Source organism: Felis catus, chromosome E2 (genome assembly GCF_018350175.1).
Source record: "Felis catus isolate Fca126 chromosome E2, F.catus_Fca126_mat1.0, whole genome shotgun sequence".
In the NCBI taxonomy this organism is placed as follows: domain Eukaryota; kingdom Metazoa; phylum Chordata; class Mammalia; order Carnivora; family Felidae; genus Felis; species Felis catus.
This window is the reverse complement of record NC_058382.1, coordinates 27,942,719-28,009,781: the sequence shown is the minus strand read 5'-3', so window position 1 is coordinate 28,009,781 and position 67,063 is coordinate 27,942,719. Positions and strand designations below refer to the sequence as shown.

The following is a 67,063-nucleotide window of genomic DNA, read 5'->3' as shown; positions in this document are numbered from 1 at the left end:
CTGAGTCACCCAGGTGACCTGGGTGTATTGTTTTTACAAAGGTTTAACAGCAGTAAGTACAGAATTAAAAGTGACAATTCCAAACTGTATGATGGTTCTAAGCCAGGACCCAGGGTTTGAAAGTAGCCAATTGAAAATATTTATTGGCACTTGTTCTGACTTAGAGGAGAAAAGTTCTCCCTATGGAGGCAAACCCGGAATCATCTATGTCTCCTGGAAGTCCCTGTATAAAGCAGCCATGAAAGCGGAATAGTGGGTACTGTAAAAGCACAGGAAAGAATCGAGTGAGTGTCTTTGGGAAGATACAGTGCAGGTATAAACATGAGCAATAGCTGATGAACTTTGTGCAAAACATCAAAACTTCAAAGACCTTTTAACAGTATCGTTATCTCAAAATAACTGTTTGGAACCAGATGTGTTATCAATTACACAGTCTGTAAAGTTATAAATACAGAAATCAGGAATTTGCATAAGAACCCTGAATTAGGTAATAGCCCAGATGGAAAAGATAAGCTTCTTTGAATCCTGAACCTTCTTTTTTTTTTTTTTTAATTTTTTAATGTTTATTTATTTGTGAGACAATGCGAGAGACAGAGTGGAAGCAACAGAGGGGCACAGAGGGAGACACCGAATCTGAAGCGGGCTCCAGGCTCTGAGCTGTCAGCCCAGAGCCTGACGCGGGGCTTGAACTCACAAACCGTGAGATCATGACCTGAGCAGAAGTCGGATGCTTAACCGACTGAGCCACTCAGGTGCCCCTGAATCCTGAACCTTCTAACTGGCCTGGTCTGGAATTTTGGGAAAACTGGCTTATTAGATGTCCTCTCATCAGATGCCTTTTTTTTTTTTTTAAGATTTTATTGTTTCAAATAACTTGTATACCCAACGTGGGGCTTGAACCGAGAACCCCAAGATCAAGAGTCACACACTCCACTGACTGAGCCAGCTAGGTGCCCCATCATCAAATTTTTTAAAAAATTTTTTGATGTTTATTTATTTTTGAGAGAGAGAGAGGCAGAGTGTGAGTGGTGGAGGGGCAGAGAGAGAGAGGGACACACAGAATCAGAAGCAGGCTCTAGGCTCTGAGCTGTCAGCACAGAGCCTGACGTGGGGCTCAAACCCACAAACTGTGAGATCACGACTTGAGCTGAAGTTGAATGCCTAACCAACTGAGCCACCCAGGTATCCCCAAATGTTTTTAATTCTGGGAAATCTTTTTTTTTTTTAATGTTAACTTTATTTTTGAGAGAGAGAGAGAGAGAGAGGCAGAGTGTGAGCAGGGGAGGGGCAGAGGGAGAGGGAGACAGAATCCAAAGCCGGATCCAGGCTCTGAGCTGTCAGCACAGAGCCCGACACAGGGCTTGAACTCACGAACCGTGAGGTCATGACCCAAGCTGAAGTCAGAAGCTTAACGGACTGAGCCACCCAGGTGCCCCAATCTGTTTTTTTTAAGTTTATTTATTTATCTTGAGAGAGAGAGGAAGAGAGACAGCATGCATGCACGCAAGTTGGGGAGAGAGAGGGAGAGGGAGAGAGAATCCTAAACAGGCTCTGGTGAGGAACCTGGTGCAGGGCTCAAACTCACAAACCATGAAATCATGACCTGAGCTGAAGTCAGATGCTTAACGGACAGAGCCACCCAGCTGCCCACAGTTCTGGGAAATCTTTACTTTCTGGTCACTAGTTGGTGTGCAGGTCCGGTCAGGATTTGGTGCTTTCTTTAAATATGTCATGCAATTCCAAGAGTCTATTTGCTGGAATTTGGTGACACAAGATTGGTTAGCAGAACCTGATGGGGCCTTTCTAGTGAGGTTGAGGAGTCTTTTGGGGGTGTGTTTAAAAGAAAAATTTTTTTTAACGTTTTCATATTTTGAGAGACAGAGAGTGAGTGGGGGAGGGGTAGAGAAAGAAACAGAATCTGAATCTGAGCTGTCAGCACAGAGCCTGATGTAGGGCTCCAGTGCACGAACCTTGAGATCATGACCTGAGCTGAAGTCGGACGCTTTTACCTGATTGAACCACTCAGGCCCCCCAGGAGGTGTCTTTTCTAACAGATAAAATCTTCAGGTTGCACCGTGTGATGCTTTAAGATCTACTGAGGGCACACTGTCAAAAGACTGCTCTACCAAAGCATGGTTTTGTGTTGTGTGTGTGCGTGTGTGTGTGTGTGTGTGTGTGTGTTTTAAGTAGGCTCCTCGCCCCAATATGGGGCTTGAACTCACGATCCTGAGATCAAAAGTCACATGCTGTACTGACTGAGCCAGCTAGGCGCCCCAACATGGTTATTTTTAACAGAAGCTATTAGGCCTTTACACTATTGAAGTATATCTTTTATCAACTGTGGGTCAAAGGAGGCAGGGACCAAATGCATTGGACATCCTGTGACTGTCTCAAAGGATGAGACTCTGTGAGTTCCCAAAAAAGTGGATCTGAGATTTAGAAGGAACAACAGCAATGCTTTTGGCCAAAGTATTTGGATGATTTCTACAAATGTTATGTTACCAATTGAATCTTAATGGTGCCATTAGTGCATTCAAGTAAACTTGAGGATTAAGGGTGGCATGCACTATGAAAGTGTTGTAAAACTGGCTGAACAACACAGGTTCGTTGAAGCTCCTGATGGGTAAAGGTTCCCTGATCACTGTGGAGTGCAACAAGGGTTCTCCAGGTAAGGATAGTCTTTTTTTCTTAAGTTTATGTATTTTGAGAAAAAGAGAGCGCACATGCAGGGGAGGGGCAGAGAGAGGGAGAGGGAATCCCAAGCAGACTCTACACTGTCAGCATAGAGCCCGACTCAGGGCTTGAACTCACAGAACTGCGAGATCATCACCTGAGCTGAAATAAAGAGTTGGTCACGTAACCAATTGAACTACCCAGGGACCCCAAGGATAGTCTTTTTTAACAGAACTTTAGCCATAGAAGAACCAGTGGCCCATTTACAGATGAAAGCTTTAGACCAGTGAGAAAACATACAAACCATGACTGAAACATGTTTATATCCACGAGATGGGAGGAAATTGATTCTCCAAACCTCGAATGGGCCATTGGCAGTTCAAAGTGTCTGGGTGCAGATTGAACAGGTTTCCTTGGATTGAGCTTTGGACAGGTAGGAGAAGAGAGGTAGGTGCTTTTTTCAGCCTTATTAGTATTTTTTCCACCAATATTGGCTCATGATGCTGTCATTTTGTCAGTAAACTAGTGGTTTAACGCACATACAGCAGTAAGTAGTAGGAATTTTAGAATTTCTGGAAGGGCTAGATTGGCCAAATCAGAGTTCTCTCTATTTTTTTAATTTTTTAAATTGTTTTTTTATATGTTTATTTTTTATTTAGAGAGGGGGTTGGGTAGAAGACAGAGAAAAAGAATCCCAGCCAGGCTCCACACTTATAGGGCAGAGCCCGACACCGGGTGTGAACTCATGACCATGAGATCATGACCTGTCAGATGCTTAACCGACTGAGCCACCCAGGCGCTCCCAGAGTTTTCTTTTTTGTTGCACCAAGATTTATTAGATTTCCAATATTATTTTTTGCTTTCTGGGGCCAATCATTGAGCGTCTTCTGTCAATTTTTTCAAATTATCATTTGGGAAAACCTCCCTTGCTGACCACAACAGAGGTTTGGCTACTGGTTTCCTCGAGAGCAGAATTTTGGCTGGAAACATCATGAGCTACCCCGAAAGGATATCAACTATCACTATAAACATCTGTGGTACAAACCTGAATAAAGGCGTGTAGCAGTCTATTGAGTGAAATAGCCAAAGGTAAGGGTGTAACCTCAAGGACTTCAAAGGGCAGTGCAATAGATACCCAGCACAATGTTTACCATTTTCATACCTTACTTTATTCTTAATGTTTATTATTTATTTTTGAGAGAGAGAGACAGACAGAGTGAGAGGGGTGGAGGGGCAGAGAGAGAGGGAGACAGAATCTGAAGCAGGCTCCAGGCTCTGAGCTGTCAGCACAGAGCCCGACGCGGGGCTCGAACACACGAACCGTGAGACCATGACCTGAGCTGAAGTCAGATGCTTAACTGACTGAGCCACCCAGGCGCCCCTAGAGACTTTATGTCTTTTTTAAGGCCAAAAGCTTAACAGGTGGATGTGGTCTTTCTGTAAAGAGGTTTGAAAGTGGAGCAGAGAAGCAGTCTGTACATTGTACAAAATGGAGCCTGCAGAAAACTTCATATCATGCAAATCACCTTGAAGATTTGTGAAAAGTAAGGACTCTGAAGCCTTGAGCCATTACTGTGCAGATGTATTGCTGTTCTTCCCAGGTGAAAGCGAAAGAGTATTGACTATACTTACCAACTGGAATACTAAAAAATGCCCTGTGTTCATCAATTACAGCAAAAAGTTGCTTTCAGTGGGAATGGACGTCAGTAGCACATGGGGGTTAGCAACAATGAGGTGCCAAGGGATAACAATGTTATTTATTACTCAGAAATCCTGGACAAAATTTTCATCCTCAGTCACTGGGTTTTCTCATGGGTAAAATAGGGGTATTACAGGGATGACTGCAGGGGATAATGAGAGCCAGATTCTTGTAATCCTCTATTATGGACTTGATGCCTTGAAGGGCTTCTGTATTTATAGAGTATTGACTAATTCTGGGGAGAGGTTTTGAGTGATCTATGGGAGATCTGTGGATTCTGCCAATATTATTTGAAGATTTTGCCCATAAACAGGATGGTAGCTTATCCAATAAGGACAAATGATTAGCGTCCTCTGCTTGAGCATAGTTCTGTCAGAGATGGAGCACATAAAAGATGTGGAAGCGTTCTTTAATTCACCTAGTTGGCAATTTTGATTACTATTGTCAAATTCTAGAATTATTTCCCCCTTTTGGGAGAAAGAAATTCCAGCATGATATTTTTCTAAGAAACCTCTGCCTAGTCGATGAATAGGGGCAGGGGAACTAAGAAGAAAAGGGTGGGTATCTTTTTTTTTTTTTAAGTTTTTTTATTTTGAGAGAGAAAGAGAGCATTCAAGTGGGAGAGGGACAGAGAGAGAGGGAGAGGGAGAGTCCCAAGTGGGTTCTGCATGTCAGAGCACAACTGGATGTGGGGCTCGATCTCATGAAGCATGAGATCATGACCTGGGTCTAAACCAAGAGCCGGATGCATAACTGACTAAGCCACCCAGACGCCCCATAATAGGGTGGGTATCTTAAGGCACCTAAAGGAAAAGGAACAGGCTCAGAAACAAGGAACCTGTTGAGGTTTACTAGAGACACCCCCTCCCCCCCTCCATTTGAACTCAATTTTAGTACTCTGAGGCAGGGCCTGCTTTATAGCAGTGGGGTTAAGCCTGACTGTAGTTCTGGTGTCAGTAAGGACAGAGAGAGATTCATTCCTAATCTGAGAGTTTGTTCTCTATGTTGAACAAGAGGGAGGATTGGGAAGATCCTCATCACTGGAAATTAGGAAGCCATTGGGAAGGCTGGCTAGAGGGCTACAGGTTCCTTAAATTGGTAACAATCTTCTTCCCAATGTTCTGGCTCTGCAGCAACAGCAGAGGCCAGGAGGTTTTTGGTTTTGTTTAGGGGCCTCCATTTGCCAGAGTTGAAAACTAAGAATTTTAGTGGTCTCTCTTTTAGGTGACTCTTCTAGCATGCAGGTGAGGTGGTTTGCCAAATTATTAACTCAATCTGGAATAGATACAGTTTCCCATTTCATGCTTGTCCTTTTACTATAAGGGAAATTTCTTGGTTCAGCCCATTCATAAATATGGAGAAAAAGTGTACCCAAGTGGATTCAACAACTAAATGAAGACCAGAATTTTCTTTGGAAACAATCCGAAGTCAAGTGTAATAGTCATAAACAAGTTCATCAGATGTTTGTGCTTGCAAGCCTGAATTTTGTTCCTATCAACAGGCTTAGAAAAAGCTACTACAGGGGCGCCGGGGTGGCGCAGTCGGTTAAGCGTCCGACTTTAGCCAGGTCACGATCTCGCAGTCCGTGAGTTCGAGCCCCGCGTCGGGCTCTGGGCTGATGGCTCAGAGCCTGGAGCCTGCTTCCGATTCTGTGTCTCCCTCTCTCTCTGCCCCTCCCCCATTCGTGCTCTGTCTCTCTCTGTCTCAAAAAAAAAAAAAAAACAAAAAACATTAGAAAAAGCTACTACAACTGCTCAGTGGAGGTTTTCAGCATGTGTTTTTAGTATTTTGCCAAAACTTAAGGGTTTCTTTTTCTAAATCCTGTTAGCATGTTCCCATGGGCAAGTTTCATCCAATGTTTGGCCTGGCTCTCACCAACAGGCATGTGGGCTAAGTGATATAAATCTGAGAAACCAGGTTGGTAAGTCTGAGTAAATGTGTTAAATTCTTCAGCAAACCTACGGGGGTCCTCATTCACTTTAGGAAACTCTGTGGCTCACAATCCAGCTTTAGTCCAGGGAACATAAGAAATGTGGGGTTTGTTTTGTCCCTCAGAAGCCTTTTTGTCTTTTTCTAATGGTTTGTTTGCCTCAGTTAGTCTAGAAATTGTATTTTACAGAGGGACAATTTTAGATTCAAGATAACATTTGGAAGGTTCAAAATCCAAATAGACTTCCCATTCAGCTTTGACGACTTTGAAGCCATGGCTGTCCAATTCAGTTTTGACAAGCGTAAGTTTGGAGAGATTGAAATTTCCCTATAATGGCCATTGGTGTTTGAAATTCCTTTTGGTTAAGTCAGTCGATTTAGTTAGAAATGTGTATGAGAAGGGACCAGTTTCTATTTATTTATTTATATTTATTTTAAGTTTATGTTTATTTTAAGTTTACTTATATGTTGATTATTTACTTTTTAAAAGTTTATTATTTATGCTTTTAAAGTTTCATTTATTTTTATTATTTATTTTTTTAAGTTTATTTATTTATCTTGAGAGAGAGAGAGAGAGAGAGAGAGAGAGGGAGAGAGAAAGCACTAGCAGGGGAGGGGCAGAGAGAGAAGAGACAGAATCCCAAGCAGGCTCTGCTCCAACAGCACAGAACCACATGCAAAGCTTGAACTCACAAACCATGAGATCATGGCCTGAGCCAAGATCAAGAGTCAGAAGCTTACCTGACTGCGCCACCCAGACACCCCTATTTATTATTTATTCTAAAGAGACAGAGACACCGTGAGCAAGTGAGGGGCAGAGAGAGTATCCCAAGCAGGCTCTGTGCTGGTAATGCAGAGTATTGATGCAAGGCTCAAACTAATGAAAGCTTGAGGTCATGACCTGAGCTGAAATCAAGAGTCAGACACAACTGACTGAACCACCCAGGTGCCCCTAAAGTTTACTTATTTTAAGGTAACCTCCACACCCAATGTGCAGCTTGAACTCATGACCCTGAGATCAAGAATTGCATACTCTCCCAACTGAGCCAGCCAGGTACCCCAAGGGACCACAGCTTTTAAATATAAAACTGGCTGTAGTCCCAGGGGGTGGGGGTGCCTCAAAGCATTTTGATGACTGGAATCTCATTTCTTAGAGGTTTCTTCCTTTTTTTTTTTTTAAAGGTTTTATTTTATTTTTGTTTACATTAAAAATTTTATTAATTTATTCTTGAGAGAGAGAAAGAGAGAGCATGGGAGGAGCAGAGAGAGAGGAAGAGGGAGAATCCCAAGCAGGCTCCACATTGTCAGCACAGAGCCCAAAACGGGGCTCAATCCCATGAACTGTGAGATCATGACCTGAGCCAAAATCAAGAGACAGATGCTTAACCCACTGAGCCACCTCGGGCACCTCTCAAAGATTTTTATTTTATTTTATTTTATTTTATTTTATTTTATTTTTGTAAGTTTATTTATTTATTTTGAGAGAGAAAGAGAGAGAGAACGCATGAGAGCCAGCAAAGGAGGCTCAGAAAGAGAGAATCCCAAGCAAGCTCCACACTGTCAACACAGAGCCCAATGTGGGGCTCCAACCCATGAACGGTGAGATCACGACCTGAGGCTAAGCCGAGAGTCAGATGTCCAACCCAGATGTGACCCACCCAGGCACACCTAAAGATTTTATTTTTAAGTAATCTCTACATCCAACTTGGGGCTCAAACTCACAACCCTGAGATCAAGAGTCACATGCTCTACTGACTGAGCCAGTCAGGTTTCCCTTAGAGATTTACTCCCTAGAGTAAAAAGAAAAATTCCTAAATGGTTCCAATTGGAATAGTTCAATTCCAAAAGGAATCAGGGCAAAGGCTAGCATAGTTCTGATAGGAACAGTATAGTTCCAAAAAGGAGTCAGACTAATGGCCAAATGAGTACTCTCGGAAAAGGACAAAGACTTCAAACAGATCCCAAATAAAGGCCAGGAGCTCAAAATGCATAGGAAGCAGAGTTAGAAATTCAGGAGAGATTTACCCTCAAACTCTAGGGTCAGCAAGAAAGCAGTGAGCTCAGTGGGCTCTGTGAGTCTCACCAACCTTGAATTGTTGGGTGTGTGTGTGTGTGTGTGTGTGTGTGTGTGTGTGTGTGTGTATGTAGGCAGGCACACGCACATTCTCTCTGGATGCCACTTAAGACATCAAGTAACATCCTTAAAACAATTTTACCAGGAAAGGTGGGTTTATTCGGGAATAGCAGAAAATTGCAATTCTGGACAGGCAAGCTATGGCAAAAACCATAAGCTAGTCCAACAAACAAAGGAGAGAAATGTTATTTTATTTTTAAAATTTTTTAATGTTTATTTTTGAGAGAGAGAAAGAGACAGACAGAGCATGAGCAGGGGAGGGGCAGAGAGAGAGGGAGACACAGAATCCGAAGCAGGCTCCAGGCTCCGAGCTGTCAGCACCCACAAGCCATGAGATCATGACCTGAGCTGAAGCTGGACACTTACCGACTGAGCCACCCAGGCACCCTGAGAAATGATATTTTTATGGAGAATAAGGAGGAAGCTGGCAAGGGTTGTTTTGAAGAAAAGTCCATTGAGAAAAGCAAGATTTCAGGTAATGATGCTTTCTCATTGGCTGAGTTGCTGAGATGGTGGATTTCTTGTAGAAATCCCATCTTTCCTTGCTGGGGCCTGTAACTGATGATTCTTCCTGTGAATTGACGGTTCTTCCTGTGATTGACCTCTTGCGGTATGGCATGAGAGCTCCCCCTTCTGGCCTCCTGGCTTTATTTTAGTGAGATTTCCCTTTGTTAATTTTCACAACCCTGAAGATGACCTAAAAGATCACAAACTGCACAGGATGCCCAAAGGGGTCTAGCTGCAGATGTTTGAAAAGGTTGTTCTGGAGACTATTTCCTATAAACATAGATTAGATTCTTACCCTGACACAAAAGCAAGGAAGGTGAATTCATTTTAAGGGTTTTATTGCCTTTTAAAAAATATTTATTTATTTTTGAGACAGAGGGAGGAAGGAAGGGAGAGAGAGTGCAAATGGGGAAGGGGCAGAGAGAGAGAGGGAGAGAGAGAATCCCAAGCAGGTTCTGTGCTGTCAGTGCAGAGCCCAATGTGGGGATCAAACTCACAAACTGAGACATGACCTGAGCTGAGATCAAGAGTCAGACACTTGACTGACTGAGTCACCCAGGTGCCCCTTTATTCCCTCTAAAAAATGTTTATTTATTTTTGAGGGAGAGAGAGAGAGAGAGTGCAGGGGAGGGGATTACATAGGATCTGAAGCAGGCTCTGTGCTGTCAACATAGAGCCAGATGTGGGACACGAATTCACTAACCATGAGATCATGACCTGAGCCGAAGTCAGACGCTTAACTAACAGAGCCACCTCGGTGCCCCCTTTATTGCCTTTTTAAATGTGTTTTTTATTATAGTAAAATAAGCATAACAAAATATACTATTTTAACTTTTTATTTTAACTATTTTTAAGTGTACAATTCTGGTGCATTAAGTACATCCACACTCTTGTAACCATCAGCACCGTCTATCTTCAGAACACTTTTCATCTTGCAAAACTAAAACTGTACCCATTAAACACTAATTCCCCCTCTCTCCAGTCCCTGGTGACCACCATTCTATGTTCTGTCTCCATGATTTCAACGCTAAGTACCTCATGTCAGTGGAATCAAATAGTCAGTGGAATCAAATAGTATTTGCCCTTTGGTGAATGACTGATTTCACTTAGCATCTTGTCCTCAAGGTTTATCCATGTTGTAGCATGCGTCAGAATTTCCTTTCCTTTGAAGGCTGAATAATATTCCACTTTATCTACCACGTTTTGTTACGCTTTCATTACCCTTTGACAATTGGACTACTATCTAAGGATTCTCAGATTCCCCTAGAAGCAAACAGTATGAGATGAAAAATAGCTACTCTGAGGCTTTCAGACCAAGTAGATGAACTGAAGAATACTTCCCATGCAAAATTCCAAATCAAAATCTCACCTTTCTTTCCGGTTTTTCTCTTCAAATCTTCTTTGGCTTATTCAAGTCAGGCTGCTCTTCATTCTCTGCTGATTTTGTAAAGACAGAAAGAATTGCTTTTATGTTAACCTTTTTTTTTTAAGGCTTATTTTTTTTTCTGGTTATGATATTATAGGTGGTTACAAATGGCTCACTCAATACCCAATCTTTAGAAAAAACTGATCATTATGCATGTGTCCATTTTGCTTTGCATGCTGGTCACTTTCCAATATTCCCCATTCCCTAGCCAAAACAGGTAACCAAAACACCTTTTCAGAGACAAAAACATGGGGGAAAATGACTTTTTGGAAGTCAATATAGTAATAGACCTAAGGAATCCCAGCCTAATTCATGTTATGATGTGGTTTGCAGAAAAGGAAAATGTGTTTGGTGATATTGGACCCAATCTTGAGACCCAAGGTTGGCACCAGAGAATGCAAGAGAAGTTATTTTTAGGTTTCCATGCCAGAAGGAAAGTTTACTTGGCAATGGTCAGCCAATCCATGTGGCCTGCTTCTCCTATATCCCTCTTCTTTCTTTCCAAACAAGTAACTCCTTATTTTCCAAGTAACCCAAATGTGGAGGAGTTTTTAAAAATATATTTTATTTTTTAAGTAATCTCTATACCCAACATGGGGCTCGAACTCACAGCCCCAAGATCAAGAGTCACATGCTCTACCCACTGAGCCAGCTAGATGCCCTTAAATGTGTAGGATTTAAGATGGTCACATTCTTTGACAATCCTTAAGAGGTGGGGTCTGTTCCCCTTTCCTTGAGTCTGGGTGCTCTTTCCTGTTGCTTTGACCTGTAGAACACAGCAAAAATGATGCTGTGCTCAGTAAGCTAAAGCTATAAACAAATAAATGTTTGGTTTAGGGACTTCATTCAAACCTATTTATCTGGACAGTTTGCAGGATGGGCTCTCATATTGGGAAGGAATCCCATCAAGATTGTCCATTTGGGAAATTAAGTTACTTATCAAACAGCAGTCTACTTATTAAAACTTGCTTTAAGACCCTTGCTGTGCTGTGCTCACTAATGCTAAAATTTACATCAAGACATATGCCTAATCCCAAACAATTCCTGTTTTTTAAAACAATTCAGGGCACCTGGGTGGCTCAGTCGGTTAAGCATCTGACTTCAGTTCAGGTCATGATCTCAAGGTTCATGAGTTCAAGCCCTGTGTCGGGCTCTGTGCTAACAGTGCAGAGCCTGCTTGGGATTCTCTTTCACTCTCTGTCTGCCCCTCTTCTGTTTTTGTATGCTCACATGCTCGCTCGCTCTCTCTCTCTCAAAATAAGTAAACTTTAAAAAATAAAATAATTCAAATTTATAATTTATTTAGTCCATAAATATCAAGGAAATGACATTTAACATTTCTTTAAAATTAAGAGGGTGTTTTTCATTAAAGCTATATTACTAAAGGTGAAATTCTATAGCCTTTTAAACACAATCATTGATAGCCAATAAACTAAAGGAAATACAAATGTCCTTCTAAAATTTAATCTTTCCACCTGCTTTGTAACATCTTTAAGTTTATGTATTTATTTGGGGTGAGGGGCAGAGAGAGAGAGAGGAAGAGATTGAGGCTTGAATTCATGAACTGTGAGATCATGACCTGAGTGAACCAAAGGACATTTAACCTACTGAGCCACTCTGGCCCTCTTTCTGGTTGTCTTTTTAGGAGCTGCCAATCTACAAGGTAAGTATGGCTTTGTGAAACCTCAGTGTTAGTCTTATGGGTGCTGTGTGTGTGTGTGTGTTTGTGTGTGTGTGTGTGAGTGTGTAGGTATACTGGAAAGTGATGTAAAACATGTTGCACCTGTGGGTGGGGTGACAAAGTTGGAAAGCCATTCATTTATTGTCATCTACTAGAATGTAAGCTAATGAGCACAGGAATTCTATCTTCTCTGCCTTATCCCCAGCGTTACTTTATTATTATTATTATTATTATTATTATTATTATTATTATTATTATTTTGAGGTGGAGGGTGAAGGAAAGGGAGAGAAACTCTTAACCAGGCTCCTGGAGCCCATTACAAAGTCCTATCCCACCACCCTGGGATTGTGACGTAAACTGAGATCAAGAGTCAGGTGCTCAGACCGAGCCACCCAGGTGCCCCTATCCCCAATGTTTTGAGCAGTTTCTGGCACACACATAATTGTTAAGTGTAAGAATGAATAGGGGTGCCTGCGTGGCCCAACACCTGACTCTTGACTTTGGCTCATGTCATGATCTCATGGTTCGTGGGTTGGAGCCCCGTGTTGGGCTCTGCACTGACTGTGAGGAGCGTGCTGGAAAGTCTCTCTTTCTCTCTCTACCCCTATCCCCCGTCCTCTTTCTCTCAAAATAAATAAATAGACTTAAAAAAAACAAACAAACCAAGAATGAATGAAAGAGCGACTTGTGATTGAAAACATGAAAGGCAAAGGGAAGGCGGGGGAGGGAGCGAACAGCAACAAGCGACAGGGAAGAGAAATTGTAAGGGGAAAAGAACAGTCTACAAGGCAGGGCGTGGGCCTGCGCCTCCCTGCCTAAAGGGGGCGCTGTGGGCCGCCTGTGCTGCCCAGGGCGGACTGTGGCGGGGTGGGGGTGGGGGGGGGAGCACTGGGGGCGGAGCTGCGGGCGCGCAGGGCCAGGTGGGAGTGGAGAGGCTGGAGGCAAGGAACGCGGGAGGTGTCCTGAGGGAGCTGTGGGAAGTACGCCTCGGTAAGTGTCCCGCCAAGGGCAGGGAGGCCTCGCGCCACCTCACTGCAGTCCCTATGCCCCTTACTATCTCCTGGATGGGGAGTTCCGGGAGGCTGAGGCGGGCTGGTGCCTGGGAACCTGTGTTCCCCCTCCTTGGGGGCTTCAGTTTCCCCACTTGAGAAGTGGGCAGGTGGGCTGGACGCATTGCCTTACAATCAACCGGGAAGCTACAGCAACCTCTCCTGCCTCCTTTATAGCCTCCCTGCCCATCCTCTTGCCTTCCCGCCTTGGCGTGTCCTCATCACGAGCAGGTCGGAGCTCTCTGGATCAGCCTTCCCCTAGCCTCCCTTTACCTTCTTGGGAAAACTTGCTCATCTGCTGTGGCTGGCTCCAGTTCGTGCTTTTCCTCCGCTGTTTACCCTTGCAGCCGATTTGGTGATTGTACCAGGCTTCTAGAGTTAGACCTGCGTGTGAATCTGGGTGGACCACTGATGAGCTGTGTGACCCTGGGCAAGTTACCTTACCTCTCTGTGCCCCCATTTTCTCATCCCCCAAATGGGGTAATAACAGAACCTACCGTAAATGAATTAATGTGAAGGTTTAGAGCAGATATATTTTCCTGTTGCGACATTTCCAAAGTGCCTCCGCTTCTCAGCCTGTTACCTCGCAATTGTAGTTTTGCTTCAGTGATAACCTACTTGACTGCTTAGTGTTTGATTAATAAATTATTCCCAGGAGGGCAGGACAGTGCTCTTATCTGCTCACCCTGTGTGGAGGAGCCTGAAGCCAGGACTGGGTAGGCTGGGCGTACAGGGGTGATCCAGATGGTTGTGCCCTCAGTCTGAAAGAGGCATTTGAACAAGTATGGCTAGGTTGGGTCTTATTTGGGGAGTTCAGCGTCTGGGCACTATCAGTTAAGGTCAGTATTACTCTTGAAAAAAGGGGGCTTGCCTGGCTCTTTGGGAGGAACATGTGACTCTTGATCTTGGGGGTCCTGAGGTTGAGACCCCCATTGGGTGTAGAGATTACTTAAATATATACACTTAAAAAAATATTACTCTTGAAGGAATTGAATCTTGAAAGCTGCAAACTGAAATTTATGGGTTTTGTTTTGTTTTGTTTTTGGTCATCTTTGTATTCCAGCTTCGTCCCAGTCCCAGGAGCAGTGAAGTGAGGGCCACGTGGCTACCTCCTGTTTCGCAATGTAAATGCCTCGTGTCGTGGCTCTGCCATAGTGGAAGAGCGAGAGCAGACAGGAGGCTACTGCAGTTCAGTGTTGGCTTTCTAATTCTGCGCTTATTTAAGTGTTGAGAATGCGCTGGAATCCCCAGCTCCTCCATTTGGGTGGGTGACCACTAGCTTCTAGGGTGAGGTTTTATTTTGCCAGTTCCCATGACATGTGGACTTGTGGGGTGACCCTGCTCCCAAGCTTGTGGTGGAAGAATTTATGTCCTCCTTACACATTTGTAAATTGACAACTAGAGTATTTTTTTTTTATTATACTTCTAAAGAGTTGCAAAAGATATCATTACCATCCTATCCTGTGGTTTTCATATGCATGTTTTCATCCTATTTTGAGTAAAATCTAGGAGGTGTAGATTTCACTCGGGTTATGGAAATTATATGGCAGAGCACCTATCTGGCCAAATTGGGCCTCACTGTCCAACCCAGAAGAATGACTTCACTTTTTATTTTATTTTATTATTTTTAAAGAATTTATTTTTAAGTTAATAAAATCTCTACGACCTAACATGGGGCTTGAACTTACAACCCCAAGATCAAGAGTTGTGTGCTCTCCCAACTGAGCCAGCCAGGGGTCCCCTGACTTTACTTTTTAGAAACAGTTCCTTGAGGTATATATAATTGACATACCACATAATTGACTCATTTTAAATTTAATGATTTTTTGTAGAATTACATGATACTGTTAAGGTCAGGCATCGGGCAGGGTAAAGATGAGTCAGAGGCTAAAAAATTTTAGCAGTCAAAGGCTTTATTGGGAACTAAGGTCTCGGGCGAGGTTCTGTGGCTCAGGGACAGAGAGAGAGGAGTCAGGGAAGTCGCGCCTGGGTGGGGTGGGGTGGGGTGGGTTTTTTAAGCTGCAGCGGTTCCGGGTTTAGGTCCGGGTGGGCCTTTTTCGCGCCAGGTCGTGCTGTCGCTCGGTGATTGGTTGACCTTCGATTCGTTCTGGCGCGCCGCTTGGGGCTTTCCCTCGGGTTGCGCTGGCAAGATGGCCGTCCCCTCCACTGTGGTTCCAGGGACATCCTGACAGATACCATTACCATAGTCCATTTTAGAGCATTTCTGTGACACCGGAAAGATGCTTCCCGTTGTACCCCAGGCAACCAGTGATCTTTCTGTTTCTATGCATTTATATTATCTAGATATTTCATATAAGTGGAGTCAATAGTTGTTGGTTTGGCAGCTCGGTGGGAGCTTCTGGGTGTAATCTGAAACCGGCAGAGGACAGAGAGCAGCGTTTCTGAAGAAAGAGGGAAGCCACTGCAGATTGGTAGGTGGTAGGTATAACACATACCTTGTCTTGGGCGGCTACGGCACAAGTAGATCTCCACACCCACCCACCAGATCGTAAGCGTTTATATCGAGATTTTGCCTGCGTTCGGTAATGTGTACCGTCCAGATGGTCCTAGTACCACATCGCTATCTCAAGGCTCTGTCCTTAGGGCAGTCTCTGGGAGTGTGAAAGGCAAGCGGGAGGCATGGTCCAAGGATAGGGGAGGGAGTAAGGAGCCTCCGGCTGCTGGGATCTGCTCACAGGTCAGCCGGTGGTCATGTCCTCTCAATGACCTCCTCCACCATTAAGATGTTAGCCTTTTGTGACTGGCTTTCATTTCAGTGTGCTGGTTTTTTTTTTTAATGTCTATTTAGGGGCGCCTGGGTGGCTCAGTCGGTTGAGCGTCCGACTCGGCTCAGGTCATGATCTCGCAGCTCCTGAGTCTGAGCCCCACGTGGGGCTCTGCTGACAGCTCAGAGCCTGGAGCCTGCTTCAGATTCTGTGTCTCCCTCTCTCTCTCTGCCCCTCCCCCACTCTCACTCTGTCTCTCTCTCCCTCAAGAATAAACAAACATTAAAAAAATGTTTTTTAATGTTTGTTTATTTTTTAAACATTTTTTTAAACATTTTTTTAATGTTTGTTTATTTTTGAGGGAGGCAGACACAGAATGCGAGCTGCGAGGTCATTACCTGAGCCGAAGTCGGACGCTCAACCGACTGAGCCACCCAGGCGCCCCTAGCATACTGTTTTTGAGATTCATCCATTTTGTGGTGTATATCAGTACTTAATTCCTTTTTATCACTGAGTAGTATTTGATGGTATGGATGTATGACTTTTTTTTTACTTCTTCCTGTTCACCAGGGATGGACATTTGAATTGTTTTCATCTTGGGGCGCCTGGGTGGCGCAGTGGGTTAAGCGTCCGACTTCAGCCAGGTCACGATCTCGCGGTCCGTGAATTCGAGCCCCGCGTCAGGCTCTGGGCTGATGGCTCAGAGCCTGGAACCTGTTTCCGATTCTGTGTCTCCCTCTCTCTCTGCCCCTCCCCCGTTCATGCTCTGTCTCTCTCTGTCCCAAAAATAAATAAACGTTGAAAAAAAAAATTAAAAAAAAAATGAATTGTTTTCATCTTTTGGCTATTGTGAATAATGCTTCTATGAACATTCGCACACAAGTCTTTGTGTGGACATAGGTTTCACTTTTCTTGGGTGGATGAGTTGAATTGCTGTTTATGTTTACCTTTTTTAAGAACCTGCCAAACTGCTTTCCAAAGTGGTTGTACCATTTTATATTCCTACCAGCATATATGAGGGCTCCAGTTTTTTCACATCCTCACCCATACTTGTCCTTTTGATTATACCCGTCCTACTAAATGGGAAGTGCTATCTCACTGTGGTTTAAAAAAACAAACAGGAATATAGCCAACGGTCAGTGGTGCCATAATAGTGTTGTCTGCTGACAGAGGGTAGCTGCACTTGTGGTGAGCACAGCATAATGTATAGGCTTGTTGAGTCACTCACTATTCACTATGTGGTGCACCTGAAACTAGTGAAACATTGTATGTCAGCTATACTTGAATTTTTAAAAATTGCGGTAAAATACACATGACAAATTTGCCATCTTAACCATTTTTGAGTATACAGTTCAGTGGTATTATGTATATTCACCTTCTTGTGCAACCAGTCTCCAGAACTTTTTTTATCTTGCTAAACCAATACTCCTTGCCCATTAAACAACAACTGTCTATTCTCCCTCTTCCTAACCTCCGGCAAGCACCGTTCTCCTTTCCTTTTCTATATATTTGACTATTCTAGGCATCCCACGTAAGTGGAATCCTATAGAATTTGCTCTTTTGTGTCTGGCTTATTTCATCTAGCATAATGTCCTCAAGATTCATCCCTGTTGTAGCACATCAGAATCTCCATCCTTTTTAAGGCTGGTTAATATTCCACTGTATGGACATACCACATTTTATTCGTTCTTCCATGACGGACCCTTGGGTTTAGCTCTTGTGTGTGAACTGTGCTGCCATGAGCATGGGTATACAAATGTCTCTTGAGACCTTGCTTTCAATTCATTTTGGGGTATACCCAGAAGTGGAATTACTGAATGACCTGGTAATTCTATTTTTAATTTTTTGAGGAACTGCCATTTTGTTTTGTATAGGGGCCGCACCATTTTACATGCCCACCGACAGTACACAAGGGTTCCAATTTCTCCACACCTTCACCAACATTTATTATTATTATTTATTTTAATGTTTACATTTTATTTATTTTTGATAGAGCACAAGTGAGTGAGGGGCAGAGAGAGATGGAGACACAGAATCTGAAGCAGGCTCCAGGCCCCGAGCTGTCAGCACAGAGCCTGATGCGGGGCTCGAACCCAAAAACCGTGAGATCATGACCTGAGCTGAAGTCGGATGCCTAACCGACTGAGCCACCCAGGCACACTTGTTTTGTTTTGTTTTGTTTTGTTTTTTGATAGAGGCCCTTATGGGTATGATATCATTGTGGTTTTGATTTGCACTTTCCTTATGACTGATGATGTTGAGCACTTTTTCATGTGGTTTGTGCCGTGCGTACATCTTCTTTGAAGAAATGTCTACTCAAATCCTTTGCCCATTTTATTTATTTATGTAGTTAGTTTCTTTCTTTTTTTTTAATATATGAAATTTATTGTCAAATTGGTTTCCATACAACACCCAGTGCTCATAAAAGTAAGGAACGCTTCACGAATTTGCGTGTCATCCTTGCGCAGAGGCCATGCTCATCTTCTCTGTATCATTCCAATTTTAGTATATGTGCTGCCGAAGCGAGCACCCTTTGCCCATTTTAAAATTGGGTTATTTTTCTTTTTATTATTGAATTGTAAGAGCTCCTTGTATGTACTAAATGTAAGCTCTTTATTAGATGCAAGAGTTTCTTTAAAACATTTTTTTTAATGTTTTTTTCTTTTTGAGAGAGAACAGGGGAGGGGAAGAGAGAAAGGGAGACAGAGGATCTAAGACGGGCTCTGTGCTGACAGCAGATAGCCCAATGCGGGGCTTGAGCTCATAAACGTTGAGATCATGACCTGAGCGGAAGTCAGAGGATTAACCGACTGAGCCACCCAGACACTCTTATCAGATATGAGATTTGTAAATATGTTTTTAATGGTGTCTTTTCACAAATTTTACAATTTTTATAAAATCCATCTTATCATTTTTTTCTTTTCTTTCTTTTTTTTTTTTTTAGGTAGACTCCACATCCAGTGTGAGGCTTGAACTCACAACCCTGAGATCAAGAGTCACATGCTCTACTGACTGAGCCAGCCAGGCACTCCTAACTTTTTTATGCTTGTGCTTTTAGCGCCATATCTAAGAAATCTTTCTCTAACCCAAGGTTGTGAATATTTACTCCTATGTGTTCTTCCAAGAGTTTTACACTTTTGGCTCTTTCATTTAGGTCTGTGATCCATTTTTAGTTGATTACTGGCTATGGTGTAATCAGACATTTTAGGGTCCATCCCTGTGTTGAACATTCCACTCTTCTAGGATGGACAATACTTAGAGCCATGCTGGGAATTGGATGAAATAAGGCTCTGTTTCCTTTAGTGTCTCTTGTTGAAATTCTTTGCATTGTTCTGACTTCTCCATTTACCTTAATCTCATTCTGAAGTTTTCACACTGGGGTGATGCACTGGATCAAAGGAGATTCTGGGTGGTGAGTAATTGGTCCTTCTTTTGTGCAGTGCATAGGGTGATTGAGCAAGAGGGGGGAAGGAGGTCATAGGCATTTTCTCAGCCTGCTAGATCAAGTATATGTGGGAAAGAGCTCTTACGGAAGCAGAGGGCCTGAAATTCTCTTCAGAATATCCATCATGGTCAAAGTCATGATCCCCACGGAAGGTCTTCTTATCCCCAGGTCCATGTACCCAATTTGAAGACTGCTGCTTAAGATTCATATGAAGTGTTGGCAAGGTTGGAGAGAAATTGAAACCCTCATGTATTGCTGCTGAAAATTTAAAATGGTATAGCATATGTGGCAAGCAGTCTGGCAGTTCCTTAAAAAGTTAAACGTAATTACCATATCATTCAACAATTCCACTCCTAAGTGTATACCCAAGGGAACTGAGTACATGTTCACCGAAAACTGTTACACAAATGTTCCTAGCAGCATTGTTCATAATAGCCAAAAAGTGGAAACAACTCAAATGACCATCAGGTGGTGAATGAATGGACACTGGTATATCCACACACTGGAATATTATTCACCCATAAAAAGGAACAAATACTGAAGCATCCCACAACATTCCAAAGTATGCTAAATGAAAGAAGCCAGACACAAAAGAGGACATTCCATTTATATAAAATGTCTGATACACAATTCCAAAGAGACTGAAGGTACACTAGTGATTGTCAGAGGTGGGGAGGAGGGGAGCATAGAGAGTGACTATTGGAATTTGGAGGAGGGGGCCAGTGATGAAAATGTTCTGGAATTACTTTGTGAATGTACTAAAAAAACACATAATGTACAATTTACCTTTATTTAAAAATTAAAAAAAAATGTTTTTTAATGTTGTTTTTGAGAGGGAGAGAGACAGAGCCAGCGTGAATGGGGGAGGGGCAGAGAGAGAGGGAGACATAGAATCTGAAGCAGGCTCCAGGTTTTGAGCTGTCAGCACAGATCCCAACAAGGGGCTCGAACCCACAAACTGCAAGATCATGACCTGAGTGGAAGTCAGATATTTAGCTGACTGAGCCACCTAGGCACCCCTAAAATTTACCTTTACAAGGGTGAATTTTAGTGGTGCCTAGGTGGCTCAGTGTGTTAAGCATCCAACTCATACTTTTGGCTCAGGTCATGATCTCATGAATGTGAGATGGAGCCCTGTGTGGGGCTCTGCACTTAGTGTGGACCTGACTTATTAGATTCTCTCTCTTTCTCTCTCTGTCTCTCTGTCTCTCTCTCTCTCTCTCTCTCTCTCCCTCTCCCTCTCCCTCTCTCCCTCCCTCTCTCCCTCTCTCCCACTCTCCCACTCCCTTTGCACCTCCCTTGCTTGCACAAGTGCATGCAGACTCTTTCTGTCTCTCAAAAAAAAAGAGGGTGGGGGGGAGATTTTACGGTGTATGAATTATATCACTTAAAATAATGGAAAAATTCCTTATTTTGGTGCTGCTCCTTCCTCTTTATTTTAATGCTTTACTGGTTCTCCCTTTTAGTCATAGACATCTCAGCATCTTTTTGGAGGTAGACAAATGCACACATCAATTTGTTAAGGAAAAGGAAGCCATCCTTGCTGGCCCCAAATTTGGCCTTGGACAGTGTGTTTTGGCTTTGCCATGTCTCCTTACCAAGCAGCACGTGGTTCTAAAGGAAGAGGGAACACCAAAGTGGAACTGAAATCAGTGAAATAAAATTCATATTTGTTTGTTTGTTTCATTACACATTGCCACCGTGAATTTTAGTTCATACTTACCAGTGGGGTTCTTGAGCAAACGGCCCAAGAACAAAGAATTCTTGAGACATCTTTGGTGCAAAAAGGTGATTTTATTAAAGTATGGGGACAGGACCCGTGGGCAGAAAGAGCTGCACTGGCGTTGTGAAGAGTGACCGGGTATATACTTCTAAGTTAGTGGGGGTTAGGGAGAATGTAAGTCTCTAAGGAATATGAAAATAAACCTTTCAAGACTTTTAGGGGTGCTGTTAAGATAAGGTTAAGCTGGGGCGCTGGGTGGCACAGTCGGTTAAGCGTCCGACTTCAACCAGGTCACGATCTCGCGGTCCGTGAGTTCGAGCCCCGCGTCAGGCTCTGGGCTGACGGCTCAGAGCCTGGAGCCTGTTTCCGATTCTGTGTCTCCCTCTCTCTCTGCCCCTCCCCCGTTCATGCTCTGTCTCTCTCTGTCCCAAAAATAAATAAACGTTGAAAAAAAAAATTAAAAAAAAAAAAAAGATAAGGTTAAGCTACTGTTAAGATAAGGTTACTTTTAGTCTTTAATAAAACAGAAACATCAAGGAAGTAAGGCAGCCATGAGTTGCTTGGCAGCAAGGTCATGCTCTGCGTGTTTCAGGTGTCAGTGGGCTGCAAGCTGTAAGGAGATTTAATTTAAGCTACATTTCTCTTGCCTTTGTTTCCCTCATCACTTACCTCTTTCCCTTTTTTCCAACCCATGAGGCTTTCTGCCAGTGCTTCCTGCATCATCTCTAGATTTTGCGTTGACTTAGACATTTTCTTTAGCAGAGAAATAGAGTTGGGAGGGCATCTCAGGGTTGTGATTAGCTGGTCTTCATTGTTGTGTTTGCTTGCAAATTGGTATGATGGGATTGCAGGGTGGGGGTTAGAGGCAAGCATTGCTGCTTGTAAAAGTTTCACAGTGCTAGTGATACTGTGCGAATGGTTTTCTAATTTATTCCTTAAAAAAAGCAATTTATCTTTCTAGGACTTAAGATGTCTTCAGTGGCCAGGCGTCGCAGAAGACAATATGGAACATCTTCAGTAGCTAAAAGGTAAAGTGAAATATTCTTAAAATATGTGTATTGGTCTTTAGATGTTCTCAGAGTAAAATAGCAAAATTATAGGAAGACATAATCCAGATATGAAGGTTTAATTTTGGTGATTGTTGTTGATTTTACTTTAAATTTTTTTTTTTAACGTTTTTTATTTATTTTTGAGACAGGGAGAGACAGAGCATGAACAGGGGAGGGTCAGAGAGAGGGAGACACAGAATCTGAAACAGGCTCCAGGCTCTGAGCTGTCAGCACAGAGCCCAATGTGGGGCTTGAACTCACGGACCGTGAGATCATGACCTGAGCCGAAGTCGGACGCTTAACTGACTGAGCCACCCAGGCGCCCCAACTTTAATTTTAGTTTATATAATTTAAAAAATGACGTTCTTTTAAATCTTCTAGTAGCAATTTACTTCTAGTAATTTAGTAGTAATCTGGTAGTAATTACTACTTCTAGTAGTAATTTTTTTTTCCAGCTTTTAATTTTGGAATATAGACTCCTTGGAAGTACAGTAAATTTGTTTTTAAATATTCAGACAACACTGAAATGCAAAACACAAAGAAGTGCAAATTTTCTATGGTTTTCTATGGGGTTGGTGCCCCAACCCTGAGCATTTGCCACTCAGCATATGTTCTTTAGGCTTTTTGTTATGTTGTTAGAAAAATCTGTAAACAAGCTAACCTCTTGATTTAAAAAAAATTTTTTTTTAACGTTTATTCATTTTTTGAGAGAGAGAGTGAGTGAGTGGGGCAGGGGCAGAGAGAGAGGGAGACACAGAATCTAAAGCAGGCTCCAGGCTCTGAGCTGTCAGCACAGAGCCCGATGCGGGGCTCAACCTACGAACCACGAGATCGTGACCTGGCTGAAGTCGGATGCTCAACCTACTGAGCCACCCAAGCACCCCCAACCTCTCAATTTTTAAATATTTGAGGGTAGTTTGCAAACTTCATTGTATACTCAACATTTTATCTCTGTAATCACCAAAACAGATACCATCAAATCTTTGTACTTTTTTTCCCCCTGCACTGTTATTTTTATACATTGCGTGTAAGTTATATTATATATATATATTCCATGTATATATATATATATATATATCATAAAAATTACCATTTTAACCATTTTTTAGATTATAGTTTAGTAGTACTATGTTCACATAATTGTGCAACTATCATTAGCATTCATCTGCAGAACTTTTTCATTGTCCCAGACTGAATCTCTGTCCCTGTGAAACACTTACTCCCCACTTCCCCTCCCCCTAGCCCGATCAGAATGTCCTTTTTAAAAAATTTATACCATCTCAGCCATTTTTAAGTATAAAATTCAGTAGTGCTAAGTATATGTGCATTGCCATGAAACAGATCTCCAGAACTTCTTCATCCTACAGAATTTAAACAGTACCTTTTATTTTTTTTATTTTTTAAAAATGTATGTATGTATGCATGTATTTTAGAGAGAGAGAGATAGAGCGAGAGCATGCATGCAAACAGGGGAAGGGCAGAGAGATAGGGAGAGAGAGAATCCCAAACAGGCTCCACGCCCAGTAAGGAGCTTGTGTTGGGGCTCAGTCCTACCACTGTGAGATCATGACCTGAGCCAAAATCAAGATTCAGACACTCAATCAACTGAGCCACCCAGGCGCCTCTACCCCAGCCTGAAATAACCATCATTCTTGCTATTTCTATAAATTTGACTACTCTGGTGTTGAGTCCTGCCCAACCTATTGATGGTGATGCTCTCAGCTAGGAATGCCTGAGGCAGTTGCCTGGGCCTGTCTTAACCGCAGTGAGCCCCACTGATATTTCCCCCACAGGGGCCAGTGATGTGACTGGACTAATCCTTGTGGTTCTTATGACTGCAGGATGCAGTTCAAAAATAATTAGGGAATTTGAGGAACAGAATTTATTACTCACAAGTATTGGAGGGTACATGGTACAAGTGAGGTTGCAGATAGAGAGGGGAGCTGGGGCTATGATTTTATTAAAGTCCAAGGGTGGAATGTCTGGCGATTTGTGGGGTCACTCATTATTGGCTAATTTGAAACACAAGAGCGGAAATTAGGGCATGGGAAAGTGGAAGCAGGGTCACTCAAGCGGTCAGTTATCTAAGTCACCCAGGACTTTCTGTAAGGGGAACTAAATGGGTGTGAGTGACCTAGTTCCTAATCTGATTGTTTTACCTAGTGGCTGTGTCATATACCTGGCAATATGTTTATTCAAGATGGCTATCTTTTAAAATGGGTACCTTGGCAATTAGAAGTTTAATGTCAGACATTTACTCTACATTTAGTTACCTCATATAAGTGAAATCATATAATATTTGTACTTTTGGGACCGACTTATTTCACTTAGTATAAGGTCCTCAAGATTCATCCATGTTGTAGCATATGACAGGATTTCCTTCCTTTTAAAGCAGCGTAATATTCCACTGTATGTGTGAGGGTTAATTTTGTATATTAACTTGGCTGGATCATGGGGTGCCCAGATATTTGGTCAAACATTATTCTGGATACTTCTGTGAGTGTGATTTTGGATGAGATTAACATTTAAATTGGTGGGCTCTGAATAAGGAGCCCTCCAAAATGTGAATGGCCTCATCCAATAAGTTAAAGGCCTGATAGAATAAAGAAGATCCACCTTCTTTAGCAATTGAGAATTCTCCAAAAGACTGCCTTTGGACTTCATTTACCACATCACTTCTTGCTGGTTCTTCAGCACACTGCCTTCAGACTCAAACTGGAACACTGGCCCTCTTGGGTCTCTACCCTGCCAGTCTATCCTGCAGATTTTAGATGTGCCAGCCGCTGTAGTCAGATGAACTAATTCTTTATGATAAATCTCTAGGTATACATCCTATTGGTTGTGTTTTTCTGGAGAACTAACAAATATGGTATGTTAAGTTCTCCATTCTTCCACTGATGGACATTTGGATTGCTTCCACTTCTTGCTAATTATGAATAATGCTGCAATGCACATGAATGTGCAAATATCTCTTAGAGAGATATTGCAGTTCTTTTGGATATATACTCAGAAGTGGGATTTCTGGATCATATGGTAGTTCTAATTTTAATTTTTTGAAGAGCTGCCAGACTATTTTCCTATTAGCTCTTGCACCATTTCATAATCCCGCCAACAGTACACAAAGGTTCCAACTGCTCCACAACCTCGCTAATACTTGTTTCTGTTTTTTTGATAGTAGCCATCTTAAAGGATATGAAGTGATATCATGGGTGTGTGTGTGTGTGTGTGTGTGTGTGTGTGTGTGTGTAAGTAAGCTCTATGCCCAATGTGGGGCTTGAACTCACAACCCGGAGATAAAGATTCGCATGTTCTACTGAACTATCCAGACAGGCGCACCTTATTGTGGTTTTGATTTGCATTTCTTTGATGATTAGTGAAATTGAGTGTCTTTTCAGGTGCTGATTGCCTATTTGTATATATTGTTGGAGAAATGTCTATTCAGGTCCTTTGCCCATTTTTGGATTGGGTTATTTGTTTTTTGTTGTTGGGTTGTAGGATTTCTTTATATATTCAGCATATAAATCCCTTATTGGATATATGATTTGTAGATATTTTCTTCCATTTTGTGTGTTGCCTTTTCACCCTGTTTGCACAAGTTTTTTTTTTTTATTTGCACAAGTTTTTTTTTATTTTGGTATAATCTAATTTATCTATTTTTTTCTTTTGTCATCCTTGCTTTTAGTATCACATCCAAGAAATCATTGCCAAATCCAGTGACATAAAGCTTTCCCTCTGAGAGTTTTATAGCTTCAGGTCTTATATTTAAATCTTTGATCCACTTTGGGGCATCTGGGTGGCTCAGTCGGTTAAGCCTCCGACTCTTGGTTTCAGCTCAGGTTATGATCTCACGGTTCCTGAGTTTGAGTCCCACATTGGGATCCATGCTGATAGTGTGGAGCCTGCTTGGGATTCTTTCTGCCTTCCTTTCTGCCTTTCTGCCTTCCTTTCTGCCCTCTCTTTCTGCCTTCCCCTTCTTGCTCTCTCTGTCTCTCTCTCAAAAATAAGTAAATAAACTTAAAACAAATTTTTAAAAAATGAATAAATCTTTGATGCACTTTGAGTTAATTTTTGTATATGGTGTAAGATCAAAGGGTCCAACTTCATTCTCTTGTATTGGATGCTAGTTTTCCCAGCACAATTTGTTGAAAAGACTGTCCTTTTCCCATTGAATGGTCTTAGCACTTTCTAAAAACTATCTAAGCCTTACATGTGAGGGTATATTACTAGGCTTTCTGTTCTGTTCTTTTGGTCTACATGTCTATTTCTATGCCAGTATCACATTGTTTTTATTACAGTGCTTTGTAATAAGTTTTGAAATCAGGAAGTGTGAAACTTCCAACTTGGTTCAAGATTATTTTGGTTGTTTTGGGTCCCTTGGAATTCCATATGAATTTTAGGATGGAATTTTCATCTATAAAAAGTCGTTGGGATTTTAGTAGGAATTGCTTTGAATCTGTAGATTGCTTCAGGTAGTATTGACATCTTAATAATACTAAATATTCCAATAAATTAACATGGGATATCTTTCCTATTGGTGTCTTCTTTAATTTCTTTCAAAAATACTTCATAGTTTTCAGTGTACAAGTCTTTTACCTCCTTGTTGAAGTTTATTCCTAAGTAGTCTATTCTTTTTGTTGATATTGTAAATGGAATTGTTCTCTTAATTTCCTCTCATATTGTTAATTGTTAGTATATAGAATTGCAACTAGTTTTTGCAGGTTGATTTTGTGTCTTGGAATTTAGCTTAATTTATTAGTTCTCACAGGTGAGATCATTACCTAAGTTGAAATCAAGAGTCAGACACTCAACTGACTGAACCACCTAGGCACCCCTTCTAACAGGTTTTTTAAGTTATTTTTGGTGTAATCTCTATAGGGTTTTCCCTACATATATAACATCATTCCATTAACAGAAATAATTTTACTTCTTCTTTTCCTATTTGGGTGCCTTTTATTTCTTTCTCTTGCTTAATTGTTGTGACTAGGACTTGCAGTCTTATACTGGGAAGAGATGGTGAGAGTGGACCTCTTTGTCTTGTTCCTGACCTTAGAGGGAAAGCCTGCAATCTTACCATTAAACATATTAGCTTTGGTCTCTTTCTATATAACCTTTATTATGTTGAGGTTGTTTTCTTGTATTCCTAGTTTGTAGAGTGGTTTCTTTGTTTTTAATTATAAAAGAGTGTTGAATTTTGTCTAAATGCTTTCTTCATCAGTTGAGACGATCATGTGAATTTTTCCTTCATCCTGTTAGTGCAGAGTATCACACTGATAGATTTTCATATGTTGAACCATCCTTGCATTGAGGTTGTGGTGTATAATCATTTTATTTATTAAAAAATTTTTTTTAAATGTTTATTTTTGAGAGAGAGAGAGAGAGAGAGAGAGACAGAATGTGAGCAGGGGAGGGGCAGAGAGAGAGACACACAGAATCTGAAGCAGGCTCCAGGCTCTGAGCTGTCAGCACAGAGCCCGACACGGGGCTCGAACTCATGAGCTGTGAGATCATGACTTGAGCTGAAGTCGGACACTTAACCGACTGAGCCACCCAGGTGCCCCAGTGTATAATCATTTTAATGTTCTGTATATAATCATTTTAATCCTGCTGGTTAATATTTTTTTGAAGATTTTTCCATCAGTGTTTATAAAGGACATTGATTTATAGTTGTAGTGTCTTTATCTGGTTTTGGTATCAGGGTAATGCTGGCTTTATAGAATGAGTGAGAAATTGTTCCCTGCTCTTCAATTTTTTGGAAGAGTTTGAGAAAGATCTGTGTTAATTTCTTTAAAGCTTTGGTGGAATTCACTGGTGAAGCCCTCTGGTTTTTGGCTCTTCTTTATGGGAGTTTTTTGTTTGTTTGTTTTTGTTTTCTCCCTCTTGCTCTCCCAAAGGAAGAGAAGAATGATCATCAACAGCAAAAGACAGCTGCGGAAGCAACCCCCAGAGCCACCTTCATCCTCAGGAGAGAATGCTATACCTCCTTCTCATGGTTTTGGGTACTCTACACATTCAGAGAAACTTCTGTAGTAACAAATTCTAGGAATGATCCCTGAAAGTATAGTCTTTTGTGGAGGTTTTAAATTAATGATTCAGTCTTCTTGCTCATTACATGTCTTTTCAGATTTTTTATTTGTTCATGATTCAGTCTTGGTAGGTTGTGCGTTTCTAGGAATTTGTCCAGTTCTTCTAGGTTATCCATTTGTGGTATATAATTGCTCATAGTGCTCTCTTATAATCCTTTTTTTTTTTTTTTTAATGTAAAACTGGTAGTAGTGTCCTCTCTTTTATATCTGATTTTAGTTATTTATGTTCTTTCTTTTTTGCCTTTTAGCTAAAGGCTTATTAATTTTGTTGATCTTTTCAAAGAACCAATTCTTGGTTTTATTGAGTTTTTTTTTCTCAATTGTTTTTCTAGTCTTTATTTATCTCTGATCTAATCTTTATTATTTCCTTCCTCCTAGCTTTGGGTTATTTGTTCTTTTTTCTAGTTCCTTTTTTTTTTTTTAATGTTTATTTTGAGAGACAGAGAGAGACAGAGAGAGAGAGAGAGAGAGAGAGAGAGAATTCCAAGCAGGCTCCATGCTGGGAGCCCAGAACCTGATATGGGGATCAAACTCACGAACCATAAGGTCATGACCTGATCTGAAATCAAGAGTGGGATACTAACTGACTGAGCCACCTAGGTGCCCCTTCTTTTTCTAGTTCTTAAGTGGTAAAGTTAGGTTGTTGATTTGAGATCTTTTTAAATGTAAATGTTTACAGCTCGCCTTTTTTCTCTTAGCATTACTTTCACTGCATTTCAGAAGTTTTGCTATGTTGTGTTTTCATCTTCATTTGTCTCAGGTATTTTCTGATTTTCACTGTAGTTTCTTTGACCCTTTGGTGTTTAAAGGGGGGGGGGGAATTTCCCCATTTTTATGGATTTTTCAGTTTTTCTTCAGCTATTGATGTCTAGTTTCATTCTGTTGTGATCAGTACAAGATACTTTGTATGATCTCCATGTTTTTATTTTCTATTTATTTATTTATTTATTTAATTTTTTTCTTAACATTTATTTTTGAGAGACAGAGACAGAGAACAAGCAGGGGAGGAACAGAGAGAGAGGGAGACACAGAATCTGAAGCAGGCTCCAGACTCTGAGCTGTCAGCACAGAGCGCCACGCGGAGCTCGAACTCACAAACTGTGAGATCATGACCTGAGCTGGAGTCAGTTGCTTAACCGACTGAGCCACCCAGGTGTCCCTGATCTCCATGTTTTTAAATTTATTAAGACTTGTTTTGTGACCTAACATGGTATATCCTTAAGAATATTCAACGTGGGGGCGCCTGGGTGGCGCAGTCGGTTAAGCGTCCGACTTCAGCCAGGTCACGATCTCGCGGTCCGTGAGTTCGAGCCCCGCGTCAGGCTCTGGGCTGATGGCTCGGAGCCTGGAGCCTGTTTCCGATTCTGTGTCTCCCTCTCTCTCTGCTCCTCCCCCGTTCATGCTCTGTCTCTCTCTGTCCCAAAAATAAATGTTGAAAAAAAAATTTTTTTAAAAAGAATATTCAACGTGTACTTGAAAAATGCATATTCTGCTATTGTTGGGTTGAGTGTTCCATAGTGGTTGATGCCTCTTAATTCTTAAATCTATATGTTCCCTCATCTTTTTTTTTTTTTTCTAATATTTTGTTGTTATTGAAGAAGCAGGTCCTTTGTTTTCTAGGGTTTTCCACAGGCTATGCCAGTTGCCTCTTATGGTGTCATTTAACTTGTCTTTCTGCCTCTTGTATTTCCTGTAAATTATAGGCTGATATAGATGTGTGACAGGATTCAGGTTCTTTTTTGGCAACATAATTCCATAGGTGATATACACTTCTATTGAAAAGAACCTAATGCCTAATTGTCCTATATATGTTGTTAGCAACCATTGATTTAAAAAAAAATTTTTTTTGAAGTTCATTTTATTTATTTTGAGAGAGAAAGAGAGCACAATCAAGGAAAGGGTAGAGAGAGGGGGAGAGAGAGAATCCCAAGCAGGCTCTATACTGTCAGTGCTGAGCCCAACGCGGGGCTTGAACTCATGAACTGAGAGATTGTGACCCGAGCCGAAACCAAGAGTCAGGCCCTCAACTGACCAAGCCATGCAGGCACCCCAGCAACCATTGATTTTTATCTGTGTCCATTCATTTACTGGTTATTGCAGGATGTTTGATAATTTATTATTTGATTATTCTCTCATTATTTATTAGGTGGACTACTCATATAATACCCCCTTGTAAACAGTTTGGTTATTCTCAGATATGGTTGCAATTGGAAAAAAAAACATTCATCTTTAGAGTCCCTTTTCATTAAAAAATTTTTTTAAAGTTTATTTATTTTTGAGAGAGAGAAAGGGACAGAATGCAAATGGAAGAGGGGCAGATAGAGGGAGATACAGTATCCCAAGCAGGCTCCAGCCTCTGAGCTGACAGTACAGAGCCCAATGCTGGGCTCGAACTCACAAACCGTGTACCACAAGATCGTGACCTGAGCTACAGTCGGATGCTTAACTGACTGAGCCACCCAGGTGCCCCTTTATAGTCCCTTTTAAAAGGAAAATGCACAACATTAAATGTATATATTATTGTAAGAAGGTTCCCTAATTTCAGATATGAAAAAGTGCAAGTTTTACATTTGAGAAAAATACAGTAGTGGTGGTCATAATTGACCTTGAGTAGCCAAGAAACAGACAAATGATGAAAAACTATTTCAGTTATTAAAGAAGGACGAGATGGGTCTAGTACATTTTATTTACAAAGACTTATTGGAAAAAGCTTAAAGTGGGGGTGCCTGAGTGGCTCAATTGGTTAAGTGTCCAACTTTGGCTCAGGTCATAATCTCATGGTTTGTGAGTTGGAGCCCCCCATGGGCTCCATGCTGATGGTGCAGAGCCTATTTGGGATTTTTTTTCCTCTCCCTCTCTCTCTCCCATGTGTGTGCGTTCTCTCTCTATCAAAATAAACTTTAAAAAGAAAAAGCTTAAAGTGAAATCTTTGACACTATGTGTGTATGTGAACTATCTTATATGTTACCTGTATGATATGTAAGATATGTTACATATCTAACGTGTAATATGTTTTGTTTATTGGTAATATATCAATATATTGGGATTTACATGGAATATATAGAAGAGTAAAAGCACTAGAAGTAATTTTTCCATGTTTATGCAGCATATTCTAAGGAAGAGAGACACATGATCTAGCAGATATGAGTGCATTGCTGGGGAGGTACATTCCAGAAGTGACTGGTATGTAGTGAAGAGAGCATTTGACTGAGGGTCAGGATATTGGAGTTAAGTGCTGCCTACTGTTTACCTTGTTACATTGGGTTTTGTTAGCATGTGTTGAATGAATGGATAAACCGCCCTCTTTGTTTCCTTAACATTAGTTTACTTCCCTATAAAATACAGAGGTCTCTATCTACCCTACTGAGTGTAGCTGGTACAGATGGCATAGTGGATATAAAGATTGTACTGTTCTGTGCAGGTGTTGTATTAGCGGGGGGAGGAAGTCAAATGTTCTAGGTTCTAGATTGGATGTCTGACTCCTTATTACATGTTAGCCAAACAGTCTTTGGGTTTCCATTTTAGTTCTTTGGTTACTTGTTATCAGGAGTGAGGGAGGTCTAAGTGTTCCGGTCACTGAAAGATATGTTGAAAATTAATGAATTGGTCCTTGAACTTGGAAATTGGGATCTGTGGGTTGGATTGTTGTGAACTTGTTTCCTGGACCTGATCACACCTGTGTGATTTGGGAGACTATCTGGCTTCTGAACCTGCAAAGCTGAAGACCTATGCAGACCTTTACCAAAGTCAAGATTACCTCATGGGGCCTTTCAGCTAACCTGGGCTTTACTGCCAACCATCTGAAAACTGTTGCGATTAGATTTTTCCTGGGGAAGTCCTGGAAAAGTTACAAAATCAGAAGTTATAAAATCAGAAATTGCTTATGAAGATAAATTCCCTATTTTGTATTCCCGAAATATTTTTTAGTGTCTTGGGATGATATTTTCTTCATTAGTGTAATCTCTCTCCTTTTTTTTTTTTTTTTATGTTTATTTATTTAATTTTGAGAGAACAAGTGAGCATGCATGAGCAAGGGAGAGGCAGAGAGAATCCCAAGCAGGCTCCATGCTGCAGCATGGACCCTGACAAGGGGCTTGATCTCACGAACTGTGAGGTCATGACCTGAGCCAAAATCAAGAGTTGGATGCTTTTTTTTTTCTTAACGTTCATTTATTATTGAGAGAGAGAGAGACAAAGCATGAGCAGGGGAGGGTCAGAGAGAGAGGGAGACACAGATCCAAAGCAGGCTCCAGGCTCTGAGCTGTCAGCACAGAGCCCAACGCGGGGCTCGAACTCACAGACTGTGAGATCATGCCCTGGGCCGAAGTCGGACGCTCAACCAACTGAGCTACCCAGGCACCCCAAGAATTGGATGCTTAACCGACTGAGCCACCCAGGCACCCCCATCATTAGTATAATCTGAATATGGTAGAGGATGTGCATACCTGCACTCATATGTTTATGTGTATATATAACGTTTCTAGTTACATTAATTCATGAAAGTAGTTTCCACGAGTTAAGCATGACCGTGCAACTGCTTTGAAGAGTGTGGCACTCACTCCAGTACTTCCAATACTGGAACCAGGATTCAATACTTCCTCCAGTATGATCTTAGGTTCTTTTTGCAAATGCCCACAGGACCCTGAAAGAATTAGAATATATTCGTTTTCTAGGACCTCCATAACAAAGAACCACAAACTAAGTGGCTCAAAATGATAGACATTTACTCTCACAGTTCTGGAGGCCAGAAGTCTGAAATCAAGGTGTCGGCGGGGTTGGTTCCTTCTGGAGGCTCTGAGGGAGAACCTGTTCCATGCCTCTCTTCTAGCTTCTGGCCGGTGTAGTCAGTGCTGGACATTTCTTGGCTTGGAGCTGCATCATTCCAATCTCTGCCTCTGTAGTCACATGGTGTTCTCTCCCTGGGTCTTTGTGTCAAATTTTCCTTTTATGTCCAAATTTCCCAATGAGACTGGTGTTTGGATTAGGATCTACCCTAATCCAGCATGACCTCATCTGGATTACATCTACAAAGACCCTCTTTTCAAATAAAGTCATAGTCATGGGTACCAGGGGACACAATTCAGCCCACAACAGAGAGTAAACTGAATGTTTAAAGTGGCACTTTGAAATTGTTTTACCTTGGAGGAAGTAACATTCTTACTGAAGACTCAAGTCACATATCCAGTTGTCATATTGTGTTTGAGTTTTGTGGAGCAGGGGATGGTACAATAGATAGTTCTTGAAGTTTAAGGTCATGCTCTTTTTACCACAGAAGAGGAATCTGAAAGCACTGAGTACTTTCCATTTTGTTAATTTCTTTTCTTTTTTTTTTTTTAATTTTTTTAATGTTTATATATTTTTGAGAGAGAGAGAAAGACAGAGTGTGAGCTGGGGAAGGGCAGAGAGAGAGGGAGACACAGATTCCGAAGCAGGTTCCAGACTCTGAGCTGTCTGCACTGAGCCAGATGTGGGGCTTGAACCCATGAACTGCAAGATGATGACCTGAGCTGAAGTCTGATGCTCAACTGACTGAGCCACCCAGGCGCCCCCATATTGTTCATTTCTGATAAAATTTTGAATCAATTCATTTTTTTTCCTTAAAAAATTAAAACTTTCAGAGTACCCGGCTAGCTCAGTCAGTGGAGCATGTGACTCCTGATCTCAGGGTTGTGAGTTTGAGCCCCATGTTTGGTGTAGAGATTGCTTAAAAATAAAATCTTAAAAAAAAATTTTTTTTAAACCTGTTTATAGCAGTTTTTACCATTTGTGTTTGTTTTTTGGGAATGTCCTTAATTCCCACTAAGAATGCCTCTTAAAGATGGTATATGGTATAATTGAGTTCAAGATCTGGGTTGCCTTTGTAACTTTGATTGTTTTCTTAGTCGTGTGCTTTTTTGAAGGCTATAAGCCCAACACGGGCTCGATTTCACAAACTGTGAGACCATGACCTAGGCCAAAACCAAGAGTCAGATGCCTAACTGACTGAGCAACCCAGGCATCCCATGAAGGCTAGAATTTTAAAATCTTATGTAAACTTGTCCTTAGGCCTGTGGGGTTAGTATTGATGGACTCTCTTATTTGAGGAATTGAAGCCTTCTAAAGTGTTCTGTAAGTATTTACAGCATGCTATTTACTGGGCTCTGGGTGAATTGAGAAAGGACACATTTTGAAGTTCATGCTTAGCAGATTTTAGGTGCTCAGCAATTACTTATCAATAAATGAAATTGGATTCTTATTTAGTTGTCCCTGAGCACATGTTGAAAGGTTGCCAAACAGGTATAATGAGTAGGGAATCCCTGACATCTTTAACTGAAAAGATACTAAAGAGGAAGGATTGAGTTAAAAACAACCATCTAGGGGCGCTTGGGTGGCTCAGTCTGTTGAGCATCTGACTCTTGATTTCAGGTCAGGTCATGATCCCAGGGTAGGGAGATCGAGCCCCCTGTTGGGCTCTGAGCTGAGTGTAGAGCCTGCTTAAGATTCTCCTTCTTGAACTCTGCTTGCTGTCTCTCTCTCTCTCTCTCTCTCTCTCTCTCTCTCTCTCTCTCTCTCTCAAAACAAACAAACAAAAAAAAACCAAAAAACAAAAAACCAGAGTCATCTATCTGATGTGGCAGGGTATTCATGTCTCTCCATTTACACACAACCATTCATAGGGTTTTTTAGCACTTGGGGCTGGTTTCAGGTGATCAGTTAAAGCCTAAAAAGTATCTGATTTGACCTAAAAAATCTCACTCCTGTTTGTCACCTGCTAGATGACTTTTGATTACTGGTGTCAACATTTTGTCTTTTTATTTTTTTCACTTATGTTTATAGAAAGGATGTATATAAAGATGCAATAAAATATTCAAGTTGTTGACCCAAATAAACACTGTTATTCAGAAAAAGCTGTTGAGGTTGCTGAGAATGAGTATGGGCTCCCAGGTTCCTTGTGGGCAACTTGAAGTGTTGGATGACAGTGTTTGATGGGTCCTGGCTTCTGGGTATGGTGGTCACAAAACGCCGAGGACGTTCTAGTTCTGGTTCCTGTAACTGGAAAGTTACCTAACCCCTCAAGACTTCATTGTTTTCATGTGCTAAATGAGAAGGGTTGGGCTCTATGAAACCTGAAGGTCTGTGGAGTTTTAGAGTTAAAAAATCATTCATTTTAGCAAATTCATTCTATAGTTATTCATTAAACACTCATGATGTGGCAAGTTCTGTTCCGATTGCTGGGGAAATGGTAAACAGACAGATAAAAATCTCTGTCTTCTAGAAGCTTACCTTCCTGCTTGGGATGAGTTGACACAAATAAGTAAAAATATGTAGTATGTGACCAGTGCTCCTCAACACTGTTGGGTCATCAAAAACAAGGAAAGTCTGAGAAACTGGCCCAGCCAAGAGGAGCCTAGGGAGACCTGAAGACAAAATGGAATGTGGTATCCTGAATGGGATCCTAGACCAGAAAAAAAAGACAGTAGTAAAAACTGAGGAAATCAGAATAAAGTATGGACTTCTTTCAATAATAGCATATCAGTATTGGTTCACTGGTTATAACAGATGTACCTCAAGTGTAAGACGTTAGTAATAGGGGAAACTCAATGTAGGTTATATGGGAACTATCTTACATAGTACCGTCTTTATAATTTTTCTGAAAATCTGGAACTGTTCTAGAAACAAAAATAAAGTTTGTTTTTAAAAGGTGTGTGTGTGTGTGTGTGTGTGTGTGTGTGTGTGTGTGTGTATGAGTGACATGGAGAAAAGTGAAGCTGGGTCAGAGGGGCAGGGAGCACAGGTTGTGGGGAAAGTGAGGGGGGGCCCCACCAGAGGCAGTGACAATCGGGCAAAGCCCTGGATGGAAGTGAGGGAGTAGCCACTGGGTATTTGGGGTGAAGGGGTGTGTAAGACAGAGGGACCTGCAAGGGGCAAGGGCCTCCTGGAACGAGCAGGTAAAAGGCACGCTGGTTGCCATGGGGGGAGCCCCCCAGGAGTGGAGGTGGAAACAGAGAATTAGGTCGGAAGGGTGGGGGCTGGGCATTAGGAATCTTTTAAGTCCGAGTCAGGACTTTGGCATCGACTCTGGACCAGATGCGGGCAAAGCCACGGGCCTGGCCTTTTTCCCTGTGGCATGGATCCCACATCACATGGCCCTCCTTTCACAGGCTTCTGAAAGTTACCACTTGAGGGCCTCGTTAGGCTTTAGAGCAGGGTTTGAAAACTACAGCCGTGGGCCAAATCCTATCCCACTGGGTTCTCTGCAAAGCTGTACAAAGGTGAGCTTGTACCTTTTCCCTCCCTCCTCTCCGTGAGGTTGTTTCATACATTCATAGACAATTTGTAATTGTTTTGTCACATTTTGTATTCCATCCTGGGATCCTCTCCACTTCCTAAATGATTTGTTAAAATCTGCATACATTAAGGTTCACTCTTTATGCTGTGAAGTTCAGTGGGTTTTGACAAATGCATAGTGTCACGTATCCACCATCACTGTATCATGCAGAATAATTTCACTGCCTGGAAAAAAACCCCGTGCTTCACCTATTCAACTCCATGCTGTCAAACCTCCGGCAACCACTGATCCTTTCACCCATCTCTATGGTTTTTCCTTTTCCAGTGTGTCATATAATTGGAACCATATAGTATGCAGCCTGTTTAGACTGGCTTCTTTCACTTAGCAGTATGCATTTAAGATTTATCCAAGTCTTTTTGTGGCTTGGTAGCTCTTTTCTTTTGATCACTTAATAATACTCATTGTCTGGATGTGCCACAGTTTGCTTATCTGTTTCACCTATTGAAGGGCGTCTTGGTTGCTTCCAGTTTTGGGCTGTTATGAATAAAGCTGCTATAAACATTCATGTGGAGGTTTTTGTGTGGACATACGTTTTCAAATCAGTTGGGTGTGATTGCTGAATCACAAGGTAACGCTGTGTTTAGCTGTGTATTCACTCTGCTTTTGAGACTATCATAAAAGAAGCCTATGACTTTTTTTGGTTTGGGTCCTTTGACAGTGCCATGGTACTACTCTCTTCCTATTTCTGGAGGCTTGATTGAAATTTCTCCAGAGGAGCGTTAAAATTCAAATTGTTTTCAGTGAAATTTGAAATTATGATGGAACTTCTAAGAGTAGATTCTTAAAAATCTTTTTAATTTTAAAATTTATCCCCAGTGGGTCCTACCCTGAGAACTTAATAGATCAGCTGTCTAATAAGTTGAAGTAATTGAGATACAATAGTAACAAGTTAAAAATAATCATACCAGCATTCCTGGAGGCTTTGGGAGTGACATGTACATTTAATTTGAAACAGTGAGGAAGTGTTTCCACAGATTCTCTTTCCATAGATGTGTAAAGTTCTCTCCATATAAAGACATCAGAATCTGCATGATTTCTGACCAGCACCAAAACTTGAAACACATTGAAAACACACTGATGTTGGGGTGCCAGGCTGGCTCAGGTGGAATGGTGTGCGACTCTTGATCTTGGGGTTGTGAATTTGAGCCCCCCATTGGGCATAGGGATTACTTAAAAATAAGTAAGTAAGGGCACCTGGGTGGCTCAGTCAGTTAAACGGTCGGCTTAGGCTCAGGTCTTGATCTCACAGCTGGTGGTTCAATCCTTGCATCAGCACAGAGCCGGCTTTCCATCCTCTGTCCCCTTCCCCGCCCCTCCCCTGCTCTCTCTCTCTTTCAAAAGTAAATAAACATTTAAATAAGTAAGTAAACTTAAAAAAAGAAGGAGAGAAAAAAAAGTGATGTTAAAGAATGAAAAAAATGAAGCCGAAAAGAGGCTTGGATTTTTTTCAGCTTTATTGATATATGACTATTGATGCATAATAGTGATGTATAATAATACACTGCACATATTTAAAATGTACAACTTGAGGGGCACCTGGGTGGCTCAGATGGTTAAGCACCAGACTTTAGCTCAGGTCATGATCTCATGGTTCTCAGGTTCGAGTCCCGCATTGGGCTCTGTGTTGACAGCTCAGAGCCTGGAGCCTGCTTTAGATTCTGTGTCTCCCTCTCTTTCTGCCCCTACCCCACTTGCATTCTCTCTCTCTCTCTCTCTCTCTCTCTCTCTCTCTCTCTCTCTTTCTCTTTCTCAAAAATAAACATTAAAAAAAAAGTTTTAAATGTACAACTTGAGTTTTGACATGTGGATGTCAGACCAGCAACTACAATCAAGATAATGAACACAACTGTCACCCCCCAAAGTATCCTTATTTGCAGCTATAAGTCCCCCTGCTCTTGGCAACAACTGATCTGTCACTTTTATCACGACAGATTAATTTGCACTTTTCAGGAATTTATATGAATTATATAATTTATATAAATTATTTAAATGGAATCATATAGTATATTTTCATGGAGGAGAAGTCTCTGGTTTCTTTTTTTTTGTTTCTTTCAGAATATTTTTAGATACATCCATATCTGTGGGCGGATCAGTATATCATTTCTTAGTTGATGATTAGTATTCCATTTTATGGTGCTAGGGACTGTGTTCCCTATAATCATACATTGAAGCCCTAACCCCCAACTTGACTGTATTTGGAGATAGGGCTTTTAGGAGCTGATTAAGGTTAAATGAGGTCAAAAGGGTGGGGTCCTAATCTGGTAGGTTTGTTGGCCTTATAAAGGAAGAGGAATAGTGGGGGTGCTTGGGTGGCTCAGTGGGTTCGGTGTCTGACTTCAGCTCAAGTCATGATCTCAGAGCTTGTGAGTTCAAGCTCCATATCAGGCTCTGTGCTGACAGCTCGGAGCCTGGAGCCTGCTTCGGATTCTGTGTTTCCCTCTTTCTCTGCACCAACCCCCCCCCCCAATAAATAAACATTAAAAAAAAAAGAGGAATAGTGATCTCTCTCTCCATGTGTATGCACTGAGGCAGGGCTATGTGAGGACATAGCAAGGAGGTGGCCCCAGTAAGCCAGGAAGAGAACTCTCACTAGGCCTGGACCATGCTGACATTCTGGTCCTAGACTTCCAGCCTCCAGGATTCTGATGAATAAATTTCTGTGGTTTTAGCCATCCAGCTGATGGTGTTTTGCTACAGTGGCCTAAGCAGGCTAAGACTATATGGATACACAGTTTGTTTTCCCATCCTCTTGTTGGACAGTTCCCATTTTGGGCTATCACAAACGAAGATGCTGTGAACATTCATACACAGATTTTTGTGTAGACATGTGCTTTCATTTTTATCGGGTCTAGGAATGGACTGGCTGGATTATGTGTTTCACTTTTTAAAAAGCTGCCAGACGATTTTCTGAAGGGATTATACCATTTTGCTTTTGGACTATTGGCGTATGAGAATTCTGGTTCTTCCACGTCAGTCTTTGCTCTTACTTAAGTGGTCCATCCAAAGGTAGACCTGGATGGCCTGCTGGGACATGGCCAGGAGAGGCATGGAAAGGAAAGAAATCAGCCGTGTCACTGTGGAACCCTCTGCCATATTTGTTATGTTCTCGAATGAGAATTTTTTATGCTTACATGAATTTACCTTCCATAAAAATATAGAATGACTTAATATCTTTATCCCTTATATTTGTCCTTCTTTTATTGCTGTTTGTTTTTGTTTTGTCTTGTTTTGTTTACTTGCAGACCTCCTGGGTTAATCCCAGAGTTTCTGGGCTATGAGATATTAGAGGGAGCCTGGGTTTTAGTGTCAGACACACCTGGGTTTGCATTTGGACTTTATTGCTTAGCTGTGTGTGGCAAGTCATGTAGCCTGACTCTCAGTTTTCTCATCTGTTTCTAAAAAGTGTGGAGAGGTTGACATTATCCAGCTTGTGTGGTTGTTATAAGGCTTAAATATAATGTATTTGAAAGCATCTTCGTTGAGCATGTTGGAAACTGTATTCATTTCCCAAGATATATGTGTAATTAGAAGTTCCATTTTCTATTTGACCTTCTACCCACTGAGTAGGAGAGGAATTGAAGTTTTAATGGGTGCCACCAATTAGCGGGAGGCCCTGAGGAGATGGCGAAATACAGTGGCATTGCCAGGACTTGGTGTAACCTTGCCATATTTAATAACATCCAAGCCTTCTTTTGGCCATTGTATTGTGAATATATTTCACATGCCTGTTTATGTGCTTACACAAAGAAAATTCCTGCCTGAGTGTGATTCCTTTAAGCAGTCCATTTGGGAACCCCCAGCTTCCACGCTACTTAGGGGATGTTTTTAAGGAGGAGAAAAGGAACATACCGTGGCTCTGGGACGGATGTTTCTCAGGCCTCTGGGATCCCAGCCAGCGTATGCGTCTGCCTCTCTCAGTGCTTGGGCTTCAGTGTTTGAGCGCAGGCCTTTTGGCCTGCGGAATCCTTTGTCCAGCTGGCTGAGGTGCGTTGAGTGCTTGGGGCCTTCCCTCCCATGGAGAAGTGGGAAGTTATTCTTTGATGGCTGGGCCAGACTGCTCATCTGATGTTACTGGAGTTTGAAAGGTTGTCCTGGTAGTCAAGTGGTTGGCATTAGTGTGGCCGGGATAGGCTGGGGTGGGAACTGCAAGGGGAGGGGATGGTCCCAGCGAGGCGGGAAATGTGGGTGTCAGTAGGCACTGGATTTGTTTTGCCAGGTGAGGGTGTCTGGGGGGCTTCTCTCCCCTGCCCGACCGCTGGGTTCCAAGTGTCCTGCAGCGTTTCTCCTTAGAGCCGGCTGGCTTTCTTGGCATCATTCAGTCTAGTTGCTAGGAAGCCGAATAAGGCAAATGCAACTTCCTTTTGACTTACTCACATTGAACCATCTGCTTATTCCTTCTCATGGCCTTCAAACTTGGCTAGGATCATTGAGAAGAGGGTCGAGTGGAGCATCTGTGCTCCTGATCCTTTTTGGAAAAGGAAAGCTTTCTAATAACTCTTTAACCCTCTCAGTCCAAATTCATAATAGTTAAATCTTGTTTAGCCCCTTGTTTCTTTCAGCTAACAATTGGGAACAGGCATTTTCTTCTTAGGTTTTGCCCCTTATTTTTGTCTTAGATTTAGATTTATGTTATTTGTTAACCACATGACTTTTAAATGAGGGGGACAGTGTCGACGTGTGTCAAATGCGTTTGGTATGTAAACATAACAGTGGTCTTAATAGAGGACCTTTAGTACTTAGAATTGATGCACACAAATCATTTAAGCATGTTCTTTCATAAGCACCATTGTGGAGTTAGTGCCAGATACATTAAAGGTGGCAGATAATTCATGAAAATTTATGGTGATGTTGGTGGGAACATCTACCAAAGAGAATCTTAAAAAAAAAAACAAAAACCCACAGAGGTTTTTTTTTTTTTTAATTACGAAACACCACCAACATTACATTCTTACTTTTTTTTTTGTTGTTTTTTTTTTTTGTTTTTAGTTTTAATTCAGTTCACTGGGGCAAATCACATTCATTATGTTGAAGCCCCTTTCTGCTGGTAAATTTATAATGGTCTTCTTTTCTTGTGACAGAACTGTGCCTTCAGTGGTCCACTCTGGAAAAGCAGTTGTGCAAACAAACTAGACAAAAATAGAAATAAGCATTGCAAACTAGAATAGAGGCTCTGGGAAAAAAAAAAAAAAAGTCTTGAGGAAAGCATTGTTTGAGTTTTTGAAATCCAGTTTAACTGAAGATTTAATCACCTCTGAGTGTACCAGGACTGTGGAAACTAATGTGTGGGCTATGGGAAATAATTTCTTCTTAAGTGTAATTTTGTCTTTGTTGGTTTTTTAGCAGCAAGCCGTATAAACCTTTGCTGCCGACTTCTTATTCTCCCCAAGAGGGCTACTTAGAGGAGGGTGAAGACATGCTAAGGTAAAGTTTTATTGTTGTGGCTCAATTTGCTAAAAGCTTTAGTAGTAATTTAGATGTGTTCTTACTGTGCAGACTTATGTGTTTGTTAAAATTGATGCTATTAATATTTGCTTTTTGGGAAGTCCCTCAGGTCAGCTTGATCATATTAAGCCATTCTGCTTTAACTTCTCCCTCTCCATAGTCGTTTGGACTCTAGTAACTAAAATAGACCTGCAGGCTGATGGGACTCGGGCACCCGAGCCACTCAGGGGAGCCCCATTTGGGTGACTGGCTGGCCCTTCACTCCCTTCTTCCACACCGCCCCACCTTTTTTGTGCTACCATCTAACCGTGCTCCGAATATGGAAATTTACTTTATTATGAGATGAATCAGTATTCTCGTATAATATAAAGTCACATAAAAATGGCTTACCCCCCCCCCCCCCCCACCAAGGAATAGATAAACAGATGTAAAAGTGTTTGATAGTAAAAAGTGAAAATCCCTTTCAGAACCCTCCCCGGCTTTTTCCCCCTTATTTTTAACCTGAAATGGCTCACAGTGCTATATTGTTCCGGAATTTGTTTCTTTCACATAACAGTATGTGAGGGAGGATTATTCATCCTCGTTGTTTTTGACCACTGTGTAGTATTCCAAAGTATGTAAACCAGTTTTGAAGGTGGTCTTACTTAGTTTCCTGTGTCTTTTATATTCAGCTGTGGATTCTCTAAGTAACTAAGTAGGTAAATCAACATGGCACTTCAGGATTTTCGCTTTGGAGCTACCTCTGTAGTTTTGGTAAAAGCAGTTTTCCTTGAACTGTATTTGAATTGATTTTTATATGTATGAACCTTGACAGGGCCTCTCTCTTGCCTGCATTAAAGATGAGATTTGTGTCAGATTGGATTAATAATTCAAAATTGAAAAATGCCTTCCTCGACTGCGGAAGCACTTGGAAGTGTAGAATTCAGGAGTGACTATTAATGGGGGTCAGTCTCTCTCAGGTAACATTTCCTCACAGTGAGGCTCAGAATACTTGCACTGGTAGGTGATCTTTGGAAGGACTGGTTTTCTTAGCTCTGGTGTGAAGGAAACCTGAAGGCAGAAATGGGTGATAGTGGCTCACATCTGTTGAGGGCCTGCTCTGCATCAGACACTGTTCTAAGGGATTTACCTGCATTAACTCATTTAATCTTCATAGCAGTGCTTCCAGGTAGGTTCTAATAGCCCCATTTTACAGGTGGGGAAACTGAGACATGATGGTGTTAAGTAACTCGTTCAAGCTTACCCAATTAGTAAGTGACAGCACTGAGACTCCTACCTAGGCAGTTGCAAATTTCAACATCACACTGCCTTTCCTGGGTGGCCACGTACCAGCTTCTGGGGCACTCCCCAACCCCGTCTAATTACTTAGCGTGGCGGTGGGCGGTTTACATACCACTTCGTTAAAAGAAAGTGTATGAAGTTTGAGGGAAAGCCAGCAAGAACACACCCTAGCAAGGGTTGGAGAAAGCAGGCAGCTTAAGAAATGGCCTCTGGAGTCAATGGTTAGTGTTTGTCAGAGATAGTAGACAAAGATAAAGCCTGCTTGAGGGGAGGAAACATTCTTGTCTAGCTCAGGATTCTCAAGCAGTAGGAGAGGCATGGATTCAAGCAAAAGCCTTGCCTCTAAAAGCCTGGAGCTACGTCTCTGCTGTGTCAGGAAATTGGATGTGGACAAGAACCCGAATGAAAATCGTACAGGGGCAGAGCAAAGGGATTGACGTTTGCTGGCAGCTTGCTGAATAGTCATGGTTCGACTGAGCGTGTTCCATGGCTGCTTTGCCATGCGGCGTGATGCCCCTGGTGAGAAAGGAACTAATTGCTGCCTGCCGAGGTGGTTCTCTCCCTGGCAGGACATTCCTTGTGGACAGACACATTGGTGTCTGGATGCTGGAGAGCCGCAGTAAAAATGCCTGATTTAGGGTGTAGAGTGCACCGAATTCCCCCTTTCTTCTGTTAAATCACAGCAAAGGGGACTACTTTAGATGGCTAATAGATTACCCAGCATCTGTGCACTATTTTGCATGCCTTTAGCATGGGAAAATAGCTTGCTCACAGGAGCCGTAGACTGTTTAGGAGTAAAGTGAGCAGATCTTGTTGACTCATTTTTTTACCCATATCCAATGAAGACCTTTAGAGATAAGCACCTCAAAGGATACACACATCTGGTAAAATGATCTCTTCTTTAAAATAAACACCTTGAAGTCTGAGTCTGTCTCTTTTCTGTATAGGTCTGACTTGACAAAGATCGGTGGCTCCATATAGTACTTTTCATCATAACAGGCAAGAGGAAGTGAATGGGAGGGAGCAGAAAAATCCCAGAAACTCACAGTGTTCTAAAATGAGCACAGATTATTGAGTGACTTTTTACCTCTGTGTAGACACAGCCTTTATTTTGGTGCATATGGATTGTGCTAGGTGGCCTGGTATTTATTTTTTTGGCTTTTGGGGACACACTCATAGAGGGAAACTACGTTTGCACAAACTATTCTATTTTCATTCATCCAATAGCATTAAAGAATTATGGCAGAATGTGGCTGATTATTCAAAAAGGAACGAAGAGAACCATGAGCGATACCAGTCCACTCAGTTAGGTAAGAGTCTTGCTGAGAAGCTACTTCTCTTTTCCTCATCTGTTCCTTCTAGAGGGGTTGCCATTCACTTCCACTTTTGTAAAAAACCCTGAGAACCTTCAGTGATTGCCTTTGCCCTTGCGAAAACATGAATATGTCAATATTTTTTAGGGGATGCCAGCGGCAGGAACACATGGAAAGAAGAGCTTTTCCAGCACTTTTATCAAGTGGTTCAGAAAGCCCGTGATCAAGAGAGGCCTTCAGATTGCGTTATTGTTTCTATCAACAACGAACAGAGGTGTATATTTATTTCTTTTTATCCTGTCGAATGAGAATGTGTACAAATGGAATTATTAAGTAGTCAGCCTTACAATACATAAGTCACTGAGAGTTGAAAGACTTTCAAAATGTCGCTAGAACACTGCTCTATGAATTACAAGAATGTGCTGCTGGGTTTACCAAACTGGTGACAGAGGCATCTGGATGGGGAGGTTTCTGACAATGACTGTCTTACTCAGTTTTCTGTATTGCTTGACTTTTCTATAATGAGTATCTATCAATTTTATAATCAGGAAAAAAAAAAACAAAAAAAACCAAGGCTATTTTCAGGGCTGGGTTCCGTGTGCCAGGCGCTATTCTAGGCTCTGGGGATACTTTAATGAACATAACAGACAAATGTTTGCCTTGGGGCACAGACAGTCTAGTGTAGGATGCCACAAATTGGCCTCACTGAAATTTCAGACAAGGGTTCCTCATTTCTTAGCTGCTTGTTGAATTCCTTTCAGCCTGCATCCTTGCTGTTTTTCCTTCAATGTGGGATGTCTTATCCTTCTTCTCCACCTGAAACTCATGCAGGCCAACTAACACTTGTTACTTGTGTAGGCCACCTAATACCTGTAACTCAGGCAGCCCACTTAAGCGCAGTTGTGGCCTGGTCACCTGCTCTCTTGGCTCTCTCCAGCTTGTCCTTTGGGTCTGTGTAGTGCCCTGACCTTGTGCACCATTGGCTGGCACTTGAAGGCAGACAGGGGACTTAGTGTGTGATGATAATTGTGTCTCTGGATTATGTCGGGTTTCGTAGTGCTTGGCAAGGAGCATGTAGACAAACGATTGGTTGGAAGCATACACACTTAACTCCAGGCTAGGTACTGAGTGAGTGAAACTGCACACCCCAGACATGATAACTAATCATTCCTGACCAGGAGACCAGGCATGCACAAAACATAACTCAGCATAAGGCAGCATTGGTTTTCTTTATGAGAAAATTGGCAATCTTAAAATGACTCAGAATTCTTGCTTATTCTGTGATATCTGCTTTATAGAAATCTAACTTATTTGTAGATATAGCATCTTTACTGGTGAAGTTTGTGAAAGCAAACTTACAGCTTCATCTCGTTTGGAGGGTATTTGGGTTGGATCTTGAGGGACAGCATCCTGGAAGAAGTGAGGTCAGTCATAGCATGGGGAGGATGGGAGAGGCCAGTTCCTTTTACATTAGAAAATTATAGGATTTCCCTTTAATAATTGAAAGACAACCAGACATGCCCTGGATTAAGCTGATCATCTGGTAATTCAAACCAGTTTTGAACAAGAGGCAGTAAGAGCTCAGCATGCACAGTAGCTTGGTTTTCCCTCAACTTTTAGCAACTGTGGTACAATAGTTTCGATCAGCCAGGGAAACCGCGTTAATCTTTGACTAAATCAGTTTTCTCGGGACTTGTAGCAAGCGTCACGTCTGACCTGTAGCGCCTTGTACCGTTTTCAGAATTGTGGGCTCCAGCGCCGTTCGACTCCCGAACCCGGATGCCCTTGCTGCTCTCCCGTCTTCAGAGCCAGGCCTGCTGGGTGTTGATTGGAGTGCGGCACTGTGTGGTGGAGAGGAGTCCTCGAGATTGCTTTTCTTCTCCCCCTCCATCTGGGGTGGTATTCAGAAACCGCTCCTCCGCCCGGCATTCTGCAGTTCTGGCAGCTAGCCATGGATTAGGACCCTCAGTGGGTGCAGCTTAGGGACTCCTCGGCCGCACGCAGGCTGCATCTGCCAGGGAGTCCGAGAACTAGGCCACGCTGCCTGCTCTGTTGTCACTCTGATGTTGGAAAGATTTGCAGTGATATATTGGTTGGCTAAATTCATTCTTTTATACTCCAAAACAGTAATTAATTTTCAAATGATACCCTCCAGCATGAGTTATTATTGTGATAGTTTTAACTCATAGGCTCTCACTCTGTAAATATGAACCATGTCTTGTTTTTCTTGTTTTCCTCTTGAATTTACTTTCTGCAATCATTTATACTCTCCTAAATCGCCTGGAAAGCATTTTTTCCTGCCATCATTTTAATTGTTTTTTAATTTTTTAAAGTTTATTTATTTTCAGAAAGACAGAGACAGTGTGAGGAGGGGAGGGGTAGTGAGAGAGGCAGAGGGAGAGAGGAAGAGGGAGAGGGAGAGGGAGAGAGAGAAGCCCAAGCAGGCTCCACACTATCAGCGCAGAGCCCGATGTGGGGCTTGAACTCAAGAACCAAGACATGACCTGAGCTGAAATCAAGAGTCAGACGCTTAACCGACTGAGCCACCCGGGAGCGCCTCATTTTAATTTTTAATTCACAGAACATGCATTTAATGTGTACCTGTTCTATGTAAAACTCTGTGCTAAAGCACAGTGAGGAACATACAGATAATTAAGTGGCAATTCCTCTTTTCTACCTCATGCAGCCTAATAAGATAAAACATGTGCTTAAATAACAAGTGGAAGATGGAGTATGTTAAGAGTTGTTCCTGCTCTAAGCAGAGGATACGTAAGAGGAGGAGTATACTACCATTGCAGGGTCCTTGGTTTCAGGGCTTAGTGTCATTTGCGGTTTCTAAGTTTTCATTCAGGTTTCTTTCTCTTTTTTTTTAGTCTTTAAATTTTTATTAATTTTGATTTTTTTAGAGAGAGAGAGCACTCGACCAAGCGCACGAGCTGCGGGGAGGGGCAGAGGGGGAGAGAGAGAGAGAGAGAGAGAGAGAGAGAGAGAGAGAGAGAGAGAGAATCCCAAGCAGGCTCCACACTCAACCAGGGGTCTGACGCAGGGCTCAGTCTCACTCCTGTGAGATCATGACCTGAGCAGAAATTAAGAGTCAGGTGCTCAACCGACTGAGCCGCCCAGGCACCCCTCTATTCAGGTTTCTGAGCAAGTATTGGGCACAAGGGAAGCATAAACCTGAAGGAGAGGTCTGGGGTAGATTCTTTATGACTTGAAGACTGAGGCTGAGAAAATGGGAGATGAGATGACTCTGGGGTTTGATCCCAGGTTGGTTATGGGATGGTTGATATTAACTGAGATGGTTAACTCCAGCATTATCCATTTATTCTCTCTCTTTTTCTTTGCCATGCATTTATTTGTTTGTTTGTTTATTTGCTTATTTATTTAAGTAAACTCTACCCCCAATGTGGGGCTCAAACCTCATGATCAAGTGTCACATGTTCCACCATCTGAGCCAGCCAGGCACCCCTCATCTGTTTACTCTTCAGCAAGGAGTTGTCTCAGTGGCAGTGATCTCAAGAAATACTGGTCTGTCCCAGGAACTAATTGTAAATGAGCATTCTGTTATTTTTCTGAAGATAATAGTCTTACCTCTTCTTTACAATAAATCCTAAGTTTTCTTTCATGTACTTTAAATTGAAATGACTTCATCAAATAACTCTGGAACGATTCCATTTTGAAAAATGCTGACCACATTTGTGGTGTGTATGCAGTGTATCATGTCATACAAAAACACGACTTTGACATACTTAGCTTTCTTTATAAAATTCTGTACGTAGTCAACCATCTGAGGACACCACATTTTCGGAAAGTTTCCTTTGGGTAGAGTTGCCTCCAGTTCTCTTAACTGATCCCATCAGACAGATAATGTACTATTGGTTGTTTTCAGTGTGTCTAAGAATGAAAAGTTGTACAGCATGCATGATTTTTGAAAAACTACAGCATCTTTCACTTCACTTATCCAAGTTCAGTAAAAATATAGTATCTTACACTTCACTTACTTAAATTTGTCATCAAAATATCTATGGAACACCTGCTTGATGACGTATTTTTTTTCCCTTTTGTTTGATTGAAAATAACCTACCTGTTTCTTGTGTGTGTGACGTTTTGTTTGTTTTTAAGGGACTACGCAACAGGCATAGGTCATCAGTTGCAGGATCATGGCCTTATGGTGGAAATGATTCACCTCTCCTCGGAATCGAGTCTTACGCGAGCACTCCAGGAAGTTAAAGACGATGGGTCCCCGTTTTGCATTCTTGTCGAACAGTCTAATGTAGAACTTTCCTCTTGCACCGTAATTATACTTGATGAGTCTATCAAAAGTAAGTTAAGCTTAATCTAGAACTATCACTTAAAATAGATCCTGCTTTAAAAATACAATAGTTTTTCTTTGTATGCTGGTACACTTTGAAGGTTCACATTTGTCAGTAACTAAACTGGATCTAGTTGAGGAAAAAGTGACTTGAATAGGTATCAGAAAATACTCTCCTATGTATCAGAGGTGATTGAAACTTAAATCATCTTCATTGCTCCTTACTTGTCAGGATATATTGTGCAAAGTATTGTGTAAAAAGTCAATTCTCTCTCTTTTTTTAATGTTTATTTATTTTGAGAGAGAGAGCGCGCGAGCAGGTGAGGGACAGAGGGAGAGGGGGAATCCCAAAGCAATGGGGCCCATGAACCGTGAGATCATGACCTAAGCTGAAATTAAGATTCAGACGTTTAACCTACTGAGCCACCCAGGCACCCCCACAAGTCAGTTCTCTTCCGTAAAACTTTTTGACCACATCTCACCACCGTCTTTTCTATGCTCAATGGTAAGTCTAAAAGATGTTATGTTTATCGTCCTGTGCATTCTCTTAGACTTTTCTGCTGATTCTGCCTTTCCTGTGATATCTCAAACATTTCTTTATTCTTAGGCTCATGAGAGTGCACAAAAATGAACTCTCTTTTCCTCCCTAAAACACATAGACTTAGGCAGATGCACGCATCCTAGACCACCCCCACCTTTCCCTCCTGGTCAGAGCTGCTGCTCCCAGAGAGGCATCTGCCTTGTGAAGGGGCCCCTTGGCAGCTTCTCTGGAGTCAGATCCAGACGAGCCTAGGTGCTCTAGTCCTCGTCTTTCTAGAAGCTCTTGGCACCATTCTGTGCAGTCCACACTCACTTACTGAGTTCCTCATGTGTGCTAGGCACTGTCAACCCTGCTTCCTTCCTGTGCCCAGGTGAGCAGCAGCCGGGCAGGCTTCTCCCATCCCAGCTGTGTCTCCATAGCAGCGTAGGGTTTTCACTGCTAAGTCAGGAGACCTTTCTCCTCGGCAGAGACCTAGTGGAGTATGGGAGCTGGATTTATATCCTGCCTGTGACTTTGGAGCCTTCAGAGAAGTCGGTGTCAGATTGGTGTCCTAAAATCCAGCTGTAATGTTGAGTCTGAAAAAACAACAGTGAGGAACACTCGGCTTCCCATAGTTTTGAGGCTGCTAGGACGTCTTTTTTTCTGACCATTCCATTTTCTTTTACGCTGTGTTGCAACCCACACCCACCTAGCCAGCTCTTGCAGAATACTGTTCCCACTATGGTTTTTTTTAAACATAGAAAATGTCTAATTTATGTTAAACAAATAATAAGACTAAACCACACTTAAGTTCGGAAAATTACGAATCCCCATCTCCGAGGGGTGGGAGTGGGGAACTGCTTGATCTGAATAGGTTGTGTACAGGACTAATCACATGTGTTATGTTCATGCAAGATGGTTTAGGAAATCCTCACTAAAGTAAGTAGGTTGAATCATTGGTCGGATACGAAAACACTTTTCCAAAGCCAGCGCTACTTAAAAAGCATGTGATCTGTTTTTACCATGCTACACATTCAGAGAAGGGTTTCTTTTTCATGTCCACAATAGTATTAATAGGTTCATATTTCATTTCCTATCCATGGATTTAATTATTGAACTCAGATGATATGTTTTCTCTTATAAGCTACATCTGTTTTAGCAAAATTAGTCTTTGCTGGCCTCTCACATTGCTTTAGAGCTGACAGTTTTATACCTCACGTGTAGCCGTTGTTCAGAAGCCCGTGGAGCTGCTCCTGTGCCGAGACATTTAAGACAGACAATGAAACTTTAGCATGTGAAGGCAAATATGTATTCATATCTCGTCCTAAATGTAACCTTCATAAACACTGCTTAGGATTTAGCCAAATACCATAATCTCCATTGTAGCTCTGTAGTGCCCCTTGGGCCCTAAATTTTTCAGAAGTTGGTGATATGTGGCAAGACAGGGTGGGGCCTTCCATCTAAACTTAAACTTTGAAGGGGCGCCTGGGTGGCGCAGTCGGTTAAGCGTCCGACTTCGGCCAGGTCACGATCTCGCGGTCCGTGAGTTCGAGCCCCGCGTCAGGCTCTGGGCTGATGGCTCAGAGCCTGGAGCCTGTTTCCGATTCTGTGTCTCCCTCTCTCTCTGCCCCTCCCCTGTTCATGCTCTGTCTCTCTCTGTCCCAAAAATAAATAAACGTTGAAAAAAAAAATTTTTAAACTTAAACTTTGAAGAAGTCATATTCTCCATAGGTAAACCTAGGAGAGATCAGAAAACACCTATGCATTGACTGTAGCCATTAAAAGCCATTCCTGGTATCTAGAACTTATTTTATATGTGATATATATGTGACCTGACCTGGAAAGGCTTTTAACATGATTTAAGATCCCATGGGCCTGAGCCAGATTGCAGAACCACATAGACGATGGTGGGTTTCTCCCCAGGCTACAGTGGCAGAGCCTAGAAACCCTGCACCGCAGGTCTGTCTGTGTCTGTCTGTCTGTCTGCCTTTTATCAAAGTGTTACATACACAGAGTTAAAAGATAAGCACTAAAAGGTTTGCAGTGAAAACCAGCAGCCCCATTTCACACTTGCTCTCCTCTCTAAAGGCTCTGTTCTCTGCTTCTACTTGTTTCTTCTGTGGATCACACTCCTCTCAAGTCATCCACCCTGATCACTGAAACCAAATCAGACACCTTCACTTCTAGGATTTTTTTGCCCTTAAACCTTCCTAGTAGCCAGCAGTGGTTGAAGTTACATCCTGTCTTTTTTTTAGGCTAGATTTGCTTAGCGTTATGAATTCCCATTGATACACATGGCACCTGTTTGCTCTCTCTTTCCTTCTGTCTCTCTCTCTCTCATCAGCGTAGCATGAAGCTGTCCAGTTGTGAAAAGAGGGTTTGTGTGGAAATGGTAAACCAAGCGACACATGTTATAATTTTGAAATAGAATGTAATGTTTGATTTTGAAATCTGACCGGGCACCTGCTGCCGAGGGTCCCAGACCGTCGGATTGATAGGCAACCACATCGTACTGAAAGCTGACACAGTTTAGACAACATGTAGTTGGATTAACGTTATTTTCTGATTTTAAACGAAATCAGGGCAGCCATTTGATGTAAAGCCGGCTCTTTCTTGTCCTCAGTACATCGTCATATGCCTCTGGAAGATGCCCTGGTGCTGGTAGCTAAAGAATACAGGAGATATTTCTCTAAACGGGAGCAGCAGGAACATGCTGGAATTGCTCTGCGGGCTGGAGATCTCCTGGACGACTTCTTGGCTCGGGAGCACCTTCCCAGCTACTCTGTCCCTTTGGGCATTCAGCACCTTGTCTTCCTGTTGACTGAGGGAAAGCATTTGCGTGGGAACGAGTTAAGCCTGCTCATTGACTACCTGAAGACCAGGAAAGGGCAACTGAAAGGTATTTGGCACTGTCTCTCCCCCTTCCCCATTTTGAACCCCAGAAAATCCTTTTCTGCAAATTGCTATGTGAAAAAAACTAGGAACTTTTTAATTTAATTGAGAGAATATACCTCTGTAATATAAAGGTGTCTGATATGAACATGTTCTGCATAGGAATTACACTATGTTAATGTTTAACTTTTATAGGCTAACATGCTTTTTCTCAAGCTAAATTTCCTTTTGCATCAGATTTTTAATATATAAATAGGATGACTTCTCTATATAGGTGGACATGTGGGAAATAATTTCTCTTCTCTGTTGGTTTACTTTTGTGATTCGAAGTTTCAGCTTGTTAACTGAGACATTTGTAGGTTATTATTAAGTGGATGGTAAACACGAAGAAGCAGTTCCTAATCTTAAAGATTGTAAAGTGCATTTCAGTTATGAGCCAAACTCCTTAAAATGGAGACTTTTTAGTTGTTGTTTTTTAATTTTTTTTTAATGTTTATTTATTTTTGAGAGAGAGACAGAGTATGAGTGAGGGAGGGGCAGGGAGAGAGAGACACACATAAGCAGGCTCCAGACTCTGAACTGTCGGCACAGAGCCCGACGTGGGGCTCAAACTGACGAACTGTGAGATCATGACCTAAGCCAAAGTCGGACACCCAACCAATTGAGCCACCCAGGTGCCCCCAGTTTACTTGTTTTGAGTTAAGTATGAGAAGACGATAATAACCACGTGTCCCCTGTGGGAAAACACAGCTGAGGTTCTAGGACCATGTTAAAACTTTAAAGAAATCCTTCATCTTATAAAATTCACAATGTATTTTACTTTTGTACATTTTTTATTGTACTTTCTCAGGGGTGGGGGGGGCTCATAAACTTATAACACAATAGGGTTTTTTTTTTCCCCTGGGTGCCTATGTAATTGATTAATTGATTGACAGAAGCATATTAATGTTCTGTTACTTTCAGGTGTACACATAGTGATTTGATATTTGTATATATTGTCTAATGACCACAGTGAGTCTAGTTAACATCCTGCTTCTCTTTGATCATAGAAACCTCTCAATCAGGGCAAGCGAAGGTCTTCCTTAAATTCCCGGAGTGTTCTTTGTGTAGCTTGCTGGCCTCTGTAGCAGACTTCTGGTGACCACTTGTTTTCTTCATTTTTCCAGGCTTTGAGACGCCCAAGTCTTTGGCTGGCAGTGATCATCCCTCATTTCAAGGCAGGAATACCCCAGTGGTGGGCAAGCCGCCTCCACTTCTTCCAACCCCTGGAAAGGGATCCTTCTCAGGCGCTCATCCCCCCTTTCCTGCCAGGCCCCCGTTGTTAGGGGACAGACCAGGAGGGGCCCTCCTTTCACTACCAGGTCAGTGCGTCCCTCTAGGAATAAGAGATAGCAGTAGCTCTGCTGCCTTTCCAGGCATCGCCCTGAGAGAGCAGGACGGCTTAGAGCCATTGCCATGTTTGTTGTCATAGTCTGAGTGTTAAGATTTCAGAGGCCTGGGGGAGACACCTGGGGCTTCAGTGGATGCAATTCCTCTTGAATGAGTTGCCGAAGTTCAAGTTTTAACACAGGGAGCTCTCTTGTCAGGGTTGGTGGCCACATTTAGAATGGCTTACACGCAGTTCTCTTAAGAAGCACTCTGAATTCCATAGTGTTTTCGAGGCTTTTCTGAGCCCTTGGTGCTAAATAGTATCTGACATCTGCCTAAAATGAGGTTGTATTACTGTGGACTTTTTCCATCGTAAGTGACAGGGACCTAACTCAGTTAGCTTCAAACAAGGAGACCTGACTGGCTTCCATAACCGAAAAACCCCACAGTTGACTAACTTCTGGCCGAACTGGATCCTGCTGCTCAAGCACGTTCATCAGACGTGCATCTCTTCCTCTGGGAGGACACGGGGTGTGGGACTAGCCACTTGGGGTACAGACTTCCAGTCAAGCCCAGTGTCTGGCCCTGGTTCCTGGGGCCCCGAGTGTCTGAGCCTTTCCTGTTTCTTGAAGATAAAGAGTTTTAACTCCTCTGCAGGCACCTGGGATGCAGCTACCTCTAATTAGTCACTTCCTTCTCTGTTCCTCACGTTTGGATGCTTTTGTCTCCTCTCGTGTTCTCCTTGTGTGTTAGCAGTGGCAGCAGGGAAGGAATGGATGAAAGTCTGCCATGTTAAAGACAAAGTTGGCAGAGAAGTCTGTGGAACGGTGGCTTTTCTCTTGGGCCTCGAATAAAACTTGGACCTGGGATGCATTTGGGCATGAGTCAAATATTGCTTTGGTCTTTTATGTGAGCAGGGATTATTTTAGCTCCAGATTTTTCTTACAAGCATAGTATTATTCCACCTTGAGTATTATTGTGGCTCAGAATAGAGGGAATGTGCGCCCTCTTGCTTTGGTAGCGGTACTCATGTACATCTGTTATTGGCAAAGTCAGTCTCTGTTGAAGATCCACAGCCCCTAGGGACGAATATTTCTGTGCACCCCTCCCTTTCTGACCTGGCAACCTTCAGGATGATTGAGAGTATAGTTTCAGGTGTTCTTCATTCCTGACACAGCCTGGGCTTTCTTGCTGTCCTGTGTTTGTTCCTTCTTTCCTTCTGCTACTCTCACCATGCCTCCCTGTGCCTCGGCCAGTCCCTTGTCCACCTCTGGGCATTCTTACCACCTGGCTCCTGTGAGAAGTGAGTGAATTAAGAAGAGAAGGAAGGGCTTAGGAGGAGATCTTTTGCTCTGAATTGCTTCTCATCCTTGCCAAAAGTTTCAAAACAAAATTCTTTCAGACCCTCAGAAATGGTTTGGTGTGAACTGTGGGAAAAAAAGCCCTGTTTGACAGGGTGAGGACTGGGCAAGGCAGACCAACTGCCCAAGAGAGAAGAGACAGGGTGCTAGACCATATGTTAGATCCCTGTGACTGTGTCCGGGCCAGTGTTCTGGGCGGATGGATGTTCGATCCTCAGGAACAGAGTGCTTCAGGTACGTTATAGATCTGCCTTTATGACCTGTGAACCTCACTGCTTCGGATGTTTGAGAAAATATATTCCAAGTGTCAAAACAGAACATTTGAAACTAAACCCACTTGTGAAAAGGTGAGGGTAGAGGACCAGGATGTCAAGACACGTGTGGACTAGACTACGGGTTTGCAAACTTCTTTCTTTATTTTTTTTTAATGTTTTTATTTATTTTTGAGACAGAGAGAGACAGAGCATGAGCAGGGGAGGGGCAGAGAGAGAGGGAGACACAGAATCCGAAGCAGGCTCCAGGCTCTGAGCTGTCAGCACAGAGCCCAATGTGGGACTTGAACTCATGGACTGTGAGATCACGACCTGAGCTGAAGTCGGTCGCTTAACCGACTGAGCCACCCAGGCGCCCCCGGTTTGCAAACATCTTAAAGGGCCAGATAGAAATAGGTTATTTTTAGTGTTATAGGTTATATTTAGTGCAGGCCAAGAAGCAAAAATCAAGGATATTATGTACATACTTATATAACCATTTAAAAATGAGAAAACTATCTCAGCTCACAGTTTGTACGAAAACATACAGCAGGCTGGATTTGGCCCCCAGACACTGGTTTGCTGACCCCTGCACAACCACTAAGGCACAGTCTGGTCCCAGAGAGGACTTGATAGAGCTCGGAGGAGCTGAGGTTTTTGTGTGTGGCAGGTGCTCCGTCCTCCGGCCCTTTCTAATGATTAAGGAAAAGTCCCTGTGGGAAGAGCAGCTGGAACCAGGTTCACCCTGTATCTTCCTGTTTATATTTTGGTGTCTGTGCTCTGCAGGATTGGTCAACCCCGAAGGTCTGTTTGTCCCTCCCCTGCTTCCAGCAGCCCCCTCCAGGAGACCTGTTCCTTTGCGATGCCCCCATCCCAAGTGTGCGAAGCGCCCACTACTTGGGGAGAAGCCAGGCCTTCTAGCACCACCGCCAGGTGAGTAGGCAGGTGAGCTGTGAGTGGCATTCTGGGGTCATGCTGTCCGGTGGGAACTTTCTGCGACAGAGGAAATGTTCTACAGCCGTGTGGCCACATGTGGCTATTGAAGTGTGGCTGGTAAGACTGAGGAACTGAATTTTTAATTTTGTTTGATTTTAATTAATTTAAATGACTGTAGTCATGTATAATTACATAGTAGTCACATGCGGCTAGTGGCTACTGTAATGGTCGGAATAGTTCTAGGCTATTGGACATGTCAAGAGGCAAAAGAGTGTCACTAAATTCCTGCTAGAAACTAATGCCTGTCTCAGTCTCTACGCTTAAGACTTGCTCTGTGGTTAAGAAAGGAGATTACCTGGGGCGCCTGGGTGGCTCAGTCGGTTGAGCATCCGACTCTGGCTCAGGTCATGGTCTCGTGGTCTGTGAGTTCGAGCCCCGCGTTGGGCTCTGTGCTGACGGCTCAGAGCCTGGAGCCTGTTTCTGATTCTGTGTCTCCGTCTCTCTATGCCCCTCCCCTGCTCATGTTCCACCTCTCTCTCTCTCTCTCTCTCTCTCTCTCTCTCTCTCTCTCTCTCTGTCAAAAATAAATAAACATTAAGAAAGGAGATTACTAAGGGTCAGAGAGGTGTTAATGGGACACCAGCACTACTAGAAACTCCTTGACTATGACTATTCAGAAGGATTACAAGAAGCTGGCAAAGGGAGTATCTTCTAATGAGGTTGAGTGTCGTGTAATTGTGCGCCTGAGTATCCCTGACATCGTTCAGAGGTGTGCGCTTTGTTTCTGCTTGGCTCAAGGAGACGCACAGCCTCTCTGCTGCCTGGCAGAAGGACAGGAACCTGACCGGTCATATTTAAGGTACTGACTGATTGATACCCAGCCCAGAGGCTGCACGGGAAGAATGGCTTTTTCTCTGTCTTCCTTCTCAGTGCAGGCCTGGCCAGCTCTTCTCTGATGCTGCCTTCCCTCCTGTATGGCTGGGAGACATGAGGCCAGAGGCCCTCAAGTTGCCCCCAACTCCACTAAGGCCCAAAGGTGGTGGTAAGAGCTGAGATGCACTCTGGCTTAGGTGGAAGGCAGCCAAGGAGGCATTTTGCTGACTTCATTTCTAGTCATTCAGGCTTACCAAGCCTAAGTAAAGGCGCTGCCCAGAGTTCCTCTTAGTTCACTGTTATGTTTGAGTTCTCTCCTGAGATTTGGTGCTGAAGCCCCAGGTCTTAGGAAAACAAGCCTTTGTGCCTCTTTGTTCTTTATACAAGAGACATTTTTCTTTCCTCCTTTTTTTTTTTTAAGTTTATTTATTTATTTTGAGAGAGAGACAGCATGAGCAGGGGAGGGGCAGAGAGGAGGAGAGACAGAATCCCAAGAAGGCTCCCTGCTGCCAGTGCGGAGCCCGACACGGGGCTCGAACTCACAGACTGATATCATGACCTGAGCCAAGATCAAGAGTCAGATGCTTAACCAACTGAGCCACCCAGGCGGCCTGTAAGAAACATTTTTCTTGAAACGTACTGCCATTTAAAAAATTTTTTTCCACATTTGTTTTTAAGAGAGAGAGAGAGAGAGCAGAAGCAGGGGAAGGGCAGAGAGAGAGGGAGACACAGAATCTAAAGCAGGCTCCAGGCTCTCAGCTGTCAGCACAGATCCCAGTGCAGGGCTCCAACTCACGAACCATGAGATCGTGACCTGAGCCGAAGGTGGACTCTCAACCGACTGAGCCACCCAGCGCCCCTGCCATTTTAAAGTTTTAATCCTTGGGTCACCTGGCTGTTTCAGTTGATAGAGCATGGGACTCTTGAACTCAGGGTTGTGAGTTTGAGCCCCGCATTGGGGGTAGAGTATACTTAAAAAAAAAAAATAAGTTTCAGTCCTCTGTGTTTTAGTCAAACATGGCTCTGCAAGATACACATTGGTGTGGTTGTGGTATAAAGGATAGATCTTTATGAAATGGTGGCAAGACATGGAATAGACATAGGTCAGTGATTCCGACCCTTCTGGGAACCAAGACAATCTGTCTAATTCTGAAGTTCCTCATCTGACAGACCACATTTAGGGAAATTTTGAGAATTTTCCTTACCCCTAAGATGGCCCTCTTTGGCTTCTGAAGGCCAGCTCATCCCCAAATTCCAGGACTAATAGTTAGAGAAAACATTTTTTTAATGTATATATTTTTTAATGCTTATTTATTTGAGAGCGAGCAGGGGAGGGGCAGAGAGAGGTGGGGGGTAGGGGACAGAGAATCCAAAGCAGGCTGCACGCTGACAGCAGAGAGCCCGATGCGGGGGCTTGAACTCATGAACCGTGAAATTATGACCTGAGCTGAAGTCAGCTGCTTTAACCGACTGAGCCACCCAGGTGCCCTGGAGAAAAAGTTTTTAAAAAAACAAAAAGGAAAACAGGAAGCATGCCATTGCAAAGTATAACCGTAATAGTTACCATGTATTGAATTCCTGTTGTGTCCCAGGCGTTGAGGTAATTTCATTTAGTCTTCAAGTAACCTTGTGGGCTAATAGTGAGATTATCTGTTTTCTACATGAGTCACCCAAGGCTCAGAGGGTGATTAGCCTGGATGAGGTCACATAGTGGTACGCGATGGAGTGGTGACTGCACACCAGCCGTGAAACTCCACACTCTGTGTTCTCACTCACCACACGATCCAAAAGGTCGTAGACTTTTGCTTGGATTTCAACCACATCCTTCTAGTCACAGTGTAAGGGCTGCAGAAATTTTGAGGAAAGAGTGGCTGTGGTCAATGTGGGGCAGCCTTGGCGGGAGTCAGGTGTTAGGGTACCTGAAAGGGAGAGGCACCCAGGTCTCCTGCTGATCGAGAGGGACCTTTGGGTGAAGTGTTTATAACAGCACAGGTGGGGATGGGACAAGGTGTCCTCTAGCCCTTTGTAAGATGAGGGCTAGCACCAGGTGCCAGGATTAAATGAGATAATATGAATGAACAGCTTTTTTTTTTTAATGTTTATTTTTTAAGGTGGGGGAAGGGCACAGAGAGGGAGACAGAATAGGAAGTAGGCTGCAGGCTCTGAGCTGTCAGCACAGAGCCTGACGCAGGGCTTAAACTCACGAATTGGGAGGTCATAACCTGAGCAGAAGTTGGATGCTTAACTGACTGAGCCACCCAGGCGCCCCTAATGAACAGCTTTTAAGACGCCCCAAGAATTACACATATGTCTGTCTGCTGGGGCTGCAGCTAGGTTAGACTATTCCTGCAGAGGTGGGTGTGGCTGGAAGGCGTCGGTCACCTGGGGGCTCTGCAGACCAGGAAGAGGGACACATACTGATGCTGTCATGTCCCTCCTCTTTATAGATCTCCAGTCAGTGCTGCTCAGGCAGGCAGCTCAATCCACATCTTTGCTGAACTAAGGAAAGCTCCCTGGGGCTAGGAAAACAAGGTGGCTGCGGCCCAGATGGCAGCTTCGCCCTCCTTGGAGGACCGGGTCCCTGTCTGATCCTGGTGTCCAGGCAGTGGGTGCGAACGTGTTTCCCTTCTGTCTAGTACACGGTCCCTGGCAACGTGTTTCATGTTTGGAGGTTCTTTGTTCCAAACTGGAGGTTTGTGGAAGATCATTGTTACAGATACTGGATCTCAAAGTTGTTTGATTATATACATATTAAAATATAATAAAAACTTCTAGCTTTTACATACTGGTTGCCACTTTTTAAGGACTTGTTATTTTGGAATAATTTTAGATTTACAGAAAATTCCCGAAGATAGTACAGTGAGTTCCCTTTATCCAGCTTCCCCTAATGTTAGCATCTTATATAACCATGGTACCTTTACTGGGAAATTTGCGTTAGTACAATAATGTTAACTGTATTATAGACTTTTGTTTTAGCAGTTTTTCAGCTAATGTCATTTTTCTGTTTCAGGAACTATTTTGGGTACCACATTGCATTTATACTCCTTTAACTTTATTATGTTCCAGTTTTTTTTTATGAAACATTTAAATGTATAGAAAATTTGAATGACGAGTACAATGAACACCCATATACTCTGTATCAAGAATTGTTAACATTCTGCCATTTCTTAAGTTGTGCATATGTCTGTGTAAATAAATTTTTTTTCTCAACCATGAAAGTAAGTTGCAGAGTTCATGACACCCTACCTTTAAATACTTAAGCCTGTAGCATGCATCTCTAAAACTGGGAATGTTCTCCTATATAATTATGATAAAGTTTCACACCTTAAAAATTAATAATAATCCTATAATATCTAATATCTGTTTTCTTGATTTGAATTTTCTCATTTGTCCCCCAGAAGCTTTTATGACTTTTTTTTTTTTTTAAGATTTTATTTTACCCAATGTGGGGCTGAAACCTATAACCCTGAGATTAAGAGTTGTGCACTCCATTGACTGAGCCAGCCAGGCACCCCTTTCGTGGCCTTTTTCAAAAGCCAGGATTTAATTGGTTTGTATATTGCATTTTTTTAAATAATCTGTCCCCAATTTTATTTTATTTTTTTTTTGAAGTTTACTTTTTGAGAGAGAGATAGAGAGCGCAAGTGGGGCGGGTCAGAGAGAAAGGGGGACAGAGGATCCAAAGCAGGCTCCACACTGACAGAGAGCCTGATGCAGGGCTTGAACTCACAAACTGTGAGATCATGACCTGAGCTGAAGTCAGACACCTAAATGACTGAGCCACCCAGGCACCCCTCTCTCTGCCTTTTTAAAAATTAAGCAAGCTTTATGCCCAATGTGGGGCTTGAACTCATGATTCCAAGAGTCTCCTGCTTTATTGACTGACCCATCCAGGCGCCGCATTTCGTTTTTATTTTATTTTAGTTTTTATTTTTGAGAGAGACTACATGAGCTGTGGGGGGTGGGGAGGGGGAAGCAGGCACAGAGAGAGGGAGAGAATCTGAAGCAGGCTCCATCCTCAGTGCACAGCCTGATACCAGGACTTGATCCCTGAGATCATGACCTGAGCCAAACTCAAGAATCATGGGATGCTTAACTGATTGAGCCACCCAGGCTCCTCCTGCATTTGGTTTTTATGTGTGCTTAGTTTATTTTAATCTAGAATACCCCCCCCCCCCCCCGCCTCCAGTGATACTGACTTTGAATCTAAGCCACTTACCTTTTTCTGCATTTGTCTGATTGTTTCTTCACGGCATCATGTAACTGTTCTTCTATTCCTTATATTTTCTGTATCCTAGAAGTTTGGTCTAGAGGCTTGATTAGATTCAAGTCCTATATTTTGGCAAGGATATTTCACAGATGGTGCTAATTCCTATTGCATTGCATCAGAAGGCACGTAACAGTTGTCCTGCTGGGAATGCTGCTGTGCTTGGTCCCTTAAGGTGAGGTGGTTACTGCCTTGGAGCAGGTAGGTTTCTCCCTTGAGGCTTGATACTTTGGCATCAAGCAAATACCTGTTCCCCAACAACTTTGACCTAATTGTTTTAGTGTCCACTGATGATTCTTGCCTGATTCAATTACTATATTGGGCCCTCCCCCCTTTTTTTTTAAGTTTATTTTGAGAGAGAGAGAGAGAGAGAGAGAGAGAGAGAGAGAGAAGACAGAGGATCCGAGGTGGGCTCCATGCTGACAGCAGAGACCCCGACATGGGGCTTGAACTCACGAACCACGAGATCATGACCTGAGCCGAAGTCAGATGCTTAACCAACTGAGCCACCCAGGAACTCCGTCCCTTCTTTTTAATTGAAGTATAACATCTTAAGTGTTCAGTTTACTGAATTTTAAAAAATTGTACAAACCAAGGTTCCAGCGCCCAAAAGAAGGTATAGACATTTCTGTCACTTCAGAATATTCCAGGCATTCCCCTTCCTCCCGCCAGCCCTTTCTGACTTCTATCACCTTAGTTTTGTCTGTTTTTATAAGTTATGTAAATGGAATTGTATATATTTATTGTGGTGATCATTTCACAATATATACAAATACTCAATTGTGTTGTACACCTGAAACAAATAATAATGTATGTGCTTTATACCTCAACAACAAAAAAGATTAAAGATAATTTTTATAGATATGCAAATAAACTCTTTTCAGTGGAGGTTTATTGACTTCCCTTCTCCATTATAGAAGAGTTCAGTTTTGTTTTGATTTGTACATTCATTTCAATACTTCTGATTTAAAAATGTGACTTTGGGGGCGCCTAGCTGGCTCAGTTGGTGGAGTGTATGACTCTTGATCTTGTGTTTGTGAGTTCAAGCTCCATGTTGGGTGGAGAGATTACTTAAAAAATAAAATAAAAATAAAAGTGTGACTTTGCTTGCATTGTTCTTTAAACTGGTTGTGACACTTTACTGGTTGCCTCTTTAATAGTGATTTAAATAAAATTTTTAATGCATGTTTATTTTTAAAAAGTGGAATCCACTGCTTCGGATTCTGTGTCTCCCTCTCTCTGTTCCTCCCCCACTCACACTCTCTCTCTCAAAAATAAATAAACATTAAAAAATTTTTTAAAAAACGGGGGGAGAGCACCTGGGTGGCTCAGTCGGAAGCGTCCAACTTCGGCTCAGGTCATGATCTCATGGTTCGTGGGTTTGAGCCCCACATCGGGCTCTGTACTGACAGCTCAGAGCCTGGAGCCTGCTTTGGATCTGTGTCTCCCTCTCTCTCTGCTCCTCCCCCACTCACACTCTGTCTCTTTCTCAAAAATAAATAAACATTAAAAAAAATGTTTTTAAGTGGAATCCTGCAGTATATATTTTATGGAGACTATCTTATTTTGCTTCTTAGAATGCTGTAGAAGTTCACCCTTATTGTTGCCTGAGTGCATAGATTGTTCCTTTTTGTTGCTATAGGGAAGGTCATCGTATGGATATACCACAGGCTATCTGTTCCCCTGATGATAGACTTTGGGGTTGTTTCCAGGTTTTGGCTATTATAAGATTGCTTATTCAGGTCCTTTTGTAGACATACATTTTCATTTCTCTTGGGTAAATACCTAAGGACAGAATTGTTGAATTTAATAAGAATTGCCAAAGTGGCACCACCATTTGATAAAGCTGCCAGCAGTGTCTCAGAGCTCTGGTGTCTCCACACCCTGCCTCGCTTTTGGTCCCGTCAGTCTTTCCACGAGCATGAAATGTTTGTCATTTTTGTTTTAGTTTGCGTTTCCTTGATGACTAAGGACGTGGAGCACCTTTTTCTTTTTCACTGTTTATGTTTTGGGAACAGGCTAGTGAAGACTTAGAAAGGCTTTTTTTCTCTGTGTTTCTGAGCACCACCTGTAGTAACAAAGTGCCACAAACGGGGTGGCTTAAAACAACAAAAATTGTCCCACAGTTCTGGAGGCTAGAAGTGTGACATCAAAGTGTCAGCCAGGCCTTGCTTCCTACTGAAACCTGTCCGGGGGAACCCTTTCCTGATTCTTCTAGCTCTTGGCGTTTGCCAGGGATCTTTGGTGTTCTTCGGCTTGTAGAAGCACCGCTCCCGTCTCTGCCTCTGTTGTCACATGGCCATCATTCCTCGTGTGTCTCTGTGTTGGCTGTACCCTATGCATGGTTTTTTTTTTTTTCCTTCCACAGCTTTAAAAAGAAACCTTTTCCCCTTTACCTCAAGGCATCTCCTTAGATGACACAAACTTGTAGGTCTTTTCCTGCATACTGGGAAGGCTTACATCTGGCTGGGAGTTCTCTGGCTTGCTCTATTGACATTTAGTGTCCTGCCCTGCCAAGTGGGTGACATGGGGCAAGGTGGAGGCCCTGGTTGGTGGCCATATACCAAGTTGTAGAGGGATAGGAGGTTAAGAAACTCATCCCTATGGAGCCATCAAATCTTGTCCTGCGAGTCTGCCCTCAGATGATGCTGGTGTTAGTCACCAAGCTCTCTGCTCTCTGCCGGCCTTCAAGAGACTTCCTGAGGGGCGTCTGAGCCCTCCTTTGCACATAAATATACATAAGAGACAAATATACATCTGTCTTTCTGGAGACAGAGTTGTGGGATGAATCACTAGCATCTACAGGGGAAAGACTTTTTATTTTCTTATAGGGATATAAATAATTTAGTAGAACAAGATTAGAACAGTAACTTGTGTTAAGGTTTTGAAGATAGTTTGTATATTTCTTAAAAACAGATTTTTCTGATGGTTTATTCTTTTTTAAAAATTAGTATTTTAAAAAATAGATGATACATATACACAATACAAAATTCAAAAAATCAAAAAGTAAACAGTAAAAAATAGTTGTCCCATTTCTGTTTCTTAGTAATGGTTTCTCACAGATATTTGTATAGATGTTTATCCATATGCAAACGTATATAGACTTATGCTCAGACAGTCACATCCTGTGAACACTGTTCTGCCTCTTTAGGTAGGCTTTTCATTGTATCTTGAAAATGATTTTAAAGTCAAATATATTACTGCCTCCTTTTTAATGATTACACATCATTCTGGAGTATAGATTTGCCTTAATTCATCAGATCTTACTGACAGACAGTTTAGGTCATTTCTAATCTTTTTCTGCTTTGAGCAACAAGTTTTAAAGCTGGTTTCAAATATTCCTAATTATTACTCAATAAGAAATGACAAAAGTGATTTCTACTATTAGGAGTGTAAAGAAAACTCATGTTGTGAATTTTACAAATAAAAGTATATCACTTTGGCCAAATGTATGCTTATCTTCAGGCCATAAATTAGTAGGCTAGGATAATATTTGGAAAGGAGGTCCAATGAGGTATACTTTTTGGCATTACAGTAGGAAATTTGGGGTATAATGATCAACACTGATTTATCCCATATGGATTTTGGATAAAAATGTTTACTAGACTGAAACTTCTAATACTATTTTTTCTATAGTTTGCTAAATATATTTTTATTTTCCACTTAAGTCTGTGATTTTTGTTTTAAATGCCTTGGGAGCAAAGCAGGTCTGTCTGAGCTGTTGTGTGAGTGAAGACAAGAACCAGGCTGAAGCCTTTGTCCAGATTTTTTTTAATGTTTATTTTTGAGAGAGAGAGAGAGAGAGAGAGAGAGAATATGAGCGGGGGAAGGGCAGAGAGAGAGTGAGACACAGAATCCGAAGCAGGCTCCATGCTCCAAGCTGTCAGCACAAAGCCCAACATGGGGCTCAAGCTCACAAGCCATGAGATTGTGACCTGAGCCGGTCATACACTCAACTGACTGGGCCACCAGGCACCCCCTTTGTCCAGATTTTTAAGGGCCTGTTGATATGTGGTTATATTAGTTTCCTATTGTTATGTAACAAATTACCACCAACTTAGTAGCTTGAAACTCCTCATCTTTATTGTCTTGCAGTGTCCATAGGGCAGGAGTCTGGGTACAGGTTAGCTGGGTCCTCAGTGCCACCAGCCTGAAAAGCAGTGGATGGGCAGAGGTGGGTCTCTTCTGAGGCTCAGGGTCCACTTCCAAGCTCACAGGTTGTTGGCAGAATTAATCACCCTGTGGCTGTATGACAGGGCCCCATCTTCTCACTGGCTGTCAGCTAGAGACGCCCAGCTGGAGACCTTTCTCAGGTATTTGCCATGTGGCTGCTTCCTCAGATAACATGGCATTTTGCTTTCTTCTAGGCCACCAGGAGAGCCTCTGAGGCTTCACCTTTTTTTATTTAAGGAGATGCAAGGGAGCAGTGGGCAGGGCAGCAAAAGAGACTCTTCCAGGAGACAGTGGTGGGGAGGCGGGTGCTGTACTTAAGGGGGGAAGGTGAAGAAGTATGGGAACATATGGAATTTTCCTTTTTTGGTACTTGTTCCTGGTTGTAAGTAGCCCATTGATCAGCTAGGGCTTGTGGATATTTCGAGGTGGGTCATCTAATGGGCCTATTTGCATTCAGCCTGGTGGTCACCGTGGGCCCTTTTACTTAACTCAGGCTTCCGTTGCTCAAGTCTGTTGCCTAAAATTGGCCTCCATTCCCCCCTGACAATGGACGATGACAAATCTTTGCGTTTGGGTGGAGGTCTTGTGTTCAGTAGCTGCTTCATACTAGATTGGTGGGGGTGGGGACGCGGTCCCTACCTAAACTTGTCACCCATCAGGGGTTCTGTGCAGTTACAGACCAGAGCATGGTAATAGATTAACATGCTGATAGACAATTTGAGTGGAACTCCTTGGTGGCCAGGTGCATGGCATTTAGGGGGAGGGGACCCTCCCATGGTATGGGCTGGACTCCTTGCTGAACCATCATTTGTATATGGAGTTGTTGGATTCACTCAGATGCCTGGGAACGTATTTTGCCTATAGATCAAGGTGGTGGCTGGACCGTGGGAACAAAGGAGAGGAGAGAAGCTGAAAGAGGCAAGGTGGCTGGGAGTCTGGCAGCATCAGGAAAGGTTCCCAACCAAGTGTGCAGATTGGCCTTGGATGAGCTGCAGATGGAGTAGGAGAGGAGAGGAAAGGGGTCCATCACCCTCACACCGCGCCTGGAAACCGCCCTGGCCAGGGACCTTCATGGTCTGAGGAGTACTAGGTTTAGGCCGCCGGAGGGCCGTAAAGAGAAGGGAGGGGGAAAGATCCCTCCAGAGGGCAAGAGGGGAAGTCCCTCATTCTTTCAGGCAAGGGTGGTCTGGTGGCTTCCCCTGGGGCTTCGGATCTTCACCAAGGAGTAACCTCCGCCCCTGGAGGTCGTCAGCTCCCCAAGGCGTACTAGAGTCATCTCAGGGAAAGCCCTGAGAAATCCCCAGAGAACCCAGGGAGAGCCCCAGGGTCAGCAAACGCTCCCCGTGCAGGGTACACCAAATGTGGGGTGATCGGATTGGGTGGGGGCCCACAGCACAGGGCGATTAAAGAATTCACCCGAGGCAGAATAGAGAAGATAGTAGTTTATTGAATACACCGCAAGGGAGGGGAAGGCAGGACAGCAAAGGAGACACTGACGGTTTGTTTTTAAAGGAGAAAAGCAAGTAAGTTTAATAACATGAATACCGCATGTATACCCGGGGTCTACTGACAAAAACTGAGTGACTCCGAGGCTTCACCTTTTAAAGTGCTCAACTGATTA

General features: G+C 42.5%; 1 protein-coding gene and 2 non-coding genes across 3 annotated transcripts; 1 reads left to right on the top strand and 2 right to left on the bottom strand.

The window, feature by feature from the left end:
- Window positions 1-12,940: 12,940 nt before the first annotated feature.
- LOC102902033 (nuclear receptor coactivator 5-like) lies at window positions 12,941-60,220 on the top strand. Its single transcript, XM_045045851.1, has 10 exons — window positions 12,941-13,039; window positions 21,954-22,020; window positions 41,794-41,874; window positions 44,404-44,486; window positions 44,637-44,763; window positions 48,612-48,811; window positions 51,945-52,220; window positions 53,380-53,574; window positions 55,980-56,126; window positions 59,450-60,220. Exons 2-10 carry the CDS (start codon window positions 21,962-21,964, stop codon window positions 59,503-59,505), a joined length of 1,224 nt encoding a protein of 407 aa, XP_044901786.1. The 5' UTR covers window positions 12,941-13,039; window positions 21,954-21,961; the 3' UTR covers window positions 59,506-60,220.
- On the bottom strand, window positions 18,248-18,354 carry LOC111558170. Its single transcript, XR_002738757.2, has one exon. It is a non-coding gene; the product is annotated as a U6 spliceosomal RNA (small nuclear RNA).
- LOC111558166 lies at window positions 27,898-28,106 on the bottom strand. The gene has a single exon (XR_002738754.2). It is a non-coding gene; the product is annotated as a small nucleolar RNA U3 (small nucleolar RNA).
- Window positions 60,221-67,063: the final 6,843 nt, after the last annotated feature.

Bases quoted from the DNA above. Each gene is read 5' to 3' on its own strand.
- LOC102902033 (XM_045045851.1), top strand. From the start codon at position 21,962: ATGTCTTCAGTGGCCAGGCGTCGCAGAAGACAATATGGAACATCTTCA. The intron at 44,487-44,636 runs GTAAGAGTCTTG...AATATTTTTTAG, and splicing joins ATACCAGTCCACTCAGTTAG to GGGATGCCAGCGGCAGGAAC. The intron at 44,764-48,611 runs GTGTATATTTAT...TTTGTTTTTAAG, and splicing joins TCTATCAACAACGAACAGAG to GGACTACGCAACAGGCATAG.